Source organism: Gouania willdenowi, chromosome 24 (genome assembly GCF_900634775.1).
Source record: "Gouania willdenowi chromosome 24, fGouWil2.1, whole genome shotgun sequence".
NCBI lineage: Eukaryota > Metazoa > Chordata > Actinopteri > Blenniiformes > Gobiesocidae > Gouania > Gouania willdenowi.
Window position 1 is genome coordinate 960216 of NC_041066.1, and position 72089 is coordinate 1032304.

Consider the following 72089-nt stretch of genomic DNA (forward strand, 5'->3'; position numbering starts at 1 on the left):
GTATTATTATTATTATTATTATTATTATTATTATTATTATTATTATTATTATTATTATTATTATTGTTATGTGTCATATTTTTGTTATTTCTTGTTTTTTAATCATCTATATTTTGTGACATGTTGTGTTCTACATTAAAGACAATGGTAAAAACAATTATATTCAATTTCTTTGAATTAAGTAACTTGCCGATGGGGGGGTGCCAAAGAAAATCTCTCCTAGGGTGCAGCATTGGGTAGAGCCGCTCCGAGTTTAGCCTTAAAGTTGGAGAGGGTAGCAGCCTCCTGTAGTAAGACTGGGAGCTGGTTCCAAAGGGGAGGAGCCTGGTCGCTGAACGCTCTGCCTCCTGTTCTACTCCTAAACACGTTTAGAACTTCCAGTAGACCAGCAAACTCAGAGCGGAGTGATCTGCCCGGACAATAGAGCACTACCAGGTCTTTAAGATACACAGGAGCTTGATCATGTAGAGCAGGGGTGCCAGGGTGAAAATGGTCAGGGGGCCAAATTTTTTTCAAGTGAGACCTCAGGGGGCCGAATTACAATTACAATAACACTGACTCAACACATGGATATGCTGCTTGAAATTATTCATAAAGGCCTACACATTAAAAAGAAATTGCATTGGCACCACAATAGCCTCACAATGAGGACTACAATCATATTTATTGATGGCTTACACATGAAAACATGCCAATGCATAATTAGGCCAATTAAAAGAAGGCCAGGCCCAGTAGGCCTAAATGAGTCACAGAAAGTAAGTGTCAGAATAAAGTCATCCAACAATAGGCCAAGTGACTGAATAACCAGTAGGAATTAGTAAAACAAAAAGATTCTTGAAATAATATCTTAAAACATTACATTGGCTCAATAACAGATGACACATTAACTTTACCAGTCATCATCACCAGTAAACTCCAACCCACATTTCCACACACCCATGCCTAGTGTTGTGGTGGTCGAGACCGGTCTTGGTCTCGAGACCAAATTTTGAAGGTCTTGGTCTTGTCTCGGACTCGGGATTTTCTCTCAAGACCGTTAGAGACCAGCACGAATTCCTGATCATTTTAAATCTGTTTATAATGTGATAATAACACGGAGAAGAACGGGATAAAACAATCTTTTATTCATTCTTTAATCCACCCCGTATAATGACCACAACCTTCCTTAATGTGACTGAGTGACGTGTGTGACACACTCGTGTGTGTGTGTGTGGCTACGGTGTCAGTTTGGACCGTGGAGCAGAAGGAGATATGAACTAATCACCAGTAAAAATCCCAGTAAAACTCCTGAAAACAATCACCAGTAATAAATATTATCTCCCTGGTAAAGACAGTAGCTCTAACAACTGGTAAAATGATAAACTGGTGATATTACAGCCTGTGAAGTACGGGGGACGCACTTAATCTGCCTCTGGGTCCTAGTGCCAGCCGTCTGGTGAAGCATGTTTCGTTTACCGAGGTCTGTGTGTGTGTTTAATAAGTCTGTGTGTGTTTAATAAGTCTGTGTGTGTTTAATAATCAATCAATCAATCAATCAATCTTTATTTGTATAGCACCAAATCATAACCAATGGTATCTCAAGGCACTTTACAGTAGAGCAGTCTTAAGGACGGACTCTTCATTTTATGGATACACACATATGCATATATACGTATATACACATACATATGTATCCCACACCCAACATGAAATTCATCATGGCGGCAATAAGTCTGTGTGTGTTTAATAAGTCCGTGTGTGTCCGTGTGTGTCAGCATGTTTATGCCTCTCTCCATCCAGTCTTTTCATTATATCCATGTCTTTTAAGGCTTTTATTACATAGTATCAGCTGTAGTCTGGGCCGCCGCCATCTTGGATTATGTCGTCACCAGCGCGTCATCAACACAAGTTGCACTAGTGCAGAATGAGTCAAATAACTGTAAAGACGTCTTATATTAGTCTATTATCTTTTTAAAGTGGTGTTTTTTTTGTGGCTTTAGACTCATTTACATTTATGTATATAATATGTTCCCCACAATATAAACAGGTTCACAATATAATTATTTTTTATAGTTTCTGTTTCTACTGTATCCATAATAATAATAATTCTCAACAATTATTTAGTTTCACATCCACCTGTAGCTCTTTGTTTTTTACACTGATGACAACTTGTTTGTAGTTTTATTTCAGAAAGTTTCACTTTTACAGTTACAGTTGGAAACCTTTGTTAATTGAATATTCTAGTTACATTACAGCAACCAAATTAAACTATATCAACTAAGTGAATTAATAAAAATAACCTGTGTAAAGGCTTTTTCAAACTAAAAAATGATCTTGTGAAATCTGTGACCTGCACAACTCAAAGAATCAGAATTAAGAATCATTATTTCTTGGCAGAAATACTTTTAAACACTTGCTGTACATTCAGCTGACATAAAAATCTTGTTTTCAAATATGTAGAATAATTGTGAATTTATCAGTAGCAGTAGTAGTTTTAATATTTTAGTTAATTTTTTGCAGGCACCTTTTTTGTCCGTCAAATGTATTTAAAATAAACTATAATTAAAGAGAGAATGTTATTTAACTGTTGAACCTTGTCATAGTTTTATTTATTTAAACATTTTTTTAAATTGAAAAAAAAAAATGTTTATGGTCTTGGTCTCGGTCTCGGCTCCCGAAAGTCTTGGTCTCGGTGCATTCTGGTCTGGGATAGTGTGGTCTTGAACACAACACTACTGTGCGCTGTCCTCTGCTCACCATGAACCAGAAAGGGACAGAATTTGGACAGGCTTGAAACATCCACTGTTGAATCAATCATTTTTCTGCACAATAACATTATATTTGATACATGGATTATGTAAATAAATCTACAAAGAGGTCTGAACACATTAGTCCAGTTTTAAAGTCTTTACACTGGCTCCCAGTCAGCCTCAGAATAGACTTTAAAGTTGTGATGCTGGTGTATAAATGTGTGAATGGGTTTGGTCCAGAATACATCAGTGAGATGTTAGTCAGGTATGAACCCAGCAGGTCTCTCAGATCTATGGACACAGGTCAGATAGTGGAGGTCTGGTTCTGTTCACTCTGACAGTGTTTTTGAGGTTTTGTTTATAGATGGGGCCGTATGTCCCCACAAAAATAAAATGAGTTTAAACCTTATAAACTAGAACAACCTTTGCCCTGTGCTTTGTCTCAGAGCTCATATATATGATTTTTTCAAAACAGATTTGAATATATATATATATATATATATATATATATATATATATATAGATTAAATAGAAAAAAATTAAAATAAATAAATATATTAATAGTACACATGTAAATATGCGACTGTTTTATGGTGTTTTCAATTGTTAATTTAAAAAAAAGACAAAAAGGAACAAAAACGGATTAAAACACAATACACAACATTGACAATCAAAAACCAAACATCAAAACATCAAATAAAAAACAAAATAAATCGGAATTTACTCAAAACATAAATTTCTAATGATTTTTAAATAGCAAGGTTTCAACCTTTTAAATAGTTCGATGGAAACATGTAATTATTGAGAATTAAAAATCCTTATTTAAAACGTAGAATGACTTTTGTTAAGGTGTTTGAGCTTAAAGGAGTCCTTTATGTGTGAACATGAACGACACTTATATCAGGTCTGATCATCAACGTCCTCTCTGAGGATACACTTTATTCTCTGAACACATGTTAAACACTATACAGTACGAGAGCGCCCTCAAGGGGAGAACATGTGTTATAACACTCAACTTTTACAATACAGTCACATAGAGAGTAAGATATATACAATCTTAACAACTTTATTATTATTATTATTATTATTATTATTATTATTATTATTAATGTTATTCTTGTTGTTTGTGGGCCTAAAGTATTTCCAAAATTTATCCGGAATTATTTATTAGTTTTTTAGCTTATTTTTATTATCATTATTTATTTTTTATAATTATTATGAATTAAATTCAATACCTGAAAACTCTAATTATTAAGTAATAATTCATACCTTATTTTGATATCAAATATTTTATTATTGTTGTTATACATAAAAACATACAAAATAATTAATATTTAAAACAATGACATCGTCTCAATGATACATATTATTTTCTTTGATGTCTGCAGTGGAGCGCACATACTCCACACAACAATGTCAGGAAGTTTACTTTGTCCCAAAACAACAAGTATGTGAAGTCGGCGCTTGCGCACTCTGCAAGTCTGTTATTCAAGTCTGTTCCCATGAGTCTGTACCCAGGAGTTCACAACTAATAATAATAATAATCTCAAATAATAAAAATAATAATTATATATATATATATATTTGTTTTCAAAGTGAACTGACATGTGTTTTATTTGTTTATTGGATTAGGTTAGGGTCATAATCTCAGTACAGAGGTAAACTCAGTACGTGACACCAGCCACAGATATCATAAGGGTGTGACTAATGGCTGCTTAAATGTGATTTTGAAACATCCAGGTTACCCTTAAAATTAGCAGCATTTCACAAACAAGCGCTTAACTATGAGAAACTGCTTTTCTCTCACAATTTTACCTCCATAACTCAGTGTTGTAGAATAATCGAGCTGTGACTGTTAACAAGAAATCTCTGTTTAAAAGTGATTGGTAGAAAAATGGCGTTTGTTTTATATATGACGTGTTTCACCCTGATGGTCTCTTTTTATCATATGAGGCTTTCATTATCAAGTATAATGTACAGATTTCTCTTAATGGCTACAACAAGGTCTGTAATGCAGTTCCCATTCCTTTTCTCAGACTCATTCAGAACATTATGCTTGCTTATCATAACCTCACCGCCTACTTTAACTATTGATCAAGTTATTCTTGTTGATAAAAAATAGAACAACTAAATTGTTTCCCAAATTTCAATAAACAAATGTTTTGTCATTTTAATAGAAATATTAGACATGACCTAGAAAACTCATTTAAACACAAACCTTTTTCTTTTTACTAATCTTACCCTATTGCCCCAAAAGTTAAAGAAACACATTTTAAAATTATTTCTGGCTTATAACCTGTTAATGATTTTGTGCATAAAAGGTTCAATTTTGACACTGAACCCTGCACTCATCCTCCACAGAAACAATTGAACATTTATTTTTTAGTTATGTAAAGACTAATGTTTTTGAACTGACATTCACAGCTGACTGTCTCTAAAAATCAATGTACCACCTTTTCTTCTAAAGACATCATTTATTTCATGGACAATTTGGACTCACGTATCTCTGATGTTATAAATGTTATTTTAATAAATATTTTATTCATACTTGTAAATGCAAAGACTACTCCTGTGTGTAATGTGTTTATTATTTGGTTCACTACCTACTTCAAGTCTCTTAAATTAATCAAACATACCAAAAAAACATCCAAAATGTATAAAGAAATTAAAATGTCCTTGTTCTTTTAAGATGCCATTGCCTTGTATGTGCCCTTTTCCTTTTGTCTATTAAGCATATATACATTTTCTTTCTTTCTTTATTGTTTATTTTTTGTTTACTTCTCCAGCAAGTGCCAGAGTGTATTATTGTACCCTGATTTAAAATGTATATGTATTGTATGTATTGTTTGTAAAAATAAAAAAATAAAAATAAAAAAAAGTGTTGCAAAAGTATGGGAGGCCGTTTAGGACAAAACTTCTTCCAGAGCATGTTTCTACTGCTCTATATTCCATTGGCAGCAGGCTTTAAAAAATGTCAACTTTAAACAGCAACATTTATTTTGAAGAATTTACAGCTATAGTTTTTAAACCAGTGAATAAAACCCATAACATCACTTTTTGTCTGATTCAGTCTGTGTTTCATTAACTGTAAATCCTAGGTTCCCAAAGTGGGGTACAGGTACCCCCAGGGGTACGCAAACTGTCATGGGGGGGTACATGAATAAAAATAAAAATTAGAAACAAGAATATAAATAGAGCAGCAGTCAGGAGCCTCCATGCATTGGCACAAATGACACATTAGCCGATGTCAGACGACCCTCTAGTGGTGACAGTGAACAATCTCAGCAAAAATGTTTTAATTATTATTAATATGTTATTCTCAACAGGATAGGTCAAATTCAGAGACAGATGTCACTGTAAGGCTACATTGTATGTGACATTACATCAGTGGTTCCCAACCTTTTTTGTGTTGTGACTCCATTTTATTATCATTTTTTTCTTTCTCCAATTAGCGTTTGATAATGTTTGTTGTTGCCAGGATTAGTGCTCAAAGTGACAAGATGCACCAGCTCAGATATCCTTATACCGTTTATGCTATTTTTATACTTATTTCATTTCAACTAGATTTTTATTTATACTGTCGTCTAAGATTGTTTTGTATATGGTGTTATAATTTGAATTAAAAAAATAAAAATAAAAAAATCTTAAAAACGCATATTTAATCAGTATTTTTCTATTATAATAAATTATTAGACATTTTAGAGGACCCCATTTGAATTCCAGGCGACCCCACATGGGGTCATGACCCCATGGTTAAAAAACATAATGGAATGCAGTGTTTTTCAAGTGTGCAGTGGTGGGGGGTACATGGATTCAGGTTAAATGTCTGAAGGGGTACGGGACTGTGAACAGTTTGGGGAAACACTGTAAATGACAAACCATCATAGGAGTCTGTTGTTGACTAGGGGTGAGTATTGGCAAGGATGTTGCAATACGATACGATATTATCACGATATTCTACCCAGTTAATATCAAAATTAAACGTAGAGATGAAAAATCAAGTTGCTGTATATGTTCATCAGTAGATATTGATCAGTCAGAGGATGAATTGAGTCAAAACTATTTGCTTCAAAATCTCCTTTTTATTATTTATTATTAGTGTTTTTACACATTTTCACTGAAAAAAAGAAAATACAGTGTTACACACTGACATCATAACATAAAGTGCAACAAGTTTCTTTTCACTAAAACTACTGTGTAGAAGTCTCAAAGTAACCATGACAACATAATGACGGCATTGTAACAACTGTAAGTGAGAACATTAATGATAAATCACCCTGAGTTACTGATAATGCACAAAAATAAGAACAAATAATTTCTCCTATTGTATCAGTTTAAACACTGATCTGAACAGATTATATGAAAATAAAATGTCTGTGAATACATAAATATTGCAGGTATTACACACTGCCATCATAAAATCAAGTAACCATTGCAACAAATTGAAAGCATTGTAACCACTGAAATATTGCACAAATACACAAAAATATTAATTAAATAAATAAATAAATCTATTTAAAATCAGCACCCAAAAAAATCTCAATATACTGTGAAATCATTTTTTTTTCACACCCCTATTGTTGACCAGTAGTTTAACTAGATCCACTCAGCATGGAATAAATAAAAAACAGGGTTTTACATGTATTGTAATGGTAGAAAACAACCTGAACTGGAGTGGGTACAGAAAGAATGAACACAATTATCTCACTAACAATGTGATTTTATTACCAATAAAGCAAGCTGTGGTTTCTGTAGGGGGTCAATGAACTAATGTAACTAAAAGACTCACGACCCAACAGTATTCAGGTCAAATATCTGATGAAACGGTTCATATGAGTTCACTTTAACTTTATTCTATACAAAAATACAAAGACTGTTTTTCTTTCTTCAACGATTTACTTTAGGAACGCCACGTCTGGGATCTTTCCCGCCGTCTGAAACAGAAACAGTTGCTACTTTAGACATCAGCACATTTAAACCATGACGTGGATTGTTTAGAGTCGTGTCACCTTTAACTGAGTGAAGATTTGTGCTGCTTTGTTCAAGTCCCACTCGTTATCCTGCAGACACCTGCAACACACAGACAGTGTTTACCAGTGAGCTGTGACATTCATCCCAGTCTGGTAGACGGCATTAGGAGAGGACACCTACTTCAGGGACCATTCCAGCTTCATGCCTGACTTCAGGGAGAAGGTGCTGAGCATCTCCTGCTGTGGGGCAGTGAGGGTGGGCACTGGGCTGGAGGAAGGGGTCGGGGCAGGCGCCACAAAAGCTCTGCTGATCTGCTCCGTTGTAGCCATTCTGATGAAGAGCTGGTCGTTGATGATGCACAAACTGTTCAAGTATGAACGAGGACCACAGGGTTCAAAGGTTAGAGACTTTCTATGGTGTTAATATTACAGTGTTATAGGGCCACACCAAACATATTGTTACCTACATATGTGTAGAACTGTACATATAGAACTGTAACATGGTTTATCAGTTTAGCATTAAACTATAATTGACAATTTTGATAGAATTTTCATGGCAATTACAATTAAATAGTCAATTATCTGAACTCAATTACAATATAATCATGATTATGACAGCAAGAGATCTTTTAAAATTACAATTATAATTATGGCATAATTGTAATTATCAAATAAGCAATTACAATTATAATTGACCCCAACCCTGATTATATTGTGCTACAATACAAACAGATGTTGGTTTGATATATTTGTTAAAAGTTGTTTGTTATAATTATCATTATTATTATAATTATTGATATGAGAAATAAATATGGTAAATTGGAATATTTTGAGATTATATTATTTAATATTTATTACTGCACAAAAGTACTGAAAAGTGGTATCGTTGAGTACCGATACTGATTTACGAGTACCAAGTATCGGTTTAAATGTGAAAGGTGCCCATCCCTAGTAATCTCTACAATAACAATGGTTGTTGTGTAAAAGCATTATGGTTTATCATTTTCTTTTATGGACAAATAAACATACATTAGGTAAATATAGGAATACACAGAAAACACACGTGGTGAAACAGTATTTACTGACATGAAATTGAACATGCAACCGTTTGTTCATTCCAGTCATACTAGTGGAGGCAAGCATTATCTGAAGCTACAGCTGCCAATCAGCACTTTGGTTTTAAGTGTGTAACCTACCCAGAATTCACTGCTGGAACTGTGATGAAAACTCTGGAGAAGGCCCTTGTAGATTCTTTAGATTTATCATCTACAACAACTGAAAAACCACAAAAAACCCAGGAAAGCGTTAGTGAGCAACAGATGAGTTGCAGTGGATCTTCTTAAAACCATGACGACTAAGATACTGACCTTCTTTGAAGACTCCGCCCACTGTGAATGACAGCAGCGTATTCTGTGAAAACAAAGCAGTTTGGCTGAGTGTGAACAACACAAATGATGTAACTCAGTGTGTGGCAGATCAGACGTGAACTCACTGTGTAGGCGTTTACGTCCACGGTGAAAGAGGTGATGTCATGCTGAGTTTTTGGCAGCTCGTTGAGGAGCGCCACCACATTCAGCCGTTTGTGCTTTAGCAGATGGAAACGCATCGCTAGGGCAGGTGAAAACAAGACAAACATCAGGTGGGCTCCATCATTACTAGGGTTGGGTATCAGTTACTACTCGCTACTTTTTCAACGCTTCTGGTGCTAAATCATTACTTTAAACTAACTTCAAAATCTCAAAATGCCCTTTTATTTCCAGAGCCAAATTTAACACATTTAACTAAACAAATAAACTATTATTAGATCAAATTCACATCAGGGTTTCCCACACATTCATTTATTTATGGAGGATAATGTCATGCACCTTCTTTTAGGCCATGTTTTGTGCATGTGCTACGGTTAAAAATGAGGCCATTGATCAATGATCTGAGCAGCGGCACCGACGTCATGTGTATCAAGTAATGTGTGACACCAAAATCTTTGTTCTTATTGGACCCGGTTACTAGCGTTTCCATGGGAACTGGTCCCACACTTGTTCCAGGTTTCGGTACCCAACCCTAATCATTACAAGTCATACGTTCACTTCAGGAGAACTTACTGGAGTCTTTGGTCCTCTTCAGGTTTCTACTGTCTTTGAAATATTCTCTCAGACCGCTCCTGAAAAACAAAGCCAGAACAAAAAAATCAGCACCACTCAAAGAAAACGTAGCCATTTAATCAAAGTTATACACCTGTGTGTGTGTGTGTGTGTGTGTGTGTGTGTGTGTGTGTGTGTGTGTGTGTCCTTACCTTGATGGATTCTGGACGTTGTACGGTGTTGTTAGTGATAATAATGCGTCATCATGGTAGGCCCCCAGCAGTGACTGTCTGTCTCCAGAGTCGTACACACTGTAGTACCTGTGAAACAAACAAAACACACTCTGCATATCAACACCAATCACTGATGTCATTTCCTACTTATTGTTAGAAACGCTGTGAAGCGACATAGAGAAAAGTGTTAGAAACTCACTGTTGCAAAAAGCGCTGAATGTAGACTTTAGCGTCATCAGAGCCAAAGCAGCTTCCCTGTGTGATCACATGGTCAACATTTAGCAGGAGAAATGAGACGTTCATTACAGAAAAGGCTTGAATCTAAAAATATAGTGGCTTCTATATTCTTGTACTTTGACAAGTGACGTTTTGAACACAACAGACACAGACAATTCAGCATCACACTGACTAACCTTGCAAGGTGGGAGAGTGGTGGGTGTTTCCACATCAAAGCCAATGTGTGGGGGGAGGTCATTTCCATCCTGATGAGGGACAATACACAGTTTAGTACAAGTTGGAAAACATCAGTTCATTTGGTGATTATCTGGTGTTATTTGAAACACGACTGACACTGGCCATAACATTATCCTTAAAAACCACTGGACCAAAACACAAACTAAACTCAAGGTACCAGAACAAAGCCAATCTGTGACCTCTGAACTAATCTGGTTGGTCCAAGTGGATAAAAAAAACTCAAACTAAATGAACCAGTAATAATAAATATATAGTGACTGGTACATCATACTCAGGTCTGAAGCTGTGGAACTCATTATCCACAGAATTTAAAACCATATCTGAGTTTAAAATGTTCACTTCTAGGGTTTAGTCTTGGCTGAAAACAAACCAAAGTAAATAACACTGAGTCTGTGTGAATGTATGTGGGATCGTGTGTGTATGTGTGTGATTGTAAAAAGTTTTATACAAATGTTGTATTAATGTATTTTATTATTGTAAATTGTGTAAAAAGGCCCAATCAGGGACATGAGCTGTGAATTAGCATTAGCTAGAAGCTCTTTATGCGTCACATCAGCTGTAAACCTTTATTGTAATTATGTTGATTGCATCGTCTCTGAAAAATAAATAAATAAATATTTGGGGGAAACAAAACTACTTAATTATTTGAAGATTTTACATCTTGTAAACAAGTACAATATACTGTACTTATAGCTGCTAGATATGATCTTTTTATTTTTTAAATCAGATAAAGACATACTGTAGACCTTAGATTAATATATGTTAGATCACTCTAAATGTAAAAGGTTGAAATTGTTGCTTGAAAGTTGATTTCATTCTTATCAGGATTTCTTGCGTTCTTCCCACAGGCAAGGAAGACAGTGGTGGTTTGACTCCATTTATGTTCTGGTTTGTCCCCGTGACATCACATCACTACGTGAGGCAATCAATTTCAGCTGGATATATAGAACTTTCTGTGTAAGCCCCAAAATACACTTCTACCACTGTTTTGCCACAACGTTCAGTCTGTGAAAACACCAGAATTGTGTTGAGAAGTCTATTTGACAGAGTTTTTAGGGACAAATGAGAAATCATGATAAGAATTAAGAACACCTCTATCCTTCCATCTATGGGACTCCACATCCCACAATGCAATGCACAAAACTCAGAACAAACTTTCAAGCTGCAATTTCCTTTCTATTATTTTGTCGTGCAATTGATCTTTGAGTCATAGATCTATGGAGGCCTACACCATGTCTTTTATCTGATAGATAATTATTGTTCCCAGCAGCTTTAACACAACTGATAATTGACAAAATGACGTTAAACACTAAGGTCCTCTAGTATCAAAACTATGCTGGTAGAAATGAAGACTGAGTGACCATAAACTGCTGATGAATGAATGAGTGAGTAGACCTACCAACTTCAGAAGCTGGGGAAACTTCTGGCACACAGCACTGGTATGGAAACAAAATTGAAAAGCAGAGAAATTAGTATGAGAATTCATCTTCCTCATTGTTGAATATACGCTAACATACATGACCATGTCCCACGTTCACCTGAATGCCCACCCTGGAGTGTACTTACCAGCAGGTATACTCACCCTCTGCCCCATTTTGGTGATACACACAGATTTGACGTAGCAAAGCAACATATACACAAACACGGTCTACCAGTTTGAGCTGAAAACTGCCAAACAAACGGTTTTTTCTAAAGAGAGAAGTGATGCGCTACTGGGAGAGGTGGTTACCACCAGTCTGGTCTTAACTCCTCCCCACTCTGGTGAAGATGCAGGGCAACCAACGAGTCACTGTCACTCAAAAACAAAACAGAGTCTTGGTGAAAAAAATATCAAGTACATTTTAAGTGCATTGTTAGACCCTGTGATTTAACACAGCCATACACAAAGCACTTTTCTCAATTTGGACATTGTTGGGTTTTCCTTTGTTTACAAGTTCTCCATCAACTGAGGGAAAATTCAGTTATTCATTAGGAACAAAAACACACAACAGCAGGTTTGACACACGTTGGTTGCATGCTGTGGGAAACTCAGATATAAGACGTTGGATTAGTAGAAACTGCCTTCGTTAAAGAAATCATCAAAACATCAATTTTGGATGAAGAAAACTGACCTGACGTATGAAGATGGGTCTTTGAAAAGGTCACAGAGAGGGTTTCTGACCAGCCACAGCTCCACCAGTTTCAGCCCCTTCAACTTGTCCAGCTCATGTTCGCTTTTCAGCTGAGGAACAAACAGGAAGCCGGTAGGCGTCAACACATGAACCTTCAACACTACTACACAAACATGACAATGAAAGCCTTGGAGCGGCCAGTCTCACGTCGTTGTGTGAAAGGTTCAGGGCCTTCAGATGAGGCACTTTGGTCACAAGCTCGCTGAGTTCATCCAGTCTCTGGATGCAGTTGTGACTGAGATTCAAGCTTGTCAACTGCAAAGAAAACATTGATTTCATTAGGTCTCGACTTCACTTTGATGATCTAACTTTTAAAGTATCCACAGTATATGAAGATACACAGATTGTTGCTGATTGTCGTACGACCGTTACCTGAGGAATGTTTTCTTCAATGATCTTAATGACGGCCTCCATGTTTGTTTTCCTGTTTAAAGCCACTTTAATATCCTGTGAGACCAAGTCTGTTTCAAAGTAAACATAAAAGTTTCAACATTCACGTCCACTTATGAAAGAATCCACAAGGTAATATTTCATCATGAACAACACAATTCAGAAGATTTAAAACATTTTAAGAAAAAAAAATAATAATAATAATAATACATTATGAAACCAACTGTAATCAATGAATAATAATTCTAACCACAAAAATGTAAACTGTATATAAAAGTATCACCTGGTGCTTCCAGCCTGTTAACCCAGTAACACATGCCATTTAGATTGTGTTTTAAAAAACAGTGATTGATAAATATTTCCACTATATAAAACAACACATCCCCAATAAAAGGTGTTTTCTTTGAGATGTCAAAGGAAGTGGCCAACATTGTGAATAATCTAATGCCAAAAGAGGTGGTGTGGTTACCTGGGTCTGTGTGAATACTGGTCAGATCCAAAGCTTGCTGTGAGCCATCAAAACGTTTTGACATGCATTGCTAGAAAAGAGAAGAAAAAACATCTTTAAAACAGTTCAAAAACATTCTTTTAAATCAGGGATGCTCATAGTTAACTATTTAACCATTAACAGACAACAACTTTGACCAATTAATGCTAACATACTACTTTCTGCAAGTCCTAAAAAACAAGATGTACTATTGTATGTACTATTTTGTATGGATGTTAACATTTGGCTATGGTATTATTATTTAAAATAACTCAAAATGTCCAGTAAATTCCTATACATAATTCCCATGAAAAGTTTCTATTTTAGAATATTCCCAATCTTAAATTCCTTTGAACATTTACTGGAAATCTTCCACCTCTTTGCAACCCTAATTGTGTCACACCAAATTTAACACATTTAACTAAACAAATAAACTATTAGTAGATCAAATTCACATCAGGGTGAAATTCACTCCCAGGTATTTGAACTCCTCCACAATGTCCACACTGACCCCCTGGATGATTTGTTATCACTGACCTTCAGATGCTCCAATTCTTCAACCTTCAGATTAGGGAAGAGGAAGTTGGGGGGATCACTGCGCTTGATGTGTACCGCCACCTTGAGGAACATCAGTCAAGAAAAAAAACATCACAAACTAATGAGTGAAAACAGTAATGTAGAGCCTGTGAGAACATTTAGCAAACAATTCACTAAATGCAAAGAATACATTTATCAGTAAACATTGTTCACTGTGAGATGCACTGGACAAACACTGAGACCCAGTTGGTGGTTTTGACTGTAGTTTTCTAAGAAATCCTTGGTCATTTTTAAGTATTCAGAAACATTTGTAATTGGTGTTTTCAAACTGAAGATCCTGAAGCTCAGTTTTCAAGCCATTTGCATGAAAAAAGTAATAAAAAAACATTTCTCATAAAGGCAGGTGTACGTGAGCTCAAGGCTGATAACAGATAACACAAAGTTCTCATAGAAGTGAGTTTGTGTTTCCAGTTGTCACCACAAACGTACCTTATAGCCATCACAGTCTGTGACCTTGCGAGAACACTTGCGCAGGGCACTGGCAGTAGTGAAATCATCAACGTAGAAATGAACGTTATTGTGGTCGTCATGATACTAGTAAATAGAAAAAATGCAATTAAAACATAGCATTTAGGTGATTGTTAGAGATATAAAAAGTATTAGTGATTATCACAAGTAAATAAAATAAAGGAAAAAGTGTTCAAACTCACTGTAATAATCAACGTATACAAAGGATGATAAATACAATGATAAAGCAAAGGCATTTCCTCCATACATCTCAAGTGATAAACAACATCTTTTTTATCTCAATCACTTATTAGTAAATGATCAAATCCTGCCAACACTCACCTGAATAGGAGTGTAAGGGATGGAGCAGATGTCCTGTAGAGCTGGCACTAACCACTTCTTGTCATACTTTTTGCCGTGAGGAATCTGTTGACAAGGCAAACAAATGGGGATCCTGTTAGACCAATCACAAAGCAGATTAACCAGATGTGAGTGTGAGTGTGAGCTTACACACCGTGATTTTGAACCAGCCTGTTCGGCTTCTAGTTCCTCCTCTGAAAGCTCCTCTCCCTCCTCCTCTGCCACCTCCACCTTTGCCTTGTCGCCAATCTCTGTCCATACGACCGTCTCCTTTGCAAAATTCTCTCCCATAAGGATTGCTGAACAAGACAAAATAATACTAATGATGATGATTTCTGTACAAGAGCAAAAGGCAAGTGACCAAACAGTTCTAAGGATTGTGGGTTTTCATGGAAAGTCTTTTCTGGTTGTAATGAGCCTTCTGTCATCTGCTGCTATCTGGTCTCTGAAGAATACTGCACAGTTATATCTAATTCTAATCCAATTTGAATTAGGTTCATTTAAACTAAGTTGATCAAAACGTAATCATTAAACCTGATCAGATTCAGTAAACCATTGATGCCTGAGAGGAAATATAGTGACATTAATGCTGTTCTCATACATATTTATATGACCTCTAAATAATTAAAAAGGAGCACTCAGAATAATCCATGTCACTACAACTTATATCTACCTTTTATTGTATCTTATTTTATTTTTGACATACATTTTTGTTTATTATGAGTTTTTTTATTTACCAGTATTTATTTTGTTTCCTCACATCAGTTAAAAACTAATATTTTCTTTAAGAAATGATAAAAATTTCTAAAAAAACTACATTTCAAAAATGTATTTTATATAGCCCTACTTATCCACAGACATATTTGAGACACACACACCTTGCTTTATAAATAGATGCTGTAGTAAGAAACAACATTGTGACAATTAAATGTCTGGGTTAAAACATGTGGGACCATCTCCAACTGTGAACCAAAATTTGAAAAAGCACGTCTTATTCACATTGGCTCGAGCGCTGCACAGCTATTAATTGTAATTAATTATATTACTAAGCTACTTTTTCATTTACAATGTATGAATTGAATGTTGTTTCAGGAATACCATGCCATTCTTAGAAAGACAACATTTAATGAAAGTCAACACTTACTATCTTGGCTGAGAACTGCTGTCCTGAGAGCTGTCACTCATGGTAACATCTCGATCAATGACAAGCCTGGACAAGAGTCCAGGTCCTCCAAATCCACCATGGTGGTTCCCCCGCTGCCGGTCTCTGCGGAACGACGACCCCTTGTAGGGGCCTCGGTGTTTGCGAACATGTAGGGGTGCAATTCTGTGATTGTCCTCTGTAAAAGAAAATCCACATCATTAACCTATAATTTTAGTGAGTTTAGTACACATGCATAGCCATAAATGCAATGTTACTAATAATGACAAAATTAATTCTTTCAGTTTTTGGTCTTAGTTTTTTTTCATTTTTGGTTTTGGCCAAGAATTTTCCTATAGCACGGTGCATCTCTATGCTTTGTCTTGGATTGTACAATGTGCAGTAAAATGTATTTTTGTACCAGCATTCAGTTGCCATAAAAAATACTAAAATTATAAATTTACGGTATAATTATATAATGAAATATTTTAATAAATGAATTGAATAAGCAAATTTAGTCAGTGAAATTAAATTAATCCGTGTGGTTAAATGTTGGTATATGTAGGGCTTTACTAACAACCAAAGATAAAGCAAATGTGTAATGTGCATAAACAGGTATTTTAATGTGAACCTTTTGACATTTGGAGACCAGGTGTAGTGGACATCAGGTCTGGTTCTGTTCACTCTGACAGTGTTTTTGGGGTTTTGTTTATAGATCGGGCCCTATTGTCCCCACAAAAATAAAATGAGTTTAAACCCCACAAACTAGAACAACCGTTACCCTGTGCTTTGTCTCAGAGCTCAGTGCACAAACCAAGCTATCCGCCTTCATAACTAATGCTGAGATATTACAGAACCTAAAAGGATCCATAGATTGCAGGTACAGTGTAGTTTGGCACATGGTTTACATGTATTTAGACAATATACCAGCTGTGTACAGTGACTCCATGACACTATTCCCAGCTCTGCTGACCTCCCTCCTCATTTTGAAGTCAAATTCCTCTAAAGGAAATCAGCAGATGTTTAATATTAAAGCTGAGCTCCACAGAAGTCTCTTACCGTTGAAATACGCCATGTTCCTGTGACCGTCTTGTTTTTAAAAAAACAAAAAGTCGGTCGAACAGTCCGAGGAAAAACAAGTTATTATTAATCCAAACACAAAGAATAAAATCCAACAGAAAGACTAATTCACACTGTATCAATGTATGTGAAAAAAAACACACACAGATGGCTGCGATATACAGCTGAAACGTTAGCATGTAACGACTTACTTCCTGTTTACAAAAGTCAACTGTCAGTGCCCAATCCTTACAACGCATGCGCATATATACGTCACTTCCTGATATGCTGGGACGTGATATTTGAATGTAAACAGACCATACGATGTTTTTTTTTTAAATTTCAATAGTACACAATTAAATATGTGACAGTTTTTTGTTATATATATATATAAAATATAAAAAATAGAAAAAAAATTAAAATATATAAATATTTTTACAGTTCACATGTAAATATGCGACTGTTTTGTTTTTAATTGTTAATTTAAAAAAAAAAGACAAAAAGGAACAAAAACAGATTAAACACAATACACAACATTGATAATCAAAAACCAAACATCAAATAAAACGGAATTTACTCAAAACATAAATATCGAATGATTTTTAAAGAGCAAGATTTCAACCTTTTAAATAGTACAATGGAAGCATGTAATTATTGAGAATTAAAAAACCTTTTTCAAAATGGAGAATTACTTTTATATTAATTTTTATTATCATTATTATACGATGGAGCATTGTCGTCAGTAAAAAAAAAAAATCCGTTTTCCGAATTAATATTATTTTTAAATCCGTTTTGCGATTTAATTTTTTTTTCAAATCCGTTTTCCAAATTAATTTTTTTTAAATCCCTTTTCCGAATTAATGTTTTTTTTTTAAATCCGTTTTCTGAAAAAATATTTTTTTTTAAAATCCGTTTTCCGAATATATATATTTTTTAAATCCGTTTTCTGAAATAATATTTTTTTTTTTAAACGGTTTTCCGAATTAATATTTTTTTTTTTAAATCCGTTTTCCAAAATGTTTTTTTTAAATCTGTTTTCCGAATTAATTATTTTTCCTGTGGGGATTATCTCGTAATTTTTTATTTATTTTTTTAAACACAGACTGGTTCCGGGTCAGAGTTCATCACAATGGCGTCATCCACAGCGCTGAATATTCATCCATTCATTGATTTTTACTTTTCGAGTTAGAATATAAAGATATTAAGGATTTGCAGTTGGCACAACTTTAACATTAGTGACGGACAGGTAAAGAGGATACTTTAGTTCAAGAGGACACAGTCGTCGTAAAGCATACTCGGAGCTTGGAGTCCTGGTTGAATTCATTAGCAACAACTACAATACTACGGGCAACTTCACAGATACCGGTGGATAATAATATTATTAATGATGCATACTTCCTGAGTGTTTGTGGAGCAGCTCAGAGACTAAACAGCTGTTCTGTGTGATCATGGTCCAGTGCAGTGGGGGCTTTGTCTTCTCCAGGATGGATGGAGTCTTCTCCAGGGTCTGTCATTCTGCCACCAGAGTCCAGCTCTGTGTCCACCACAGATCAGCCCTCTTTACCAGTCTGTACAAACATGAACCCCCCCACCCACCCAACAACCACAGCATGGAAGGTCCAGTTGACAGAATGTTATATATGTCACTCACATGTACAACACAAAACAATGTTTGACTGTTTGACCTACATAAAGATATTACATTAAAAAAGAAGAAAAACACTCATTTTCTAATGCTTTCATGTCTTATTTTCTCTACTTGAAGCACGTTATTCATACATACTGTATATCTGTGTAGTGTCAAATGTGGTGATCAATCAATTCAACAATGTTGGCCCTAAATGAACTGAAGCAAAGCAGATGAGAAAGTGTTTCATTTCTATTAACAACAGGCTGAGAGGAAACTTTGGTCCATGTGTAACACAGCAGTGATGGTTACAGCATTCATCCTCTGCTTCAGTGGATCAATCACATCTGAAATGAAAAAACAATAAAGCCACACATTTAATTTTCTTTTTCTTTTCTTTCTAGAATTATCTTTTGATAATGTTTGTTGTTGTGAGGATTAGGGCACAATGTGACAAGATGTGCCAGCTCAGATATTTTTATACTGCGTTTTATTTTATGTAGACTAAATTTGTGAAAGTGAAAGCATAGAATACAGTTATTTAAGTTTGTTTTGTGTGTGGTTTTATGATTTGAAAAATTATAATTAAAACATTTTAAAAAATACATTTTCATCAGTTTTTTTTTTTTTTTAATCATAAATTATTATACATTTCAGAGGACTCCATTTTAATTCCAGGTGACCCCACATGGGTTCACGACCCCAAGGTTAAAAAACGCTGCATTACATTATAGTGTGCAGGAGTAGGGGGTACATGGCCTCAGGTTAAATGTTTGAAGGGGTACGGACTGTGAAAAGTTTGGGAACCACTGCACTAGAACAATTGTTTACAGGAATTTAGTGAACAAAGCTGAGTGCTTTTTAACTGTAAATAATATGTATGTAAACACTATTTAAACTATAAATGAATAATTACGTGTCTGGTCATTTAAAAAAATATTAATTCGGAAAACGGATTTTAAAAAAATATTAATTCGGAAAACGTTTTTTTTTTTTTTACTGACTACAATGCTCCATTGTATTATTATTATCAATATTATTAATAATATTATTCTTGTTGTTTGTGGGCCTAAAGTATTTTCAAAATCTATACGGAATTATTCTTTATTTTTGTTAACATTATTTTTCTTTTTTAACAATTATTATGAATTGTATTCAATACCCAAAAAATCTAATTATTAAGTAAGAATTCAAATACCTTATTTTGATATAAAATATGTTATTATTGTTGTTATACATAAAAACATACATTAAATATTCATAAAATCTGGTCAGAATTTTTTTATTTATCACCAAATGTTTTGCCCAGAGCTCACAGTAAACATGGTGATGCTGTGTTTAGTTGTTATGCTGCAAAGAAGTGGAACAAACTGCCAGCAGAGCTGAAGTCAGCATCCATTGTGAACATTTTTAAATCACTGCGTATGATTGAGAGGGAGATTTTTGGTCATATTGTTGATGTAATGTGTTTATTGATTATTTTTATTTTTTGCTGACTTTAATGTTCTTATTGATTTTAAGCTGTTGAATGTTTCCTGTTGCACTTTTTGATCATGTAAAGCACATTGAGTTGCCTTGTGTATGAAATGCGCTATACAAATAAATTTGCCTCGCCTTGGTGCAAAAGACATGAGTGGGCTAGCCTGGAATCTATCTTAATCTCCTTGTATTTTTCATAAAGGTGATTAATCTGGAAGTGCTCACCAGACGATTGAGTTCTGGTGGCTGAGCGGAGCGGGACAAACACGCAAACCACTCAAACGATGAGCGGACCTGACGACAATAGCGTGACAAGCGTAGTTCTTTTTCCCTAAACAGAGCCACCAGATGAAAACATTGTGTAGTACGGTACAGACTTACAGTTTTAAAGCCTCTTTTTGTTGTTGTTTCAACAATATATACAGGTCTAATTGCATTGAATCTTGATTTTTCATTTTTAGCCTGATGATCTAGCCTGCAAGCGACTGCCAGCACCACTCTTTACTAACACACTGATCTAACTGTAGTCCTGGACCTCCATGGGCTTGTGGGGTGGCCTTGACCTGGGTGGCTTGCTGGGGTGTGTTGGGTGCCTCTGCGCGGGCGTGCGTCCCTTTCGGGTGCTCTCGTGGTCCCTGGGTGGTTTGGTGTTACTCTCCTGCCTCCTCCGTGCACGTCTGGGTGGCCCTTGGGGCTGGGGGCCTGCATGTTTCTCTGCCACTCTTTCCTCTTGCTCTCTGTCCCCTGTCTCGTCCTCCCCCCCTCCTCCGCCTTCGCCCTGCGCCTGCTCTCCCGTTGGGTTTGGCGTGGGAGTCTCCTGTCAGCCCGGGATGCTGGTGGGGGGGCTGTGGCCTTTGCTTGGGGGGCGGGCATCGGTAAAATCCAAACGATGCCCACATCGGCTGACCACGTGGGACCTATGTTACAAAAGAACATGAGTACCAGATAGTTTTCCTTAGATCCAGCCCATTCACACTTTGCCCACTTAAAGGGGACATATCATGCTAAATCCACTTTTTTAGCCCTTAAATGCATTTTGTTGTATATTTAGAGTGCTTAGAAGTACAGAAAAAATCAAATTAGTCTCTTCAGGTGCTCCGTAGATATCTTTATATTCTGTTTTGCTCATATTTTTCAATCTGTTTCGATTTTTCTATTCTCTATTACCGTGGCTCAGGTGGTAGAGGGTTGTCTTCTGATCGAGAGGTTGGGGGTTCGATCCCAGTACCTGACTATGTGTCGAAGTGTCCTTGGGCAAGACACTGAACCCTAAGTTGCTCCCAGTGGTTGACTAGCGCCTTGCATGGCAGTGCTGTCCCACTGCTGTGTGAATGTGAGAGTGATTGGGTGAATGAGCTGATATGTAAAAGCGCTTTGAGACTGCTTCAGTGTGGTGATAAAGCACTATATAAAATCTCGTCCATTTTACCATTTTTTTTTTTATTACGTTTTTTGAACTATTACATCACAGTATTTGCAGCGGAACTGCCAAATTAGTACATCAACTCCAGGTCCAACACTTCGAGCAATCCGCCATTTTTATTTCTCGCTTTTATTTTGTAGTCCAAGCTCAAGGATGCCGAAGTTATGAGAGGACGCTTCATTACAACGTCTACCAGCATCAGAACCTTTTCAAAGTGCCTGGTTGAGTTTTATTTTTTATAGAAATGTACCCACATCTGTGGGTAAGGTCATTTTTGTGCGCGCGAAGCACCGTCTTCAGACATTTGCATTTAAAGAGACCGCACCAAAACGAGTTGCTCTCAGAAGCACATTAGAAAAGGGGTAGAAAAGGGGCCTGTGGAGCTATAATAATGAGGAATTCAGACCCAAGCATTGCAGTTCCGCTTTATATAGACCACAACTGTATGATTTATATGTAAAAAAGAAGGATTTAAAACCATGATATGTCCCCTTTAAATCCCTCATGAAGCCCATGGAGTGTGCCTACATGGGCTTACTGTGTGAAACCCACATTACTAAATCAACATAAGTCCGATATATTGTTACCAAGTTCTTCTCCATGTCTAGTTTGCTCTTTCACATCCCTTATGGGGCACAGAGAGTCTGCCTACATGGGTTTACCATGTGGGGACTATATTTCTAAAGCAATATGGTTCCCAGTGAATGTTACCAAGTTACCAACTCAATTCCCACTCTGCCCACTTATAAACCCCATTTTATCAGGTTCATAAGGCATGTTAAGCATGCTACAGTTTGTACTATGAGTTAAAAATTAATTAAAAAAAACAGTCTGTTCTCCAATGTGCTGCACAAAATATGCACTCATGTTCAGCTTTTTCTATATATTCAAGGCGAAACCTAAAGTGCTATTCTGGGCACGTTCCTGTTTTCTGTTAAAAGTATTTTGTGAATTTTCAGGGACTGTCATTTTAATTGCACTTTGAGTATTTAAGAAATCCAGGGAAAACAAGTTTTTTTTTTTTTTTAAAGGGGCACATTTTATTGCACAGTTACTGTGCTGTTCCTTTTCACGATCACACAACTGTTTTATATTTAGTAGTTGAAGACACATTTTTGAATACTTTGTACGATTTTATGTTGAAAATGATATATACGGTAGATATCATCATCATATATATACTGTATATAGTGTCCCCAAGAAACACCAGAAGGGATTATTGCTCATCAAAAACATTTATTTGTAGTGTATGTTATAAACTATTTGTTTATTTTAATACCTTTAAATGGAAAAATCAGTAACACTGCTATTACACCCTCACACAATATGAATAAAAAAATATTAATGCAGGTGGTGCTTTACGAGCCAGGATAGCTTATTTCACTAATCTTTACGTATGCAAGTTCTTAAAAATAGATACAGTTCAATTGTGGATGGGAGATGAAGGAAGTTGTCTGTGTTCACCTTATCCTTCCAGTGGATGGCAGTCTCATCACATGGGTAAGGTCCTCGTTGTATGCATTGTGCTCTGCATGTTTGTACTGCTTGCACAGATGCATGTTTGAGATGGTCCTTTCCCCAAAAAGCTGAGGAAGCATGTACATCATGTGAGGCCGGCCACTAGGTGCAACTGCATTTCTGCTTCTCTGAATGATGTGGGTGTTCCACAGGTGAGCAATATGCTGAAGTTCTTTCTGAGAGGCACATAAACATAAAAAACACTCATTTTAAAATGACAAGACACTATCTGGATTTAGCTGAGCATATCGACAAATCTCTTACTATTCAAATAATACATGTTTTGCAACATTATGAACTCAGGAAAAAGGTCAGCTGACAATCTGAACAGATCGGGTTGGGCCATATCTCCTTGAGAATACCCAAATTTGGCAGATCTTGGAAACTAAGAAAGAATGAGTATGATTTTTACAAGAGTGGGAGACCATGTGGAAATACCAGGAGCTTGGGTGGGTGGGTGGGTGTTAGATGATGACACATACGGGCAGCCTTGCTTCTGTTAGACTACCCCAGTGGATTTTCATGTTTCTTGGACTCATTACACTGCTAAACATGCAGCCATTAATCAACAGCACACTCTTAACCATTAGCCTGAATGGTCCTGAATATATTTTTGGCTCTGGTAACATTTTTTGCAGAATGTATCACATCTGACAATTCATTAATATAACTAATAATTAAGAAATTAACCACAAGGCAAAGGTCACCTTAAAGTACACACATACACACATCAATGGTATTTAGACAGGTGAAAACCCATATGGAAAAGAAATAGAACATTTTTACCAAATGTTTATATTTTTATCTGAAACTTGTATGTTAAATGCATGAAAGTCTAAGCAAGTACAAGATCCCTAGTAAATATTCATAATGGGAAATGTATACAATTTTAGAACTTACAAGTACTTTATAAGACATTAACTCCACATACAAAATTCTTATTAGATATGTATAATATCAAAGTTATATGATTTTGGCAAACTAAAATCTTGCAAGTGATGTATAAAAACTTAACAAGACATACGTACAATGTGACATATATGAGAAATTAAAAAAAAAAATCTTTAAATTAAATTGAGATGGAACTCTTTTACAGTTCATGTAAAAGTTTTGCTAATGTTAGCACTTTCTCAATTCCTGTTTATAAAGTCACACTCTCTTCTCTCAAGTATTGAATATTTCTTAATTGATTTGAAGAAGAATATATGATGTGTACCTGTGTACCATGCAAGTACTGCAAGTAAGGCTTTAAATTTCAAGTAAAGTTAAAATAAAATAAATTAAACAAAAAATCCTCGCTGTCTTACTGTGGTAAGAATTTTATTTAGCACAAAATTTGCACGTTATATAACAAAAGTCACATTTATTTTGATAGTTCAAAAAGTGGAAGTGGATGTTTTTCTTTTTACAAAACCCAGCAAGCTGAAGTGCATTAAAAGATCACTGAAATAATTGATTGGCCCCTGTACCTCACTCTTTTTTTATTTCATATATAGCACAAACATAATTAGTTAGTTAGTATTACACTCAGATATGGGCTGTTACTTTACAGTTAAATAGGTTTTAGGGTTTTCTCACTGTAGTTACAGGTCAATTACTTTTTCCATTTCAACAACCTTGATGGCAGAATGTGTGAGGTTTTACACACATATATAGCAGTAATCCAGTATATCCTCCGTCCACAATGAGTGAAAAATATGAGTCTCGCTGTCTGTGATGTTGTCAGATTACAATGTCACATTAAGCCTTTAAACAATTACGTGATAATTTAGTGTACGTTCATTCATTTACAGTAGTATGTCTTTAGGAATTTACATACAATTGAGCTGGACTGTGAACATTGAATATACAAACATGGTCTAACAACATGAGTACTGTTTATGGCTTTGTGGAAGCCTGTGGGGAAGTGCACATTTGACGTGTAACTTAGTGGGGTTCTGATAAGAGAGCCTCTGGCTAACTTCTGCACTGTGCAATTACCATAGTTTCCTATGGCATACAGACACTGATCACCCATGTCAATGAAGTGTGGGACTCTAAAAATAGTCCCATCCTTCAAAAGTACAATAGAGTTGTTTCTTTGTTTTGCTTTGCTGTAGGTATGACCATGAACAACCTCTCCATTTACAAAAATCCTCTTGCAGTAATTCACTACAGAGTCAATGGGTGCAGGGCAGCTGGTTCAGAAACAGATATTATTCTTACATTTGGAGGACCAAGGGCAGTCACCTCATTGAACTTTGCAACTTTCTTTACATGGTGCTTTTCTGTTCTCATTTCACGACAGAAATCTTTAACTTCTGCTGGGGCATTTGTTAGAAACGTCTTTGTTAAACAGGGAAAAGCACGAGATAACAACACTCGTTTGCAGATTTGTTGTGGTACAGCTTGACTACTTTTTACTTGTTTCAGCAGGTATACTTTGAAATCTTCAAACATAAATGCTGAGTCGGCCCACAAAGGGCCAAAATGCACAACGCTTTGGCTTAAATGCAGAAGTGAATGAACATTAAATGTCATGTGCTCTTTCCCATACAGTGATTGCACACCTCCAACAAAATACACTAATGCATCATGGGCATGATTTATCTGTTCAGCATTTAATTCAGAACTCAACAAAATGCTTATGCCCTCCATCAATAATGCCCAGTAAGCATGATACTTCTGGGGAAGTAGACCTTTCAGAACTGGCAAGCTATAGTACAGAAGCCAGTGTTGCCATTCATGGGCTTTCCAGAATTTTCGATCAGTGAGAGATCTCAAAACTCGCGCAACACTTCCTGGAGGTTTTATTGACACAAGTCGTCTGTCTATAATTGCCGTTTGTGTGCCAATGTATCATGGCTCAGCATTGCTCTTTGTTTCAAACCACAATGTTGCCAATTGTCTGCACACGCCAGGCAAAACACAATGCATGTAGTCAGGGACCATGCCATTGATTAGATCAAACTCAGCTAAATCTACGATAGCAGATGAGCCTTTAATGCCCAAAATGTTCTTCTTTTCTCTTTCAGCATTTTGTCCAAATTCTACAGTGGTTTTATGATTTCTGTAGTTTGGTTTTTCCTCTCAGCATGTGTAAACCCTTGAATTTCCTTTTCCCTTCCTTATTTGATCTCCAGGTTGAAGGCAGACCCCACAGCCATATTCACCATTAAATTGTTTAAAATTTTGTACCAATGGCCTTGCTACTACATCACACACACAGCACAATGAATGCACCTTTGCACGCCTCCACGACTGATCACAAGGATGCTGCCACTCAAAGCCAGCTCGTGAAAGATTGTTACATTCCTCCACAAATGGTTTGAAAAAGCAGGTCATGTCTGTTCTGGATCCAAACCACATAAAAGTACATGCTTATCTCTAATATCAGGGGGTATCTCATTAACGCAACACAGTATTGGCCAAATACTGAATCTAGAGGACTGAAAGACACAGATATAGAAAGCACAACACAAGATCAGAGTCTACGTACAGTATCATGAAGTGCAGGAATAATGAGCACATCTGGTTATCTATTTTTTGACTTGTACGAATAATGACATACCAGATAATAGAATGAACTTAATTGTGTTTAATCTCACCTGTTCCAATGTGGAAAGGTCTGCTCTTTGCACTTCTGTTTGGCTGCCAGCGTCATCATTGCTCTGAGAGCTCTTTTGTGAACATGATGGACCATAGAGGAAGAACAAAAGTCCATTAGTCATCAAAAACATCAGAAAAAGAAGAGATAAGACTGTGAAGGTTGTGTAGTTTCAGAGACAGAAAAAGAGTAATGGTTGTAGTTTCGTCTCACCTGTGCTTCATTAAAAGTTTCTGCTCTCTGCTCTTCTGTTTGGCTGTCATCTTCATCACTATCCTTGGAAGAACACACATGCCCAATATTCATTTAAAAAAGAGACTAGAAGGGGAGCATTGAGTCTGGGACAGGAACAAGGCTTTAGAGACTGTAATTTGAGAGAGACAGAAAACAATACTCTTGTCTTACATGGCTTATTGTTGAAGTTTCTACTCTCAGCTCATTTGTTTTTCTGGCATCTTCATCACTTTCCTGAGGAGAAAACCCTTGTCAATAATAACAAAGAACGATAAAGAGACAGAAAGGAGTGATGAACATGGCACACAGAGAAAGATTCCGACCAGTAAGAGTGTCACCAGTTGACTTATTGTGAGTGTCTCTGCTCTATGTTTGCATGGCTGGCTGGCATCTTCATCATGTTCCTAGTAAGCACACACATGTCCATCATTCATTATAAAAGACTAGTGCAGTGCCCGTCGGAAGTATGTATTCATGTGGGAGCATAAGGGGTATATTTGCGGGTGCAAAATGTGGGTGCAATTTTCCTGGTTTAATTCTATGGGTCATGTGCATGACTTCACTTTTATATTTTTTTGTATGGTGTATTTTTCTGTATCGTATGTTTTTTGGAGCCATGTGTATTTGTGTATCTTTCTGTTGTCTTTTTGTGCATAAATGTTTGCTGTTACTTTTTTTTAATTTATTTATTTTTTTTAAATGTATGTTTTTTTGGAGTCATGTGTATTTTTGTATAATTATTGTTTTTGTTGCTATAGTAGTGTTATTCAGGAGTAATTTTGTGTATTTTTGTATAAACATTTAGTTTTGTGTATTTTGAGCCATTTTCATATTTTTGTTATATTTTTCTGTAAATGTATGTTTTTTTTAAGTCGAGTACAGTGCCCGTCAGAAGTATGCATTCATGTGGGAGCAAAAGGGGGTATATTTGCGGGTGCAAAATGTGGGTGCAATTTTCCTGGTTTAATGTCATCATTGTGTTTTTTTTTGTCTTTTTGTGCATTTTTTGGATAATTATTGTTTTTTGTTGCCATTGTAGTGTGATTCTGGAGTCATTTGGTGTATTTTTTGTCTAAATATTGTTTATTTTTTGTTTTGTTTTACTCGTTTAGTTTATTTTTATTATAAATACTGTGTGTGTCTCTCCATCCATCTCCTCCGTGTGTTTTCTCGCGCACGCGTCTTACACATAATCCGTCGCAGGTTGTTAAGAGAGACACAGAAGTACCACGAAAAATAAACGTTTTGCAACACCAACTCTCTAAACGGCTCTGTGTGAGTTCAGTATTTTCATCCCGGTGTAGTGCACGAACGTGCATCAGCCATGTGTGTGTGTTTACATTGTAGACGCTAGCATCTTTCTTAGCACATACAATAATATAAGAAAAACTCACCCTTGCGCAGAACAAACAATCATAGTGGAGCCGTGTTGTGGACCCATAATTATTATTATTATTATTATTATTACTTCAGCCACTGCTTGTTACAGAAAAACTTAACATTGATGCTAAAACATTTAGCAAACATATCTCGAGTCACTGTCAAGCTTTACTTCATACAAAACTACAGTACGCCAGTTAATTCAACTATTCATCAGCATGCATGGCTATGCTGTACAGAGAAAGTTGGTCACACCAGTGCCACCACTGGATAAGTTTGTGTAGAGCCCTGATGATAATATACAAAAAATAGTATTAGCGAAAATAATAATAATAATAATAATAATAATAATAATAATAATCTAGTAACAATAATATCATAAAAAAACAATAAAAAATATTAAATAATGATATGGTAATATGATGATAATATAGCAATGCTAATAATAAAATGAGAATACCAGTAACTATAATATAAAATATTAGTAATTAAAAAGGAGTTTAAAAATATAATGATCATTATAATAATGCCAATAACATTAATACAGTAGTACAATTATATAAAAATAATAATCAATCTCAATCAATCAATCAATCAATCTTTATTTGTATAGCGCCAAATCATAACCAATGGTATCTCAAGGCACTTTACAGTAGAGCAGTCTTAAGGACGGACTCTTCATTTTATGGATACACACATATGCATATATACGTATATACACATACATATGTATCCCACACCCAACATGAATTCATCATGGCGGCAAGGAAAACCTTCTGTTAAGCAGCAGGAACCTGTGTGGATCCCATTCCTATGATGAACAGCCATCCACGTTATGCTGTGTTGGGTGTGTGCAGAGGAAAGGGTGGAGACAGAGCCGCTGAGTCTCTGTAACTCCACACTGAGGATCCCACGGACCTGCAAGACAAAAGCCAGAAGGAGTACAGGAGCAAACACACAAGGGAGTAAGCAGACATAGAGGGAGTGTTTGAAAGAGGAATGGGACCCTCTCCGGTCCCTCTCTAACCTAAATGACCTCTCTCTTAACGCCCTCTCCAACCCCTCTCCAACCGAGCATGCCAGACCCCCCCCCCGGCAGTCTATGCCTATTGCATCTTAATTATGAGCTATGAGCTGGTTCCTAACTAAAAGCTTTATCAAAGAGGAATGTTTTGAGCCTAACCTTAAAGGTAGAGAGGGTGTCTGCCCCCCGAACCGTGGTTGGTAGATGGTTCCAGAGAAGTGGGGCCTGATAACTGAAAGCTCTTCCTCCTATACTACTTTTAGAGATGAATGGAACAACGAGTAGACCCAGCATTTTGAGAGCGTAGTGTTCTGGGGGGATTGTATGGCACTACAAGCTCCTTGAGATAGACTGGTGCCTGTCCATTTAGGGCTTTATAAGTGAGAAGAAGAATCTTGAATTCTATTCTATATTTTATGGGAAGCCAATGCAGAGAGGCTAATACAGGAGTAATGTGATCTCTTCTCCTAGTTTTAGTCAGTACACGTGCTGCAGCATTTTGAACCAGCTGAAGTGTCTTAAGCGACTTGCTCGGGCAGCCTGCTAAAAGAGAATTACAATAATCCAGTCTAGAGGTAACAAAAGCATGGACTAGTTTTTCGGCGTCGCCCTGAGACAGGATAGATCTGATTTTAGCAATGTTACGGAGATGAAAGAAGGCAGTTCTTGAAGTTTGTTTTATGTGAGAGTTGAAGGATAAGTCCTGATCAAATAGAACCCCAAGGTTTCTAACAGTTGTGCTTTGTGCCAGAGTAATGCCATCTAGGGCAGTTAGGCTAGCATAGGTTTCTCTAAGGTGTCGCGGGCCCAGTACAATGACCTCAGTCTTGTCTGAGTTGAGAAGAAGAAAATTTTGGTCCATCCAGGCCCTAATGTCCTTTAGACAGGCCTCAAGTTTAGATAGCTGATTTGTCTCACCTGACTTCATTGATACATACAGTTGGGTATCATCAGCATAGCAGTGGAAGTTAACAGAGTATTTTCTCATAACATTACCAAGGGGGATCATATAGATACAGAAGAGGATTGGACCTAGCACAGAGCCCTGAGGAACCCCGTAGCTTACTTTAGTGTACACAGAAGACTTATTATTCACGTGTACAAACTGGTACCTATCAGATAGGTAGGACTTAAAACCAGTTTAGGGCAGTCCCTGTGATTCCAAGTAATTTCTCTAATCTCTCTAGTAGAATATAGTGATCTATAGTGTCAAAAGCTGCACTAAGATCTAATAAACCAGCACTGAGAGTCGTCCTTCATCTGAAGCCCAGAGTAGATCATTAGTTTACTTTAACTAAAGCAGTCTCTGTGCTGTGTTGAGCTCTAAAGCCTGACTGGAAAGTCCTCGAACAGGCTGTTGTTTTGAAGAATATCACAGAGCTGAGCTGCCACAACTTTCTCAAGAATCTTTGAAATAAAAGGAAGATTAGATATAGGCCTGTAGTTTGCTAAAGTGCTGGAATCAAGAGTAGGTTTTTTGAGAAGGGGTTTGATTACAGCTACTTTAAAGGACTGTGGCACGTAGCCTATTGATAGAGATATATTTATTGTCTCCAACAAAGATGGGCAGACTAGGGAATAACTTCTTTAAACAGCTTAGTTGGGGATCGGATCTGAAAGGCAGGTCGATGGTTTGGAGGATGAAATAATAGAGTTAAGTTCCTGAAGTCCTATATGTGTGAAACAGTTTAGGTTAGGCCTATTTACATTTAATGGTACAGCAGGCCCAGGTGAAGGCAGGGAGTGGCTAATTTTTATCTCTATCTTGTGAATTTTATCGTTAAAAAATGTCATAAAGTCCTCACAGCTGAGGGCTAGAGGAATCATGGGCTCAATAGAGCTCTGACTTTGTGTTAGCCTGGCTACAGTGCTGAAAAGGTACCTCGGATTATTTTTATTTCTTTCTTCAATTAGTGAGGAATAGTATGTAGATCGACTATGTCGTAAGGCTGTCATGTATTTACTATGGCTTTCTTGCCAAAGTATTCGTGACTCCTCTGTTTTATTGGAGCGCCACATTCTCTCTAATTTACGGGTTGTTTGTTTGAGTGTGTGAGTTTCAGAGCTAAACCACGGAGCTTTCCTCTGACGTTTAATAGTTTTTTCCCTCAATGGGGCAATTGAGTCCAAGGTGGATTTTAGTAGACTAGCAGAGCTATCGACAAGCAGATCCAGTTGAGAGGGGTTATAATTAATATCATAGTTATTATTGGATGTGCACTGAGTTTAAGGCAGCAGGAATGCCTCTTTAAATTTAGCCACAGCACTGTTGGATAGATTTCTACTTGTAACTATTTTATTGCACAGTGCGAGATCCTCTAGGATAATGTTAAAAGATATTAAAAAAGTGATCTGATAGCAGAGGATTTTCAGGGTAGACTTTTAGTTCATTAATATCAAGGCCATATGTTAGAACAAGATCAAGAGTATGATTTAAACGATGAGTAGCTTCATTAATAGTTTGAAAAAAGCCAACTGAGTCTATTAGGGACATAAAGGCTGAGCTCAGGCTATCACTATCTTTGTCCACATGGATATTAAAATCTCCTACTATCAGTATTTTATCAGAACTGAGGACTAAGTTTGATATAAACTCAGAGAATTCTGATAGAAATTCAGAATAAGGGCCTGGAGGACGGTAAATTATCGCAAATAAGACTGGCTGGCAGGTTTTTGATTCGATATGAGATAAATTTAGAACCAGGCTTTCAAAGGAAGTGTAACTGGCTTTGGTTTAGGATAGATTAGGAGAGAGGAATGATAAATAGCTGCTACACCACCTCCACGGCCTATGTCTCGTGGCATATGAGTATTTAAATGACTGGGAGGAGTGGCTTCATTTAAACTAACATATTCATCTTGATACAGCCATGTTTCAGTTAAACAGAATAAATCAAGGTTATTTTCTGAGATAAGGTCATTTACTAGTAGAGATTTGGATCTCAGTGATCTAATATTTAATAGAGCACATCTAATGGTTTTATGTTTTGGTGTTTCTAGATTTGAGATTTTAATTTTTTTCAGATTTTTATAATTGATAGCTCTTTTATTTGATTTTATGTTAAAATCATTGTGAAATATGGGTCGGGGGACTGACACCGTCTCCATAAAATAATATTCATCACCATCACAACAGTTGTCATGGCGATGAACACAGCTATCCTGATAGCAATGGGAGGGAAACTGTCCTAAGGCAAGCGCAGAGGGGCGTGGAGGACTCCCCCTCTGTAACATGGTCTCATTCATGAGATGTCATAACAGTGACTGTGCCATGTTTTCTGATAGTAGAGATGCTCCCTCCAAAGTAGGATGGATTCCATCTCTTCCTATCAGGTTCGGTTTTCCCCAGAAGGATCTCCAATTATCAATGAAGCCCACCTCGTTTTCTGGACACCACCTCGATAGCCAGCGGTTAAATGACATGCGGCTATACATGTCATCACTGGTCAGATTTGGTAAGGGACCAGAGAAAATTACGGAGTCCGACATTGTTTTAGCATAAGCACAAACTGATTCAATGTTCACTTTGGTTGCTTCCGACTGACGACGTCGGGATGGCAATAACAAAATAGCAAAGAGAATCCAGTAACTGTAATACAATAATAAACATAAAATAATAAGGTAATAGCAATATTAATAATAATACAATGAGAATACCAGTAACTATAAGATAAAATAAAAAAGAATAATTTAAGAATAACAATAACAATACAGTAATAGTACAATTAGATAAAGACATAATATTAATAGTGAAAGTAGTAATAGTAATGGTTATAAAAAATCATAGAAATAACATATAATGAGAATCCAGTAACTATAATAAAATAATAAATATTAAAATATTAAAATAAAACAGCGTGTGCGATTTCCCCGGTTTTTCATGGGATATGAACATGATAAATGTGTTTGTTGTTGTTGTTTTTTGGTGTATTTTTCTGTAATGTATGTTTTTTGGAGTCAATATGTGAATTTGTGTATCTTTCTGTTTTAGTATATTTAAATAAATAAATACGTATGTGTTTGAGACGCTGATAACCAAACTCCATAGACATTGTAGCGCCAATCAGAAAAACAACCAAACTGCACAAAACAAAATGTAAAGCTCCAAACTACATGAGTGAGTAAGTAAATTAAAGTATTATGTACAATTCGGGTGTCTTTTTTTAAAAAACAAAAAAAAAATTTTACCTTCGAACCGAGTGGTCAGAGCTTAGCTTCCATGCACGGTGTTATAGTTTAAGTGGCGACCATTTTAACTGGCGACCGACTTCCGGTAGTGTGGCTTGTTGCCACAGCAATGGCAGATGTGTTCAAAAAGGACCAGGGTGCATAGCTGCCCGCGTTGATGCCGGGTAGCTTTTATTTACGTTGTACAACTGTTTTGAAGCGTTAATATGTGATTGTGTTTGCAGCTCTGTGTGCGGACGCGTTACATGTAGAAAACCGGACTTCTCGGTGCAAAGTGGACTCACCACGGCTGTTGTAAACAGGAAGTTACGTGTCTCGCACGTCTTCATCCCTATGTGTTCTTACATATTCTTCAGTCTGTGTAATATGATGAAACAATAAAACAATAAACACGTATATGATCTGTGTCATACAAATAAATAAACAAACTGCTGAATTGCTTCCACTGGGGATCGATCCTTCGTCAATGAGAAAAAAAATCAAATCACGTTCGCTGCATTAACCGTTCGGCCATTAATCTACTTGCAATTCACTGTTCTAATCTTTACATACCGTTTATATTGGAGGTCGCAGAGGAATTGCACTATTTCCATGTTAACTTGTGACCGTGTTTACCTGAATTTACACACAGGGAAGATATCTCCATCATTGTTTTTGTTCACAAATCACTCTAAGAATATTTTTCAAACAATCTGTGGAGCCAAACTTCAGCGCGGTGCCTTCATAGTCCAGAACTATGACTTTGTTTCGGTTCAGATAAACTGGCAACCTACTTCCGAACATAGACATTATATATATATATATATATATATATATATATATAATGTCTATGCTTCCAAAGGTCGCAACATACCACAGGTTACATCTGGGTCACAGGTATTGTATAGAAAATAATAACACAAAAGACTGTTTACTGTCACTGTGGAGTGAATAACACGTACATCTCACTAAACATGATTATTAGATGTAATAATAAAGTACATAATTACGTGAAATAATGTTTTTAACAAAAATAAGAATTTGATACACACACATTACAGTAGTAAAACATAAAGTTGTATAAATAATAACAATAATACAGATATTTACTCCAATGAAAGGTGTCAGGTTACAGTGATGAATTGTAAAGCTCGATCGCTACAGGCAGGAATGATTAGCGCAACAACATAAAGGATTCAGATTCTGTATGTTGCAACCATCAGAAGTAAGCTGGCAGTTGATCTGGACCGAAACAAATGCTTCGTTCTTGACCATAAAGGCAGCACACTGCACATTGCCTCCACAGATTGTTTGAGACTGGTTGTTAGTCATTTCTGAACCAATAAAAAAATGTCATGGGGTCTGCTTCTCCGTGTGTAAAATTAGGTAAAACGAGGTCACAACTTAACATGGAATCACTGTTTCCTCTGCGACCGACAATATATGGTAAGTTGACAGTAGGACCATGTCAAAATATCTGACTCAGTAGTCGAGTGTTAAATGCTGCCCTCTATGGATTTTGTTTTCTCAATGACGCTGGATCGATTCCGAGTGGAAGAAACCTGAAGTTTTATTGAGACAAATTGTACTCATGCTCATTGTTTTATTGCTTCTTCACATTATACAGATTGTTAATTTTGGAACGTACAATAACATATCTGCATGATGTTCAAGTGTGTTTATTTTGTTTTTTGCAGCAGGCTAATCCCACCACGATGCTCTACAGATTGCCACAGGAAATCATTCCTACCAGTGGCGATCGAACTTTATAATTTACCACTGTAACCTGACACCTTTGATTGTAGTAAATATCTGTATGATTGTTATTAATTATTCTACTTCATGTTTGACTACTGTAATGTGTATGTATCAAATCCTTATTTTTGTTAAAAACTTTATTTCACGTAATTATGTACTTTATTATTACATCTAATTAGGGCTGGGCGATATATCGAATATACTCGATATATCGCAGCTTGTAGTCTGTGCGGTGTTGAAAATGACCATACCGTTAAACTCGCGGACTTTTTTTTTTTTTTATAATTATTTTTTTTTTTCTTCTCTTGTCCTGTCCAGCATCGAAGATTACTTAGGTTATTTTATTTTTTATGCTTGTTTGTAGATTAACTTTTATGTTTAGGTATTGTCTTTGAAGCCATAGGATTGTAAAATTAAAAAACTAAAGGAGGGTCCCTTTCTATAAATACATACACTTTCTTTTCCACCATTTGATTTCCTATTATGCAGCTATTTTTTATTTTACTGATTTTGAAATGACCTGTGACATCCTGCATAAAAGTGTATTATATATATATTTTTAAATATCTTAGTGGCATTATGCACAAAAGGTGCACTTAAATTTAGTGTTGTTTGAAATGTCATCTTAATGACAACATGCACAAAAGGGCACTATTTGTTTTTAAAATATTGTAGTGGCATTATGTACAAAAAGTGCACTTTAATTTTGTGTTTTGAAATGCCATGTGAGTTGCATCCTGCACTAATGTCTTGTTTTGAAATGTCTCTGTGACAATTTTGCACAGAACGTGCACTTTCTGTTGACAATTTTATGTTTGAGCCACTCACTGTTTAATAAATACAGTTATGTCAACTTTGACTTAGTTGTGATATCCCTTTTTTGCATGAAAGTTTAAAATTGGCATATATTAATGCAGTATGATCAAGAATGTTTTAATGTAGACATATAGAATCATCATACTGGTGTGATTTTGTGCATCAAAGTGTTAATTCAAGGGTAATGCAAAATATCGAGATATATATCGTGTATCGTGACATGGCCTAAAAATATTGCGGTATTTATAAAAGGCCATATCGCCCAGCCCTACATCTAATAATCATGTTTAGTGAGATGTACGTGTTATTCACTCCACAGTGACAGTAAACAGTCTTTTATGTTATTATTTTCTATACAATACCCGTGACCCAGATGTAACTTGTGGTATGTTGCAACCTTTGGAAGCATAGACATATATATATATATATATATAATGTCTATGTTCGGAAGTAGGTCGCCAGTTAATCTGAACCGAAACAAAGTCATAATTCTGGACTATGAAGACACCGCGCTGAAGTTTGGCTAAACAGATTGTTTGAAAAATATTCTTAGAGTGATTTGTGAACAAAAACAATGATGGAGCCACCCGGCATAAACGCGGGCAGCTATGCACCCTGGTCCTTTTTGAACACATCTGCCATTGCTGTGGCAACAAGCCACGCTACCGGAAGTCGGTCGCCAGTTAAAATGGTCGCCACTTAAACTATAACACCGGCATGACACAGAATCCGCAGTTTTCCAGATGGAGAATTGAACAGGTTGAGGTCAATATCGACTCTAGTGAAACAGCGCGTTATTGAACAACAGTTATATGGTTTAAACAATGGGAAACGTGTCTGCAGAAGACTCACCAGTGGCTGATGGTTTCAAAGTATCTATTCAGAGAGCTCCCGTGTTTGAGAAGCTAACAATAGCATGGCACAGGAGGAAGTGGAGTCTGCCGTGGCTCACACACACGAACATCAGTGACTAACATCAGGCCCAATAAGTGAGACATAAGAGCTTTGCTAGTTTATCATTACAAACACGGCTGCTCAGACGTTCCTCTCCGGTATAAAACTATCTTCTTCTCTCTCACTCGTGTTTACAGTCCGTGTCTGCTTGGCTGTGTGCACACGTGACTCTTGCTCGTGTGAGGAAATAGATAAAGATGGTGCGCTAGCGCCCCCTCACACCCTGAGGTCAAAAGTTGAATAGGTTTCATTTCGGGGCCATCCAGAAGTAAAATAAAATTAAAATAAACATTTTGAAATTACCAAATGACTCCAAAATAACAGATACACGCACTCGGGGTATTTGGAACCCGTCGAGCGAGTTTCAGGTCGAGCTGGCACCGCGTCTGGGAGATATTTGCTCCATCCACACACACACATCAACACACACACACAGACCTCCCTTGAATTAATAGATATATAGATGTAGATTAAATTTGTGAAAGTGAAAGCATAGAATACAGTTATTTAAGTTAGTTTTGTGTGTGGTGTTATAGATTTGAAAAATAATAATTACAACATTTCAAAAATACATTTTAATCAGTTTATTTTTTTTGATCATGAATTATTAGATATTTCAGAGGACTCCCTTTTAATTCCAGGTGACCCCACATGGGTTCACGACCCCAAGGTTAAAAAACGCTGCATTACTTTATAGTATGCAGGAGTAGGGGGTACATGGCCTCATGTTAAATGTTTGAAGGGGTACGGACTGTGAAAAGTTTGGGAACCACTGCACTGGAATAATTGTTGACAGGAATTTAGTGAACAAAGCTGAGTGCTTTTTAACTGTAAATAATATGTATGTAAACATTATTTAAACTATAAATGAATAATTACGTGTCTGGACACAAAACTTCCTCACAATATGTGTGTAATAAACACTGGTTATAGCTGTTCACCATTAGCATCATTAGCTCACATACACACTGTATAGCTCTGTACGTACAGTAGCACTGATTCTAGCATGTTAAGCAGTAAGTTAGACCATGTATAACTTCTCTGGTAATTACAGACATTTTCACATTTGATCGTCTCGTTCAGTAGGAAACGTGTGTAGAACTGAAATGGTTCCAATGCATAAACATGCTATTCTACTGTAACACAACACGGAAACAAGCACGAAAATTATGGAACGCGCTTTGAGTGTCTATGAAAAGCACTAAATAAAATCTAATGCATTAATATTATTATTATTATTATTATTATTATCCACCAGTATCCATGAAATTGCACATAGTATTGTTGCTAATGAATTTAACCAGGACTCCAAGCTATGCTTTATGATGACTGTGTCCTCTAGAACTAAAGTATCCTCTTTACCTGTCCGTCACTAATGTGAAGGTTGTGCCTACTGCAAATTCTTAATATCTTTATATTTTAACTCGAAAAGTAAAAATCAATAAATGGCTGAACAACCAGCACTGTGGATGACGCCATTGTGATGAACTCTGACCCGGAATCGTCAGTAAAAAAAAAAAAATTTTTTTTTAATCCCTTGTAAGGGCAAAATTAGTTAATTGTGTTTACAAATACATTTACTCATATAATTACTTATATATATATTACTCATATATATTTACTCATAGACCTTATTCTTTTCAGGGCCTTAAGTTTGACTTTCCATTTTCTGCTGTCTCATGCCTCCTCCTCTACTTTCGAGGTCAGCTCTCCCAAAACACATCTTATCCCTCAAGGCTCGACGCAGAGGCACCCTTTTTTTACACACACACACACACATATTCACACACACACCCTATTCACATCCATTTACACACACACACACACCTACGCACATCTGACTATCACCCAGGCACTCATGACCATCAGCAGATACCAGGTGACAGAATGTCCTGTCCCACGGGAAACTGGCCTCTTCCTCCTCCTCCTTTCTCTTCTCCTTCCTTCTTATCTCTGGTAGGGGGGAGGAGGGGGAGAGGGACAGTGGGGTAGTAATGTGTGATGTGTTAGAACTGTTGACCAGTCTGATCCTAACCTCCGGCCGGAGAGTTACTCATTTTTGACCATCCTTCTTTGTAGAATAAAATCATTTTTTTATCAATTCATCATCTCTTCAGTCTGATCTTCATCATTTACCACCACAGAGGTTGTTTGCCAATTTAAAGACGAGGTAACTGTAAATTTCACCGTAACACCGTTTACTGAATTATTATTATTATTATTATTATTTTTTTTAGATCCGTTTACCGAAATTCATTTATTTTCTCGTTCTCTGTCATGTGACTTTTGGTTGACAATCAGCTGTTTGGAACGTTGCCTATTTAAATATAAATGAAATGAATGAACAAATCAAATAATATCAACTCTGTAGTCATGAGTTCCAAACAGCTGATTTTCCAACCAAAATGTGCTCCTCCTTTCGCTCTACCTAACGCTGTCTGATGGTATGGACAATGGCTGATTTACCCACCGTACTACATTTTTACCACCTTATTGGACTAAAGGCACATCCACTTTCTTCAAGTGGATGGATATAATGTGAGTTTGTTGAGTCTTCCTAGACGCCTTTAGAGTTTAGGATTGTTTAGGCGAACAGCCAAAACGTACCTGCTTGATGTCGCTTTGTTTCTACAGGGAGAATTGGATTCCTACGGGATGCTTCATGGATTTAGGTTTATGCACTTAAAACGCATGCAGTCACGGGTTGGTGTTGGTCCCAGAGAACAGTGAGATACCTTCTTGGAATACTCGATCCGGATGGGGTTGAGCTGAGGTCACGCCATCGTCTCAGGAGACGTGTATATACAAACCCAGGGCCAAATTTCTTATGGCATGTGGATTGTAGATCCCTCGTATGGTTATCTGGTTACATTCGTTTTCAACCAATAGCAATCCCAAAGTTGTAGTGGGATACTTCATAAATGAAGTTACAAAGACTAGGCACTGCTGCAAGAATACGATCAGACATGGGCACAGAGAACTGTGTACTCGAAGAACTACAAAGGTTTCTGAGAAGCAACCATGAAGACAACTTTTCCGATGCCTGTTACATCACTGGATCTAGTAACCACAATCAAAGGATTGAGCAGTGGTGGGGATTTTTAAGGAAACACCATGCACAATACTGGATGGACATTTTTCATGACTTGAGAACCAGCATCTATTCTTAGGAGACTTCCTCGACTAGAATCTCCTGCAAGTTCACGTGTATGGAAATAATAGTGGTAAATCTCCATGATTACCAATTATATTGAAGTCTTAGTTTGTTATTTAAGATGGGCTGTATGCACGCGAGTGTCACGTAACTTTGGAGTGAATTCTCAGGAGGTCAAAAATTCATACTAGTTTATTTTCTTCCATTTCAGTAATCCCACGGTCACTTAGCGGAACAAATCAGAACCGGGCTGGGGGCGGGGCAAGTAACCCGGCTCTTTAAACCCAAATAATAAAGCTCATGATAACATCATTTTACAACATACATATGCCGGGGTTTACAAGCTTCGACACCTCAGAGAGCGACTATGTCATTTTGTTTATTTAATATACTTACAGTTTATATATAAGTCAACACGTTGCATATTTACTGTTAATTTCACATTGCAAAGTCTTTAAGTTCGACATCAACATTTTATTTATGACATATTTTCTTTTAATTCTCATGCTCACTCATGTGGTTCTCTGGTATTCACTAATGACTTATTAGACACATTTGTTGCAGACTTTATATTCTTTAACACTTTTTTAAAGCAGTGTATATTTGTGGTGCTTGTAATTGGCTGATTTTTCATGCTGACTTCTTGTTCCTTCCGCTGTGGTAGACGTTAAAATCTCAGTTATTAATCTAACAGAAGGTGTAACTGTGTCCCATCCTGCTGCTCTTAGGAAGATAAACTCTCTGTCACATTTTACAACGTATTTACACCAGTTCTTTGTTTTTTTTCACTCAGACCATTTCAGGAGGCAGTTCTCGTGAGGCTAGTGATGGCGTTCAGTTTAGTAAGACATCTTTTAATTATTATTACATTAAAAAACGGGATATTTACGGGAAAATACTAATACAGGAAGATGGCGAGAAAGAGGAGTAAAATACGGGAGTTTCTGGGGTAAAACGGGATACTTGACAGGATTGGTCCCACTGTGCTCCTCAACTGGTTTTTTTTAATGAGTTTTAACTTGGAGAATGAGCTGGTCAACTTATAGACTCATTTCACTGTGGACAAACATGAGACACGTGACTGACGTGCACGCGCATACTCGGTGCAGAAATGATCTAATATTAAAACCCAGTGTATTTACGCCTGTCTGTCACTGCGGACAAGCCAGCCTCCACTCTGAAATCCTCGGTCAACCTAGCCACCAGCCAATTTCCTGTGCCTGTTTATTGACGACAGTACATTAATGCAGTCCAAGGACGGACTTCAAAATAAAAGCACCGACCTATGAACACGCTACAAGTCTGACGTGCTGCGACTTGGTTGAAAAGAAAACCTCTAACCACATCGTATCTTTGTGGAGTAGTTTGGACATGGCTGCGTTATTAATTATTGAACATAAATAAATGAATTGATTATTTAGTTCATTCATTTGACCATCCCAATTCAGATCACATTGAAGCATTAGAAGATGGAGGCCATGACATTTTATCTGTGTGAATAAATAGTCCAACATAAAAATGAACACAATGGCTAAGATACTTCTAGCAAGTTCTGATGTGTAATTACTAAATAAAAACCTGTCAAAGTTTCAAATATGAGACTTATTACATATGATTTGAATTCATTTTAAATAAAAATATTTATTTATTATTTATTTATTCAGTTCATTTCCGACATGGTTGCATTCACAGAAATTCATTGACATTCAGAGCAAAATCACATCATTGTTTTTTTTTTTTTTTTTTTTTTTGTTTTTGTCCTTTTTTTTGTCCTTTTTCATGCCGGAAAGGGCGACGGAAAAAAAGCATTATGCTTATCCAGATCCGTCCCCTAATTTGAACACAGATAATTTTACATCCAACCTCGTTTCTTCCCTTTTTTTTTTTTTTTTTTTGTCCCTTTTTTTTTTTTTTTTTGTGATGTGTTCTCGTCTGCAGTCATTGTTCCTGTTGTTACTCTTCCTCACAGTCTTTTTCTTCCGTATTTCCTCGGGCTTTCTTTTCCAGTCGTTGTTTACGTTCCTCCAACTCTCCAAATGTGAAGTTCTTCTTCTCTCTGAGAACCTTCATATCCTCTGAAAGTCGCCTCTGCTTACGATCCATCCGGAAGGCACATGCACATACACATACCCCCATCATTAGCAGGCCAAAGATCATGACTCCTAGCAGATAGATGTCCTCCACATCTTCCACTGTCAGCAGGGAGAGACAGAGCATCTGGCTTCTCCCTCGTGCGTCCACGACATATCCACTTGGGTATGTGTCCTTTGGACACGGTATTTCGTGCTGAAGCAATTGCCTCGTTGAGAAGATTTTGTCAATGGCGCTCAATGACCAGTTAATGAGTTCCATGTCGTCGCTGTAGCTTTCAATGAAGAGTTGACTTGAGATCTGTATGTGTGTAAAAATGTCCTCCTCGTTTTCTCCTTAAATTGTTTCAGATTATCTGACTGTTGTGTCTCTGCGTCAAGGCTGTTCCAGAGGTTCATGGCTCTATACACAGTACTATGTTTGCCAACGTTTGATATGATCCTGTTTGGTCTAAACACATTATTATGTCTGAATTCATAGGGATTTTGATTGTAAGTGAAACGTTTTTGTATTCGATGTGGTAGTTTTTTAGATGCAGCCCTAAATGCGTGTATTTGTGTGTTGTAGTGTATTATTTCTTGCAGTTTTAGGTATTTTGACTTCTCAAATAAATCATTTGTGTGTGTGTTGTATGGTACTTTATGTAAAATTCTTATAGCTTTTTTTTGTTGTTTAAATAGTGGTTCAAGATACGTTTTGTAGTTATTACCCCATATTTCGGAGCAGTAGTTTAAGTGCGATGCTATGAGTGAAGAATAGATTGTTTTAAGTGATTTGGTATGTAGGATTTGTTGAAGCTTCCATAGGATGTAACTGCTTTTGGCAACTTTGTTTTTAACTATTTGTATATGTTTTTTCCAGGTCAACTTGTCGTCCATCCACACTCCTAGTACCCTATATTCTTTACTTCTTCTATTATTTCCATGTTTAGTTTCAGTCTTATATCTACCATTTTATTTCTCTTTTCGAAATTAATGAATTTTGTTTTACTGACGTTTAGGGCTAATTTGTTTACATCTAACCAAGTTTGAATTTTTAATAGTTCCTCATTTGTTGACTCTATTAGAGTTTTAATGTCTTTGCCTGTGCATAGAATGGTTGTGTCATCTGCAAACAACGTTAGTTTGAGGCTATGTGAGACTTTGAAAATGTCGTTTATGTATAGAATGAACAGTTTTGGCCCTAAAATTGAACCCTGTGGAACACCACATTGTATAGTTTGGCATTTTGATTGTGTTCTTCAAAGTCAACATATTGTTTCCTATTTGTCATATAGCCTTTAATCCATTTAAGGCATTGTACTTTATTCCGTAATTTTGAAGTTTTTGTTCAAGAATATCGTGATTAATTGTGTCAAAGGCTTTTTTTAGGTCCAGAAAAATTCCGAATACAAATAGTTTTTTTTTCCAATGCTTCTCTTATATTCTCCGTGATGTCAATTATAGCCATTGCTGTTGAACGTCCTTTTCTAAATCCATATTGTCCTTCATGTAGTATATTATTGTCTTCTATAAATTTATCGAGTCTGTTCATGAACAGTTTTTCCAGAATTTTTGATAATTGTGGTAATATTGATATAGGTCGATAATTAGTAAAATTCCATTTTTCTCCACCCTTGTAAATCGGTTTGATTTTTGCAATTTTCATCTTTTCTGGGAAAACACCATTCTTGAATGAGAGATTACTTATATGTGTTAATGGCGGGGTTATTTCAGCTGTTATGGTTTTTATTAGACTCATAGTTAGATTATTAACGTCTCTGGATTTTTTTGAGGTACAGGTTGTGATTATTCTGTCCACCTCTGCTTCTGTTACTTCTTCAAGTACAAGATACTTATCAATGTCTTTCTTCTCATTGTCAAAATGATTCCATTTAAGTGTTGGGTGTTTATTTATTCCTTTCTCTGTGTTTTTTCCAGTATTTATGAAAAAACTGTTGAGTTCTTGTGCTATTATGTTTTTATTGTATTCTTTCACATTGTTTATTATAAAGTGGTCTGCATTTTTTTCTTTGCATTTGCGCATGGTTATATTGTTTATTATTTCCCACAATTTTTTGTTTTTGTTTTTATTCTCTTTTAATTGTTTTTCATAATATTCTCTTTTTTTTCTCTTAGTAAATTATTAACTTTGTTTCTGTATTTTTTGTAACGTAGTTCTGCTTTTACTGTTTTTTCTGTTATATATTTTTTATATAATATGTTTTTCTTTTTGCATACGTTGGCTATTTTTTTTATTAATCCATGGTACATTGTTTATTTTACTTTTGGTTGTTATGTGTTTCAAAGGGCAGCATTTATCGTATATTGTCGTTATTGTGTCTGTAAATGTGTCACATGCTACGTTCACGTCTTCTTCCTTGAAAACACTCTGCCACGTCTCTCTTTTTATCTGTTGTTTAAAGTTTTCTAGTTGTTTTTCTCCTTCCAGTCTCCTGTATGTCTGTGTGTTATGATTTTCACGGTTCATCTTCTCTTTTGTGTTTAGTATCATAAATATTGGTAAATGATCTGAAATGTCATTTATTAATATACCACTCTTTACATCTGTGTTTTGTATGTTTGTGAAGATGTTATCTATCAGTGTTGAGCTGTGTTTATTAATTCTGGTTGGTTGCGTTATGAGAGGTTTTAATCCATTTGTGTACATGTAGTTAGTAAAGTCTTCAATGTGTGTATTTTTTAAAGGATTTAAAATGTTTATATTGAAGTCTCCACATATCAGTAGTCTCTTATTTTTAATTTCTTCTATCATTTTAGTTAATTTCTCATTAAATATGTCTATTTTACAGTCAGGTGCACGATATAAACAACAGATTATTATCTTACGTCCCTCTGGACTTGTAATTTTCACTGTTATACATTCCATTACTTCTTCCACAGTTAACCTCAAAGACTCTATAATCTCCATCTCAATATTTTCTTTTATGAATAGTGCTACCCCTCCTCCTGGCTTATGTAATCTGTTCTTATAGAAAAATTTATATCCTTTTATCATAAAATCCATGCCTTTTTTTTCTGTCATCCAAGTTTCTGATAGTGCTATTATATCAAACCTATACAAAGTAGAGATGTAATCCTTAATGTCTTCAAAATTTGCATACATACTGCGACAATTACAGTGAACAAGTGACAGACCTTTTTCCTTCTTATTTTCCACTTTGAAGTCATTCTCTGTGTAGTAATGGCTGTTCGTGTATTGTTTCCAATGTGAAAAGTTATTTGGGTCTACTTCGTCTACTTGATTAATCTCCTGTTGTTGATGTTGATGATGTTGTGGATGATTTTTAGTGGTTCTGTCCATATCCATGATTTTTATCAGTGTTCTTGACTTTTAGGTACCTCATTCGTATTTTTCCAGGTCTTCCATCCTTTGGAGTAGAACGGGTTTTCCATTTTCTCCTCCTAGGGGTGTAATGTAAATCCTGCAGCCTCTGGTCCAAGTTTTCACAATTTTCCCTCCTTTCTTCAGTTGGCGTGCTTTCCATGTGATACTTGCATTCTGCTTCGTCAGGTTCTCGTTCATAAACACCATCGTTCCCGCCAGTTTTCTTCCTTGTTTCATTATTTCAGCTTTATATTTCACGTTGGTGAATGTAATTTTCACATCTCTGGTGTCTTTGCGTTTTGGCAGCAGCTGGCAGTAATTGATGTTGTCTGGGTTCACTTCAATACCTTTCGAGTCCAGGTAATCTGTTTTTACAGTCTAATTCCACTTCAGGGTTGTAGTACAAGACCCCATAGTGTGACCCAATAAATTCCAAGATCTCTCTCTACCTGCACAGATGACATTGTCTCATTTTTCATTTTCATTTTATTATTTATTTCATTCATTAAAAAAAATGCAACAACAGCATTTACACGAATGAAAAGGAGCAGAAAGAAGTAAAAACTTATAATGTCTGCCCCCTATCAACACAAAATTATTTACAGTTCCATTTCCTTTGAGCTGTCTCATGCAGCCGTCTTATTAATTACAAGACATCGAAACACAAAATACAAAATGAAGTTGATCTGCTACTCTGCAGATCAACATACTTTTTAAACACATAAATGGACTTAGAAGTTTTAATTTTACAATGAAGACTGTTCCACAGGGCGATTCCTTTGATTGAGATACATCTTTCCTTTACAGCCGATTGAAACCTGGGTTTTGTAAAAACCTCAGTACCTTTTAGTTCATATCTACTTTTTCTCTTGGTGAATCTGTTTTGCAAATTGTTTGGTAAACTTTCCAGATGAGCTTTATAGATGGTTTTTAGAAGATTATACTCTACTAGTTCATTAAATTTCAGTGTTTTTAGTTGTATGAATAAGGGATTAGTGTGGTCTCTGTATCCACTTCCACTGGCGACTCTAATCGCTCTTTTCTGTAAAAGAAAAATTGGATTGATGTATGTTTTGCAAGCACTTCCCCACACTTCAATGCAATAGCTCAGATGTGGGACAATCAATGAGTTATACAACAGAAACAATGCATTATTATTTAGAGAATCTTTGACTTTATGCAGTACAGCTATTATTTGGGAGAAATTTACTTTGACATCATCAATATGTGATTTCCATGTCAAGTCTTCGTCAATCATAATAACTAGAAACTTAAACTCATGTGCCCTTTCAATTTCTAATCCGTTAATAAATAATGATGCTTTGGCATATTTCCTTTTACTACAAAAAATCATGAATTTAGTTTTGCTATAATTAAGGGACAATTTATTGGCATTGAACCACCTCATAATTTTCTGGAATTCATTCTCTACAATTTGTAGGACATCTTTTAAATGTTTTCCTGAATGTAATAAAGTGGTGTCATCCGCAAATAGAATACACCTAAGTAACTGAGACACAGACACAATGTCATTTACATATAGAAGAAAAAGTATAGGTCCTAGGACCGATCCTTGTGGTACCCCGCAAGTTATGTTACAATTTTTATACTTTACGTTGTTAATTTGGACAAACAGACTTCTGTTTTTTAAGTAGCTGGTAACCCATTGGTGTGCCACACCTCTTATACCATATTTATGTAATTTATGCAACAATATCTTGTGGTCCAGCGTATCAAACGCTTTTTGAAGATCTACAAAGATGCTTACTAAATATTTCCTTTTGTCTATAGCATTGGCGATTTCATCATTTAGTTCCATAATTGCTGTAGCCGTTGAGTGATTAGGACGAAACCCATATTGGCTATTACTTAAAATCTTAAATTTAGAAATTTATTCAGTCTAATCGCAAATAACTTCTCCAGAATTTTAGAGGACTGTGGAAGTAATGATATTGGTCTATAATTAGAAAATTCAGATTTATTTCCTTTTTTAAAGAGTGGAATAACTATTTTCATGTGGTCTGGAAATATCCCTGAAGTAAATGACAAATTACAGATATAGGTAAAAGGCTCAATAATTACATCTATAATTTGCTTTATCAATACCATATTCATATAAGTATAATCATTTGATTTTTTGTTGGCATACTTCTGGACAATTGTCAATATGTCACTCGCTTGTACACTTTCAAGAAAAATAAACATTAGTTAACATTATCTGGTACTGTTCCATCATTGATGTTTCCATCTGGAATTTGTTGTGACAAAGTAGGGCCAATATTTACAAAATAATTATTGAATTCATTTACAATTTCAGTTTTATTGTAAATGTCAACATTATTCTTTGTTAGATAAATAGGAAATTTTGTTTTTATTTTGACTTTTTGCATGACAGTATTTATTACACTCCATGTGTCTTTTGTACTATTTTTATTTTTGTCTAACAATTTAGTATAGTAATCCTTTTTTTGCCTTATGATTCCAACTAATTTGTTCTTATATGTTTTATAGCTAACTTCATCATCTTTGGTTCTTGTTCTTAGAAACAGTCTATACAAATAGTTTTTTTTTCTTGCAGGCATTTTTCAGTCCATTTGACATCCATGGATTGTTAACAGCATTTTTCTTGGTATGAGCGCTCGTTTTGGACATTTTACAATTTTTATCATATAGATTAATTGGCGTTAAGGTGGCGGTTCCTCCATGAACCGCCACCTTAACGTGGTGGAGGGGTTTGAGTACCCGAATGATCCTGGGAGCTATGTTGTCGGGGGCTTAATGTCCCTGGTAGGGTCTCCCAAGGCAAACAGGTCCCAGGTGACGGGTCCGACTAAGAGCGGTTCAATAGCCATATATGTACATGAAACAACAAAGGCAGTTCACGTCGCCCGGATTGGCGCTACCGGGGCCCCACCTTGGAGCCAGGCCGGGGTTGGGGCTCGAGTGTGAGCGCCTGGTGGCCGGGGCTTTGCCCACGGGCCCCGGCCGGGCAGAGCCCGAAAGGACGACGTGGGCCCGCCCTCCCGTAGGCCCACCACCCGCAGGAGGGATCATATGAGGCTGGTGCAATGTGGATCGGGCAGTCGTCCAGGGCGGGGGCCTTGGCGATCTGATCCCCGGCTACAGAAGCTAGTGTTATGGACGTGGAATGTCACCTCTCTGGCGGGGAAGGAGCCTGAGCTTGTGTGCGTGGTGGAGAAGTTCGGACTAGATATAGTCGGTCTCACCTCGACACATAACAAGGGCTCTGGAACCAGCCTTCTCGACAGGGGTTGGACTCTCTTCTACTCTGGAGTCGCCAATGGTGAGAGGCGCCGGGCCGGGGTGGCTATACTTGCCCCCCGACTTAGTGCCTTTACGTTGGAGTTTACCCCAGTAGACGAGAGGGTAGCCTCCCTCCGCCTTCGGGTGGGGGGATGGATCATGAGTGTTGTTTGTGCCTATGGGCCAAACAGCAGCTCGGAGTATCCACCCTTCTTGGATTCCTTAGAGGGAGTACTGGAGAGTGCTCCTTCTGGGGATTCCCTCGTTCTGCTGGGGGACTTCAATGCGCACGTTGGCAGCGACAGTGAGACCTGGAGGGGCGTGATTGGGAGGAACGGCCCCCCTGATCGGAACCCGAGCGGTGTTTTGTTGTTGGACTTCTGTGCTCGTCACAGATTGTCCATAACAAACACCATGTTCAAGCATAAGGGTGTCCATATGTGCACTTGGCACCAGGACACCCTAGGCCGCAGTTTGATGATCGACTTCATAGTCATGTCATCGGACTTGCGGCCGCATGTCTTGGACACTCGGGTAAAGAGAGGGGCGGAGCTGTCAACTGATCACCACCTGGTGGTGAGTTGGCTCTGATGGCGAGGGAGGATGCCGGTTAGACCTGGCAGACCCAAACGTATTGTGAGGGTCTGCTGGGAACGCCTGGCAGAGTCTCCCGTCAGAAGGAGCTTCAACTCCCACCTCTGGGAAACTTCAACCATGTCTCAGATGAGGCGGGGGACATTGAGTCCGAGTACGCCATGTTCCGTGCCTCTGTTGCTGAGGCGGCTGATCGGTGCTGTGGCCGCAAGGTAGTCGGTGCCTGTCGTGGCGGCAATACCCGAACCCGTTGGTGGACACCGGGGGTGAGGGATGCCGTCAAGCTGAAGAAAGAGTCCTACCGGGCCTTTTTGGCCTGTGGGACTCCGGAGGCAGCAGACAGGTACCGACGGGCCAAGCGGAGTCGCCGAGGCAAAAGCCTGGACATGGGAGGAGTTTGGTGAGGCCATGGAGAACAACTTCCGGACGGCTTCGAAGGGATTCTGGACCACCATCCGGCGTCTCAGAAGGGGGAAGCAGTGCACCGTCAACACTATGTATGGTGCGGATGGTGCGCTGCTGACCTCGACTCGAGACGTTGTGGATCGGTGGGGGGAATACTTCGAAGACCTCCTCAATCCCACCGACACGCCTTCCAATCAGGAAGCAAGGCCCAGGGACCTGAGATTGGGCTCTCCTATCTCTGGGGCTGAGGTTGCCGAGGTGGTTAAAAAGCTCCTCGGTGGCAGGGCTCCAGGGGTGGATTAGATCCGCCCAGAGTTCCTCAAGGCCCTGGATGTTGTGGGGCTGTCATGGCTGACATGACTCTGCAACATCGCGTGGACATCGGGGACAGTGCCTCTGGATTGGCAGACCGGGGTGGTGGTCCCCCTTTTTTAAGAAGGGGGACCGGAGGGTGTGTTCCAATTATAGAGGGATCACACTCCTCAGCCTCCCCGGTAAGGTCTATTGAGGGGTACTGGAGAGGAGGGTCCGCCGGATAGTTGAACCTCGGATTCAGGAGGAGCAATGTGGTTTTTGTCCTGGCCGTGGAACTGTGGACCAGCTCTACACCCTCAGCATGGTCCTTGAGGGGTCATGGGAATTTGCCCAACCAGTCCACATGTGTTTTGTGGACCTGGAAAAGGCATTTGACCGTGTCCATTGGGGATTCCTGTGGGGGGTCCTCCGGGAGTATGGGGTATCGAACCTCCTGATAGGAGCTGTTCGTTCCCTGTATGACCGAAGTCAGAGTCTGGTCCGCATTGCCGGCAGTAAGTCGAAACCGTTTTCGGTGAGGGTTGGACTCCGCCAGGGCTGCCCTTTGTCACCGATTCTGTTCATAACTTTTATGGACAGAATTTCTAGGCGCAGTCAGGGCGTTGAGGGGGTCCGGTTCGGGAGCCTCAGTATTGCATCACTGCTTTTTGCAGATGATGTGGTCCTGTTGGCTCCAACATACCGTGACCTTCAACTCTCACTGGATCGGTTCGCAGCCGAGTGTGAAGCGGCCGGAATGAGAATCAGCACCTCCAAATCCGAGTCCATGGTTCTCGACCGGAAAAAGGTGGAGTGCCTTCTCTGGGTTGGAGATGAGGTTCTGCCCCAGGTGGAGGAGTTCAAGTACCTCGGGGTCTTGTTCACGAGTGAGGGAAGGATGGAGCGAGAGATCGACAGGCGGATTGGTGCGGCGTCTGCAGTGATGCGGAGTCTGCACCGGTCCATCATTGTAAAAAGGGAGCTGAGCCAAAAAGCGAAGCTCTCGATTTACAGGTCGGTCTACGTTCCAACCCTCACCTATGGTCATGAACTTTGGGTCCTGACCGAAAGAACAAGATCACGGGTACAAGCGGCCGAAATGAGTTTCCTCAGTAAGGTGGCTGGGCTCTCCCATAGAGATAGGGTGAGAAGCTCAGTCATTCGGGAGGGGCTCAAAGTAGAGTCGCTGCTCCTCCGCATCGAGAAGAGCCAGATGAGGTGGCTCGGGCACCTAATTAGGATGACCCCTGAACACCTCGGCGTTCAGGGGTCATCCTAATTAGGTGCCCGCCTCCCTAGTGAGGCGTTCAGGGCACGTCCCTCCGGAAGGAGTCCCCGGGGAAGACCCAGGACATACTGGAGAGACTATGTCTCTCGGCTGGCCTGGGAACGTCTCGGGTTCCCCCCGGAAGAGCTGGAGGAAGTGGCCGGGGAGAGGGAAGTCTGGGCCTCCCTACTGAGGATGCTGCCCCCGCGACCCGGAAACGGCTAAGCGGGAGAAAATGGTTGGATGGATGGATGGATTAATTAATGTTGTCATGAAAGCCTCATAGGCGGAATTAACATTATCTGTGTACACCCTATTCCAGTTCTGTTTCTTCAGATCTTCTCTGAAGGCCTCTATGTCTTACTTGATTTATCTCGAAAGAATGTTGTAATTTCATCTTGTACAATGTCATAACAGGTTTTCTCATAAATTATAAATATAGGGAGATGATCACTCACGTCTGTCATTAAGACACCACTAATTAATTTACCACGTACATTTGTAAATATATTGTCAATGATAGCTGCACTATGAGTGGTCACCCTTGTTGGTTTAGTTATCATTAGGTATAGGTCCGTACTTTTCATGTCATTCTTAAATTCATTTGATGCTGAAGGGTTTCCCAGATCTATATTGAAGTCACCACACAAAATTAATGATTTGTTATTAATTTTTTCAAACATCTCAAGGATTTTGTCTGTAAATAATTCAACACAAGGCCCTGGTGCTCTATACACACAACAGATCAACATATTTTTACCACTATCATTTGTTATTTCTACAGTAAGCATTTCCATCAAATTTTCCACAGCAACATGAACTAAGGGGTACTTGTAATGAGAAATAAAGGCTAGGGGGTACATGGGGCAATAAAGTTTGGGAAACAGTGTCATATACAAATTTCATGGTATATAATATCAGCCATTTTAATTAATTCTTAAAACTTTTCTAATCCTACCCACTTGTATTATCCATTTAATAGTGGAGTAAAAATGTATGCAATACAGTTTGATGTCATCATCAAGTATGGTTGCCGTGGCTCCAAGATGAAAGAAAAAAAGAATCTATAATAGAACCAACTCCAGTAGCTTCTCTCATTGCTAGTGTTTCAGTTGGACAGTGTTTCTCTTTCATCTTGCCGTGGTCCAAGATGAAAGAAAAAAAGAATCTATAATAGAACCAACTCTAGTAGCTTCTCTCATTGCTAGTGTTTCAGTTGGACAGTGATTCTCTTTCATCTTGCCGTGGCTCCAAGATGAAAGAAAAAAAGAATCTATAATAGAACCAACTCCAGTAGCTTCTCTCATTGCTAGTGGTTCAGTTGGACAGTGTTTCTCTTAGTCATCTGAGCATCGAGAAGTTAAACAAGCAATTTTTGTGTATTTTGAAAGCTTAAATTTTGAAGACCTGAGTGAGAAATGGCAGCTGTAGGTAAGAGATTGTACAGACAAAAGAAGAGGATGAACTCTCACTGCTAAGATGAAAAAAAACTTTAGTAAATCACAATATTTACTTAAAAAATGTTACAAAATATTATTAGAAAAATGTTTTAATCTGGTTTAAGGGCCGATGGCGCACTACGGCAGCCTCGCTTCCATCAATATTCCCCAGGGCAGCTGTGGCCACAATAGTAGCTGACCACCACTTAGTGGGGAGTGAAAGAATAATGCCTTAATTCTGTAAAGTGCTTTGAGTGTCTATGATAAAGCGCTGTATAAAATCCAATGCATGAATATTACCATTATTAGAACAGTTTGAGAGTCTTTCAGGGCCAAAGGTGTGTGTACATATAATATGTATTTATTTACATTTATTATCAGAAATAAAGCAATGACAAAAAAACCTAAGCTGACGGGATAGAAACAAGGTGTCGATTGAAATGTAGATCACAACTTTATTTATTGAAAATATATATATATATCAAAAGGCAAAAAACTCCTGCAAAATAATAAGTTTAAAATTTTTAAAGACCTGCATCCTTATATCATTTATTCAATAGTGGAGTAAAAGTACAAAAAAATGCAACCTAAGTATATTTACTTCATTTATCAACACTAAATTTATGTATTTACAATACAGGAAACAGTTTGATGTCATCATCAACGGAACAATAACGAAACCAACTCCAGCTTCTCTCATTGCTAGTGGTTCAGTTGGACAAACAGTCTCTGTGATCTGAGTATCGAGAAGTTAAACAAACAATATTATTGTTCATAATTATATGTTTTTTGAAAGCTTACATTCTGAAGAGAAATGGCTGCTGTGGATAAGAGACTTTACAGACAAATTATGAGGATGAACTCTGATCTGCTAAGATGAAAGAAGACTTTAGATTTACTAAAATTTATTTTACAAATTAACATTTGAAAATTTATTTAATCTGGTTTGAATATATTTAAAATATTATTTCTTGAAGAAAAAAAAAACAGTTTGATATTTTATGTAAATGATACTGTTTAGAACAGTTTGAGAGTCTTTCAGAGCCAAATGTAATAAATACAATAAGAGTGTTTGACTTCAATGTTCACATAATGTATGTGATATAGCAGGAGGAGAATTTTTTTATTACTATTTAATACCTGTAAGTAAAGTAACATGATACATACTGTGAGTGTATTAACAGAAGATCAAGATGTCCTACACATGCAGTCAGTCATGTGTAGACTTCACATGTGAAGTGGATTTACAGACTGTTTTTTGGGGGGTTTTAAACCCAAATTTCAAAATGACAGGACAAGACAAGATTTCCTTGTTTATGTGAGTTTTAGTGTTGAAATACTGAATACTAACCTTGTGTCCTTTCTATCCACTTTGACAGTGTCTCAACTATCAGTAGGGCAGGTTCTGTGCAGCAGCTCAACTGAATATACTATCATTGAGTTCATGGGAGAAGGTTCCTTTGGTAAAGTGGCCAAGTGCCAGATTAAATCCACCTGTAAAATAGTGGCAGTAAAAATCCTGAAGGACGAGGTTGTGCAAAACGTGCAGCATGAGGTGAGTGTTTGGATCTCTCCTATAGTTTTGGTGCCTCCAACAGGACTGTAACTATGAACTGTTTAGAGAATAGTGACAGAAAGATGATCTAATTCTCCTTTTTTCCCCTCCAGCTGTCTATGTTGAGTAGAATCAGCACACTGGATTCAGACCACTTCAACGTGGTCAAATTCTACGAGAAGTTTGAATACTTTGGCTGTACCTGCCTCGTCTTTGAGCTGCTTGCCATGGACTTATTACAGTTCATCAGGACTGAGCTGCATTTTTCTTCCATGTATGTGCACCAAATCCGCCCCATTGCAAAGCAGGTATGATCCTCTTTATAATTTGACTAAAATGGCGGCGGTGCCGTGCGTGTTGAAGTCTAGTTTGTGTGTGACACAATGTGGTGCGCGGAGCTGCATGGATGTTGCTGATGTTTTGACCGTTAAACTCTCGTGTCGCGTTGATGGAAGGAGCATCAGGCCAGAATCAGCTGATCAGATGCGTAGTTTACACAGTGATGGCACAATGTTCACATATGAGAGTGTGGTGACACAGCGCTACTCAGGACCTCAGACCTGCTTGATGCTCAGTAGATCATCTTCAAATGATGCTGATCGACTGATTGACAGACTGTGTTGCTTCATTAACTCAGATCAATGGCATCAACAGATCAATAGGACGGTTTCTGTCAAAATTTGCCTATTTTTCATGGACTGATCAGAGCAAAGTTACAGGACCTATCGGAGCAGCCACATTGAATTAGGGGAGAAAAAATCATTAGGTTTTAAAGTTGTTAAAAAGAATAAAAAAAACACTTTTTTATCTGTTTATTTAGTTTTCTACATTATTAAATGTTTGTGCAAAAGACAGAGAAGTCCATCTGCCTCCAATTTAACTTCCTCAAATGTCTGTGTGCGTCTGTGCACCTCACGTCTCCACACTGAATGAGAAAAATGCTCATTTAAATAGGGCGGTCTGCACCAGTTCTGCATGTGCACTGGTCATTGCTGCAATCTTAGTGAATTCCTCGCAACAGGTGAGGAATCTACGTCACCAAAGGATTTAGGGACGCAACTGGTTTACCACCCTTTATTTCAGATCTTAGTGAATCCACCCCTGAGTGTTTACAAAGTTGGTTTAAAGAAGATTTTACTTTTATTCTGAATTAAAAATGAATTAAAGCTCCCATGTAAATAATCCATGAAAAAGCTACTTAACCTCCCACTTTTCTGTAGCAAGACATACTTCCTACGTGCACTGCACTATTCTTTATAAAATAAAAGGTTTGTAAAAATGTACTATTCTTTTTTAAATAAAATATCACCAATGAATTAAATTCAAAATAAAATATATCAGACTGAAAACTCCGACATTCAATGCTGTTTTGGTGCGGTGCATTACGTTCAATCTGGTTGGTTGCATTTGATTGTTGTCTGGTAATTTAGTTTTTTTGTAGTTTTACAATCGAAAAATAGTAATTTACTCAATAACGGTTGGGTGTAGAAATCTAACAAATTACTGTACAAATGCCTATAATTCTTTTAAAATGTACTTAAGTATAAGTAAAATGACTGATTTAGAAATATACTTAAAAAAAGTAAAAGTACCTATAAAGGCAACTAAATTACAGTAACGTGATTACTTGTGATCCCTTACTTTCACCTCTGATTATAATCCTGTCTTTTCTCATTGTGTTCCTGCAGATGTTGGTTGCATTACAGGGACTCCAATCTCGTTGGATCATCCATACTGACATCAAGCTTGACAATGTCATGCTGGCAAACCATGAGAAGACTCCATACAAAGTCAAGCTTATTGACTTTGGACTGGCTATTCCATCCTCTGCTGCCAGGTGTGGGATGCAGCTTCAGCCCATCGGCTCCAGGTATGAGGGTGTCAGCCTGAATGACTTCTGTGTGACTGAAATAAATACCTGAATATTGTACAGTACAGGTAACTAGGATTTATTGATTCCTGTTGTTTTTTGTTGGGGAATCATCTAAAAATTAATTATGGTCATTAACAAACAAGTAAACAACATTTCATGGCAAATGTATTCACATTTTATTTGACTAAGGTCCAACCTACACTTCAGTTTATATTAACAGAATGTTAACTTTTCTGCTCTCATTTTCACTACTCAATATATTTTCAATAAAAACTACATATTAGGTTCATCAGACTTTTCTGGTTGTTTTTTCAATGTAAAAACTACACAATATTGATATTAAAAATGAAGTGTAAACAAGATCTGTTCAGGTTAAATGAGCAGTGGTTAAACCTGATACTTTTTATTTTACCTTAATGGTGAGCTCGAGGCTTTCTTCAGAGCTAATGCTAACAAGCTAACGCTATGTTTCCTTGTATCGATACAACTGATTGATTACTTTTTAGAACAATTTTGTATCAATTGATGTCATCCGGAAGGCCAACTTGCCGAGCACAAATCGATGTAGTTGGATCGTAGGAATATAAATCGATGAATTGATCTAATGGATGAATTGTTACATGTTTAGTCATTATAGTGTTGGCACTTAGTGCTAAGCAACAGATTTCTAAAGAGTATCTCATTCATTTTGCTTCACAGGGCCCCAGAGATTTGTCTTGGTCTACCATTCACAGAGGCCATTGACATGTGGGGGCTGGGCTGTATGCTGGCCGACCTGTACCTGGATCAGAGCCTCTTCCCTGTCAACTGTGAATATCTCATGGTAATTCACCTTTTTTTATACACCATCCCGTCATCCATTTAGTGACCCACGTGCTCTTTCTCAGGCTGTTTTATACGCATGTATATAAAGTCTTGAAGAAATGCCCCTAATGTGTGTAATTGTGTGTTCTTTCTGCAGATGAAAGCCATGGTGGAGTTTCTTGGCATGCCGCCGGACTACCAGCTCTGTTGTGGCGTGTATACCAAGAAATTCTTCTGTCAGGAAGAGGATGAGTTTGGTTCAAGATGGAGGCTCCTGGTAAAAACATTATTTTTATTGTTGTTGAACCTTGATTGTTGTCTTAAACTTATCCTAAACCCTTGTCATTGTCGATGTGTTTCCTCAGACACCGGAAGAATATTCCGCTAATAATGACAAAAAAGCTGAAGAATGGCCCGCATGGCGATGTCATTTCAAATCATGGGATGACCTGCTCTATGTAAGTGTTCTCTACAATATATATATATATATATATATATATATATATATATATATATATATATATATATATATATATATATATACAAGTGTTTATAAGATGAAAATACTCACAGTTTATTTTTTATTAACACTTATCATATGTTATGAGCTAGAGAGGTTTGAACTTGTGCGAGGACCTAACTCTTTTTTGTTTTAAATCCAGATCTTTAATGAAGAGGATGCTGAGGAGTTTGAGGACAGGAGGGCATTCATAGACTTCCTCAAGCAAGTACTGCATCAGGATGGGGGGAAGCGAATCTCTCCCACTGAGGCCCTTCAGCATCCATTCATAACAATGTCCCACCTGAGCCAGGATCCAGGCAACAGTGACTAGTGAGTAACTGCACTGAGGAGACAATCATGCACATGGAGATCAACTTGTTGTTTAATTGACTTTTTTTTAAATTAATCTTTGTTTTTTATTTTTCCTCTAGTCTAACCGAGGCACAGAGTTACATGTCAATGAAATGTACCAATGAGGACATTGACGAGGAACATAAGGTTCAGCTGTCTCCTGGCCAGGTTCTTCTTGCAAATAGCTGGGAATCTGATGAGGCGCATGGACGTGAGCCATTTGACCAGATCCTGACTCCTGCATCCAGCCAAATCAAACCACTTTCTGATGTGAATAATGACAATGGAAGTGTTAAGGAGCCAAGTCTCGATTGGGGAGAAGAATTCAATCATCATTCATCAGTGGATGATTCAGGAATCTTCACCCTTCCTCATTGTGGTGATGAAAATCTTGAATCATTTTCCTCAGTGAATGGACCTGTGGTGGAAGACGTCCCCATCCCCGCCCCCAAGAGATTTAGGAATGTTCGGAAGTTCTTTTCCAGAATTCGTAAAACGTTTTTTGGCTGCTTCTGTTGCTCCGTGCAGGAGTAATTCCATGTATTCCATCAATTCTATTCTATCTATACACCCTCCCGTACACTCAGGTCCTCTGTTCTCTCCATTCGTCTTGTTCTCCTATCCAATCCAACCAGGGACAACTGTCATTCAGTCACTCTGTTTATCTGTCTGTGTATGTGTAAATAAACACACTATATAACTTATCTGTTTTGTTAATGTTTTTGTAGTTTTGACTCCTTTTTCCAAAGTATTTTGAAGCTTTTCGTGGAAGTCCCTGATATTGTAGTGTTCTAAAAGTTCTGCAGAGCTGCTGAATGTCCTGGATCAGAATGAAAAGAAACTGTGTTTATTTTTCATAAGTCAGTAGTGATGATGGCATTGCCCAATACCATGTCAGCACCTAAAACTAATACCAAACTCCTACTTGGCAGCATGATCTCAGTTTCCTCCTATGGTTATAAAAAATAATAATAAAAGTCATGCCACTGATACAATAATAGATAATGTATTTGGATATATACTTAGAATTGGGGAAACATTTGTGATGACAGATAATATGACAAAAATAATATTAATTTATTAATAGTGTAGGGAACCAAACCACATCAAGCCTAAAGACCATTTTGAACAGGAATTAACCAAGGAGCCTGTTTTTTTTAATCACGAACTGTTTACAACATAACTGCCCCAGCAACTTTGAGGTGCATAGCTAACCCCACTATGCGGCCTTTTGAACCCAATAACGCAGTTGAAAATACTGGCCCAACACTTTGAAATGTTCAGTACGAACTTTTTTTACAACTCCACACGGAGGAAGAACATCCGTCTTCTCTCTCCTTTACAAACAGATATTTTTGGGATGCTGTAAGATCATAGCACTGTCCCACTGACCCCTGACCCCCTGTGTTGAGCTGTCACACAAGGACACTTTGCAGGCCCCTTCTCTGAGATGTGTCCACAGTGAAAAAGGGAGAACAAAGAAATTGCATTATGTTTGAAAAGTCACAAATGAAAACATTATTGGAATGGTTTCTGGAGAAATTGCAAATATTGTCTGTCCTATTCCACTCTTTTCAGATAATTTTATACCCACAGAATGCTGTTTTAAATGTTTCATCAGTTAAAAAGTGCTTAAGAGATACTGTGGTCTGCCAAGTGGAACTTAACTGGAACAATAAACTAATTGTGGTGAGACAGGTTAGTGTTATTCTACTGATGATGTGGTGTTGCAGTAGCAGTGGTGGGCCGTCAGGGCCAGCAATGCCTTCTCTGCTGGCCTAAACATAATCAGAAAATAAATTTCATTTTAACGTATTTTTTTTATAAATATGTATTAAACTTTTCCTCATAGTCTTTTCTCTTCATTTCATAACCTTCCTCTTGGTTGCGCTGCTTCCAGGATTGTATATTTATCTTATAGCTTTCATCCAATCATATTTGAGCTGTCACGTGTTGCCAGGCTCCACGAAATCTTCCCGAGGCCTTCAGAATTAAAAGTAGGGGTGCCTGTACACTTAAATGAACTGAAACAGACAGATTGTGATAACCAATCAGATTTCGAGTTGGCGACATCAGGGCCAGCTAGCAGGTATCACGTTGAACGTGAGACGTTCTGACGTTCACGTCCTCTGATTGGATACGCACTAGTGAGAGGCAGCGCTATGCAAAGTAGAGTGACGTTAACCAAATGGAAGCTGGTGTCCCGTCAGGTCGTCCAACCCCCGCGCTAGCTAACCAATCCCAGCCAGGAAAAGGGTTTGTGCGCCACTTTCAAAGCAGCAGCTACGAGCAGTATCCCTGGCTCACAGGTTCAGAGAGACTCGGCTTTCAGCACTAGCCTCCATGTTGATAGAAAAGGACTTATTGGTGGAACTGAGACAGACAGATAAACTGTACAACAGTCATTGAAGTCTTCTTGAGGAAAGAAAGGAGGATGGATTTTGTGTTCAAATAAGCGGGGATAGTCGTTCTGGTGAGTACAAAGCTTTTCTTTCTTCTTTTTTTTTCTTTATTTGTGTGATTTTATTTCGCAAGCCCTGTCTTGACGGTCTGGCGGGGCGGTCTGCGCCGTGCCGCACCGGGCGCAGCCTGCGCTTTACCGTCGAGACAGAGCCCATAATGTGCCGGTACCTGGCGCACCTGTGACTTCAGTAAAGGGACTGAATTGTTTTGCTTTCCGACAGTGGTGAAATGGTGTAGCCTACTCCTTGAACGTTTGATGGGTGGACACTAGCCACCATATCCACCACCACCACCTTTAAGCTCGGCACCCGAGTGTAAAGCGAGGCAGTAGCAGTGATAAGCTGCTGGAGAGACATTCTGAAAAGATAATATAGAATAAGTTACCATCATGTTTTTGACAAAAACAGAGACATATTTCAATTTTAATACATGGATAAAATCAGGGGGACAGCTGCAGAGAAATAGCTTTGAACCAGTGACTTGTAATGATGTCCATGACTGGTGAGGAAATGACTTCTCTGGAGTGGGATCTACACATTAATGGACCAAAATAGAAGCTTATATATTGTTTTTGATCCTAATTGAAATATTTCATTGGAAGGTTTTAAAGTCTTAAAAATTACAATTTAATAAATTAATACTGTTCAACAATATACATAAGAACATTTAATATGAAGTGAAATATTTAAAATCAAATATACAGTAGAAGAGTGATTATTGCTGCATGCGTCAACATTCCAGGCATCAGAACCACAATGTACACCAGACGCCAGACATCAAAATATTATCAGATGCACAGAAAGACCAGCACCAGTGCACAGTGGTTGTCCTTGTAAAATGGCTGAATAAGACACAATGAATGAGTGCCATCCTGACCACAAAGCTCTCACCTTCAGGGAGAATTTATCTCCTGTCCACACCCTGTTGTGTTATTCTACTGGATTAACACATAATGTAGCTAAATTAGGCGTGCAGTATAGATCTAGAACAGTGGTCTCTAACCTTTTCAAGCAGCAAATCCCTGACCTCCACCTTGGTGACGCCAACGAACAGTAAAAAAAACCAAAAAAAAAGATTTTACTTCCACTTTATATTAAATGCTTTGGTCCAACATTAAAAAATTATGAACCGAAAATGCTATCTGTAACTAACATATTGAACGTATTGGTCAATTTAATGAGCCTGTTACGCTGAAAAAGGACTGGATCGACAGTGACATTAATCAGCCATAATGTATTTGTGTTTTATTTATTTATTTTGCGATCATTATGAATTTCCTATGTTTCATTTGTGTGTTCAGGTGGATTTGTTCAGGCATCTAAATGGGCAGCTATTGTTTTTTGTACCGTTGTATTCTGGATCGACAGAAAAAGAGAGAAAAAGTGCGCTAGCAAAAGTGAACATTAATCAGCCATAATGTATTTGTGTGATTTTTTTTAATTTATTTTTTGCGAGTATTATAAATTTCCTGTTTCATTTGTGTTCTGGTGGTTTTGTTCAGGCATCTAAATGGGCAGCTATTGTTTTCATTAGATTCACAATCAGAATTTCTAATAAGTTTAAATTTACCAGTTTTAGACGGGACAAAATGTGTTACATTTAATTATATTTGATCCTTGCTGTCCACTCCTTTTCTTGGAAGGATGGTAGCAGCAAATCAGCTGTGTGCTGTAGTACGCACGTCAGCTGCAACTTATGAAATGAAACTCTATCAGACGTCAAAATGACACTGTGTCCATTGTAAAGCCACAGTTTGATCACACTACAGAGTAAATAACAAGTGAAACACTGATGATGATGATGATGATGATGATGATGATGATGATGATGATGATGGCTTTCTACACAAACAAACATAATTCTGTCGTTAGTATGAGGAGAAAGAAGAGATATTTTAACTATGGCACGGACAGAAAAATGAATCCTATCTTCACACTGCAAAACATTGTGACTTCTCTTTTGGAGCAGCACAACTACCAGCATGTTGAACAGCTCTTGTTCATACACAAAAACCTAGACACTATAAAGCACGAGCTTGATGAACATTAAAAGTTTCAGTTGACTACCTTCAAAAAGTTATGTACACATTTGATTTTTTTGTACATGTTTACCTCAGTTCTAATGGAGGTTTTATTTTATTTATTTCAGTATAAATAATAAATCACTGAATAAATAATGATAAATCAGTGAATGACTTGATGTGATGTGTACAACAACTAACACTGAATACCTTTGAAATGGACCTTGAACCCTGTGGATGACCTGAAACATGACAATGTACCAGTAGAACCCTGTCTCTTATGGACCCCATAGATCTCAGACATCCTGCATTGGTCAAGTAGTATAGCAAAGGTGGATTTGACTTCTAAACAGTTAATAATAACTTCTTGTGATGCTAGATATCTGAAAATGCAACTATTAGTATCTTATTAGTAAAAAAAACCCAGACACTAGTGGTCTGTACGTTACAGAATGTCTAGAGGTTCCCTAATAGTTCAGTGCAGGTTTTATTCCACACATTGTTCTGGACAGATTGTCAAAGGTTTTCTGAGGACCAATCAGGAGCTATTGGCTGCACCTGTGATGTTCTCCCTCAGCTGACTCCAATCAGTAGCTCAGAGTCTATATAAGGGGGTGGCAGGTCTTTAGCTCAGTTGAGTGTGTGCTATCAGAGAGTCAACACCATCAGTTCACTTTCTGTTCAGAGGGTATTCCATAAAGTGTGTTATGTTTAAACTCTAATGAGGGAAACTCTGAGTATCCCATTCCTAAACATGAGGTATGTTCTTCTCTGAGTATGTTACCCTGGCAACATTGTCAGTGAACTAAACCTGGTTGCTGGCAGGTTTTATCAAAGAAACCCTGGGTTTCTATCGGGCTCCGCCCACCTGGACAAGAGTGAAGTCATGGATTGTTTGTTCATTGCTAATCCCATTGACATAAAAACTCAAATGATTAAAAATGCTTTACGCTGCGAGAGCTTTTTCTGGCCAAGACAGGATATGTTTTATTTTCCTGAGGAGTATCTTTGGGAACGCTACCGGTTTAGTTTATTCTTTATGATCATCTGGGACCACACATTAGGAACCTCATACCGTGGACGAGCGCTCACATCCACATAAATCTTGTGTGACGCATTACGTTTTTTCGCTAACGGTAGTTTCCTTTATAATATTGAGGATGCTGAGCACCTGGGAAAGGCAACTGTATGCAGATCAATAAGGAAGGTTGCTCTGGCATTAAAAGGCCGACTTCCTTCGTTTGTCACGTTCCCAGGATACAAGCCAGTGGCTAATATAAAGGCTGTATTCTACAGGATTGCAGGTTAGTGATGTACACATTATTTACTGTATTATTAAAATGACATGCATTGTGCTGCAACCACACAGGTGGGTGAGTAGTTTAATGTGCTCTAATTCAGCAGGAGTCCCAAATGTTTTAAGCTGAGTGGATGGGACACAAAATCCCACAATTGCTCCAAAATGAGGCGGACTATGTGAAGAGGAAATCATTTCACAGCATCAATGTCCAGGTCGAACAGCTATCACACTCGTACATAGAAATGTATTTGTAATTCATTGAACATGTCATCCTCTGAACTGTGAAGATCATATGATCCCTCCTACCTCATCACCAATGTGGAAGCAAAGTGGCCTGGCTCTGTGCACGACTCCAGAATTTATGGGGAGTGTAGTCTGAGCAACAGATTTGCAAGTGTTAAGGAAGAACGTTTTTTGCACTGTTCATCTCCAGTTTAATTGAAGTTCTGTATATCCTCTTATTACAGGCCACTTTGATATCTATTGGGAGATTGAGGCTACCCATGCCTGCCAATGTTACTGACTCCATATCCTGACCCTGAGCCTGGTCCCCAACTACATTTTAATGTGGCCTACAGCAGGACTAGAGCCCGGGTTGAGAATACCATAGACATTCTCAAAGCTCGGTTCCAGTGCCTGAAAAAGCTCAGGGTCACTCCAGCAAGGTCATGTGACATTATTGTGGCGTGTGTTGTTCTCACTAATATTGCAATTATTAGAGGGGAGCCACACCCTGCTGTACAACTGATTCCTGAGGATGACCATCCCTTCATCCTGCTGCTGATGCCCAGGATGGAAGGGCCATAAGGGACATTGTCTGCAGGAATCTATGTTAAACTCTTTCCTTAACCCCCCCATCAAAACATTATATAAAACAACATTGCTTTTGAAAAAAGCCCCAGAAATGTTTGTGAAAAAGAAAATACAGAAATACAGAAACAAGTAATTTTTGTGCTATTCTTATTCCCTAAAAGTTCAAAAGCATCTATTAAAATCTCTACAGATAGTACCATCATTCACATATAACTATGCACCCACATTAACTATCGTTGAAGTAACAGGATTTCAAGATCCGTCTTTATCTTTTGTAGGTAAATTTGTTCCAGTTTATTTTTGGTTATTTGTCTAATGAGGTTGATCCTGTATAATTCTTTGGCTGGTAACTGGGAAACAATGGCCAACATTTAATTATTGCTGTTGGTTAAGCAGAGATATTATTTCAACCTCATATGCACCTATTACACCTATTTTAAATAGCAGTAATGGTGGAAACTCTCCCCCCCTGCAGCACAATGCTGACCCTGAGGGGATCATAGAGCATGGGAGCCAGAGGCTCCCACAGGTCGGTCGCCACGACAACATTTCCAAGGAGAAGGATGTACTCCCCTTCCTCTGATGGCAGACAGGACAGTACCTCCACCTCCTGGGCTGCAGATATCACTGACTGTTAGGAGAAAGATGAATGAATATATACATAGGGGAAGAGAACCAATCATCCTATTGAAAACAAAAATGAATATTTACATGTACTGCAGTACTGTTAGTACTCTGCAGCTGAAAGCCATAGTGGTTAGTGACACCCTTTAGGTGGGTCACTTTAATCCTGCTGTGCTGCAGGATGGGGAACAGGACAGCTTCTCTCCAGAGGTTCATGATGACTCTGGTCCCATCCTATAAAAGAGGGTGACAGCAGTAGTAAATGTATTGGTCAGTTAATGATATTTTTTTAAATTGTAAATGTACATTAAACAACAGTTATTTCCAAACAAGTCATTTGATTATATCAGCACTCATGGAATGTGTTTGGTCCAGAGTAACAACAGCACTGGGACTTTTTACACACGTTATCACTCCTCTGTTCAGGCTTTCTAATAGAAAATGTTTGTGTTGCCTGGCAACAGCCTCGTCTCCCTTCCAGTTGTGGATCTATTTGTTTTGGAGGAGCCAAATAAATGATTAAATAAACAAATCATAATCTGTTGTTGCTTAATACTGTTGACTAATAAAATGTGCTTGTAGAACTGTTGGATAAAAGCAATATTACACTGGAAGTTATGCTTTTTTAATTATACATGTTTCAATTTACATTGATTTCCCATTTAGAACAATCAATAAATGAATGACAACTTTGATAAACGACAGATTGATATGGTTATTACAACAAAAAGGTGTTAGATGTTTAATTAGTTATAAATCCTCAGTCAAATATTATTTTTCTCATGGCATAACTCTTTGTTTTGCAGACCTACAACCCAAAAATACAGCAGAGACCAAAACAAACAGAGCTTCAATTTTTTGCTCTCATCGTCAGTTTTATTCACATTTAATTGTTCTATATAAATTAAAAATTAAAGTACATGAGGTGTCAAAATCATTGTATCTCAGGGGCACATACAGTGCAGCTTGATCTCAAGTGGGATAGACCTGTATAATAATGATCTATAAATTTAAATGTTTAATTTATATTTTAGTGCAAGAATTTTGGTGCATTAAGATAATGACTTTTATTGAACTGTCCTTTACCAATACAACTTGTAAAGAAATACTAAGATTCTAATAAAATAACTGCAAATTCTTATGTCATAGTTTATAGTTACAACCTGACCCGGATCTACCATATGGGCAACCTGGGCACGTGCCCAGGGGCCCTCGGGCATAGAGGGGCCCTCTGCCGGCAGAAATAATAATGGTCCAATCAGAATAAAATAATGGTTGTCTACAAGAAATGGACTCTCGTGATTGTCTCCCTTATATGTCAGTTTGTTGACTTGACAGGTAATGATTGGGAGCGGGTGGCAATGCATTGTGTAGATTGGCTAATGATAATGGTGGGTGGGGCTTAGCAGGTGGTTTCCATAGTTTCCATATATTGTGTATGTAGTGGAAAGTGGCGGAAAATGGACCTCAGCAGCATCAACAAAAAGCCCAGCGGACACGCAAAGCGCAAGAAGAAAAAAGAAAAGGAGGAAAAGGAAGCGACAGCTATAAAAAATGTTATGCCAATTAACAGCTTTTTCAAAAAAGCTAGAATTGAAGAGGAGGGTTTCGAGCTAGCCAGCAGCAATGTTAGCTTGGAAGCGCCTTCTACCAGTGATGCCCAGCCTGAGCTAACGGCGGCAACTATCCTTACCGGAGAAAATGAAGCGGCATCTATGAATGAAGAGCAAGCGGAACAAGGTAATTCCTCAATATCTGAAGACCCTGCACTATGGGGATCGCTTACAGAAAGCACCCGCAAGGAAATTTTATTTAAAGGAATCTCAGCCTTTCAAAATCTGGCGGCTAAATATCCTGCTTCACGGAGGGGGAACGACGCAGAGGGAAAGACGCGCTCCCTTACTAATGACGCTCTGACCCGGCGCATTTACAATGGGGAAGCTATTCCACGAGAATGGATTATATATTCACCATCAACGGGAGATATTTTTTGCTTTCCTTGCAAAGTGTTTTCACAATGCAACAATGCATTTATTGCGGGGTTTAGCGATTGGAAACACCCGGAGCGAATAACGGAGCATGAAATGAGTGGGGAGCACCGAAGATGCATGCTTTCACTTGCACATCGCAGCAAACATCTGGGCACTGTTGATGCTTCTCTTGGGAGACAGATCGAAGCAGAAGGTCAGTACTGGAAGGATGTTTTGAGGCGTGTAGTTGCCGTGATTAAATTTCTGAGTGAAAGGGGGCTTCCCTTCCGCGGAGATGATGAACTTTTGGGATCTCCTCACAATGGCAATTACCTGGGAATCCTCGAGCTGCTTGCACAGTTTGATCCGTTTTTAAAGGAACATTTGCAGAAGTATGGTCAGAAGGGTCGTGGCAAGCCTTCATATTTGTCATCAACTATATGTGAGGAGTTTATTAATTTAATGGGAGAAAAAACAAAGCAAGCCATTGCTACAGAACTTCAGCAGGCGAAGTATTTCTCTGTTATAGTAGACTCTACACCTGACATGTCTCACGTGGACCAGCTAACTTTTGTGTTCCGATTTGTGAGTGAGACAGGAAAAGTGGTTGAGCGATTCATCGGATTCGAACCAATTCACAGTCACACTGGATCAAGTCTGGCTGAATGTGTGATCAAGATGGTCAGTGACTTGGGGCTGGATCTTTCTAACTGCCGTGGGCAGGCTTATGACAATGCATCAAACATGTCAGGGAAATATAATGGATTGCAAGCTCAGCTCAAGAAGAACAACCCACTAATGCACTACATTCCTTGTGCCGCACATTCTTTGAACTTGGTTGGTGTGAATAGTGTGGAAAATAGCTGTCGGGGAGCAAGCCAGTTTTTTGACTTCCTTCAATCACTATATGCGTTTTGCTCTGCTTCCACCCACCGATGGAATAAGGTGTTCACTGCAGACATCTCACTGACGCTAAAATCCCTCTCCTGTACAAGATGGAGCTGCCGAGGAGACTCCACCAGAGCTCTTTCTGAAAATTATGCTAAAATAGCAAGCTCCTTAAAGATGGTAGCCTCGGACGATGAAGAGCGACGGGACACAAGGCGGGAGGCCGCTGCGCTGTGTAACAAGCTTGAGAAGCTGGAGACCGCGCTCATGACCATGTTTTGGGACACTGTGCTGCAACGATTCAAGCTGACAAGCAACAGCTTACAGAAGAGAGAGATGGACCTGATGACTGCTGTGCGGCTTTTGGAGTCACTGCACACTTATGTTGCATCACTAAGAGGACAATTTGGTGACTTTGAGACATCTGCCCGGGCCATCACAGGTGTGACACAGGCCTACCAATCCGAGACCCACCACGTGAGTAAAAGAAAAACCTTTGATGATGAGACAGTTGACAATGAAGTGGTGCTCACTGGGAGTAAAAAGTTCCAAGTTGAGACATTCAATGTGATTATTGACAGTTTGCTGTCAGGACTGAAGAAACGGCTGGATGCTTATAAAGACAATGATCGTTTTGGTGTCCTATTTGACATGGACTGTGCGGACACTGATCTCTTCAAACGGGCCAATGCTCTCTCATCTTCATATCCATCTGACTTGGATAATTCTTTATCTGATGAGCTGATCCAGTTTAGGTCTTTTGTCAGCACTGAGCAAGATAAGACACCTGCAAATCTATTGCAGATTGTGCAGAGGAATGGACTCCAGACAACCTTCCCCAACGTATTTGTTGCTCTCAGGCTTTTTCTCACACTGCCTGTATCCAACTGTGAGGGAGAGAGGTCCTTTTCACAACTAAAAAGAATAAAAAACGAACTCAGGACAACTATGGGTCAGAAGAGACTTTCTGCACTGTCCTTAATGGCCATAGAATCTGAGCTGGTGAGGGAGCTGGACTTTGAGGACTTGATTTGCAACTTTGCAAAGAAAAAGACCAGAAAGAAGAACTTCTAAAGGTAAGAACCATTGTGCTTTATGTGAAGTGAGTAGGCCACTATAAACTCTTATGATTGTGCAGATAATACATGTATTTTGCTTATTCTATTATGCTGTTTGCACAACATGTATCTTGCATAATTCATTGTGGTGTGATGCAGAGAGTTATAGTGCTGCATATTTGTTTTTTTGCAGTGTTAAGTTATCCAGCTGACTTGGTGACAGTGCAATGCAATGCAACCTGCACTCAGTTGTGTTATGTGATGGCATTGTTATATCTTCATGTAACGCCCTAGTGGGGTAATTACAGGGTAATATCATCTAATAGTGTATCACACAAGAATGGACCAGAAGAATTTGGTAAGGTACGACTGCTGGAGAAATTCACAGCTTAACACTACAGATATGCAAGTAAAAGACCACAGACCATAGGATAAGTTTAAATAGCCGGCTTGTATTAGAAAAATAAAATAAGAATAAGGACATACAACAATGACAACATAAAACATAAAACATACAATAGAAAAATCACAACTTTGTGTGAATCCCTTTTTGTTAAACCCTTTTTGTGTTTAATTCAGTTTCAGATCTATTTTTAGTTTTACTGGTTGCAACCTTTTAGTTAATTTTCTATTCAAGTTATTTTTATTCAAGTGGTTCAAAGTATCATAAGCTAACTAATTAGTTTGAATCACATTTAGGTACCTTTTAAGTTGGACAGTTTGTTTACAACAAACACCATTGTAAAATACCCTCTTACAATCATTAGAAAATAAAAATACAAAAAATAGAAATAAAAAGAATTCAGCAAAAGGCTGAATCAAATCTGTATTTCACAGATAAAAGTCCTTTTCTCCCTTCACTCTGACTTAGCAGTTCAGTTCAGTCTTTATCCTCTGCAGTGTTGCAGAAGTATGGGTGAATCCTACCAGTTCAGATGAAAACCATGCACCAATCAGCAGAGGGCGTAGCACTCGAGCAGATGCACAGTTCAGAAGGTCCACGTGGTTCGAAGGCTGGTTCAAGAGCGGCTCGCCATCTTGTTTCAAGCACGTCTTCTTCAAAGTTCACTTTAGCTGGATATTTTTCAACCCACACTAAATGGCCAAGTCCCGTTTATCACAGTACCAATCTCTGCACTGGAACAGGTTGGAAAGCAAAAATACTTATCCAACAACTTTTAGACTTGTTTTCTGCTCTCCTTTCTTCCTTCCCCGCAGCAGCACCGCCTGTATGCGTTCTCACTGCTCTCTATTCTGCAGAAGCTCCGTGTATGTTTCTGCCTGTTCTCCTTTTCTCTTTTTTTTATGCAGCAGCAGCAGCTCCGTGCATGTCTCCCTCGCCTAGCAGGTACATTTCCGGGAAACAATCCGGTTGGCTGATGCTAGTCACATGGGTCACGCAGCTGCGTGCTTAATAAGAAAATACACTTTTTTTTTAAATTATTATTATTATTAAAGTAGATTGAACAAATAACCCACAAATTAACAGTTTTAAACTTTTAACAAATTCTTATAAATAAAATATGAAAAACGTTTTGAAACATTTTATCATATTTACCTATTTAATAACTCTTTTTTCAAATTTATTTATTTCTTCTATTACTGTTGTTTATAACATGCTTTCACTTTGATAAACACTTAACCTGGGTTACACCCTCCCCTCTTAACTCTATGCAAGTCCCTTTGCATAATGCATAGTTCAGACTACTTTCACTTCATGTAGTTCAATAGAATCTGTGACCGCTTCACTCAGGCTTTGAAAAAGAGACTGAATTATAGTAACAAGAGGATTACCCAACTGTGGGTAGGTTAACTGTTTGGGTGTCTTTCTTTCTCTCAGAGATCTTCTGACATTTTGCTCTGTGTCAGGATCATTTGTACCATTTCTATTGTCAATATTTATGATTACTTCATCTTTTGTTGTTTCCTTTGCATTTACTCCTTTCATTTCAGGTTCAGGCAAGTTTTCCATTTCACTTTCAGTTTTGTCTCCATAATCTGTTAAGTTTCCACTATCGGTGTTTTTGTCATTTTCAGGTGTTTTGTCATAATCAGGTAGGTTGTCATGTTCAGGTTCAGGTTCATTCACATCCTCTGGAGCATTTTCAGGAATTTCCTCAATATTTGGAACTGAGTTATCAGATGCGTTTTGCTCAACAGTAGGACTTTGGCCATATTTGGGAGGATGGACTACTATGTATTCCTCAACTGTCCTTGAGATTTCCTCGAGAGGACTTGGGGGGAAATACAGTGGGTAGCTATCACTTTCCTCGGAGTCGTATTCAAACTCATGTTCAGAATCATGTGCAGGATGTTGGCGTGTGCTAGGCCTGCGGGGTTTTTCTTTTACTACAGGTGAAGGCTCAGGCAAAGTTGGCAAGAAACCACAGGGCAACAAGAGGTCTCTATGAAGAGTACGAGTGGGACCAATTTTTTGTTCAGGCTTAACTGTATACACAGGTAAGTTGTCCTTTTGACTTATGACAACATGAACAGTGGACTCCCACTTGTCAGCCAATTTGTTTTTACCTCTGAGCCTGACATTTTTCACAAGCACACGATCGCCAACATCGAGAGCAGATTCAGTAACATGTTTGTCATATCTCACTTTGTTTCTTTCAGCAGCTTTTGCAGCACTTTTGGTAGCCAACTGATAACTTTCTTGGAGGTGAGTTTTCAGTGCTTTTACATACTGCGAGTGGGATTGTTGCTCACGCTGATTTAAAGGGACATTGAAAGCAAGGTCAATGGGTAGTCTAGGCTGCCTACCAAACATCAACTCGTACGGCGTATACCCTGTGCTATCATGTTTGGTACAGTTATACGCGTGTACAAGCGGTTTGACGTAGTCGCGCCAATGCGTCTTATCCTCATCCCTAAGAGTACCAAGCATGTTTAAAAGTGTCCTATTAAATCTTTCAACAGGGTTTC

At 37.9% G+C, this 72089-nt stretch overlaps 2 protein-coding genes and 1 long non-coding RNA gene across 3 annotated transcripts; 1 reads left to right on the forward strand and 2 right to left on the reverse strand.

Moving 5' to 3' along the window:
- Nucleotides 1-7433: 7433 nt before the first annotated feature.
- On the reverse strand, nucleotides 7434-18679 carry LOC114457989 (nuclear RNA export factor 1-like). Its single transcript, XM_028440198.1, has 21 exons — nucleotides 18532-18679; nucleotides 16081-16276; nucleotides 15091-15235; nucleotides 14919-15002; nucleotides 14559-14663; nucleotides 14070-14150; nucleotides 13515-13584; nucleotides 13028-13116; nucleotides 12803-12910; nucleotides 12596-12705; nucleotides 11884-11920; nucleotides 10424-10492; nucleotides 10210-10265; nucleotides 9990-10097; nucleotides 9799-9857; nucleotides 9192-9307; nucleotides 9067-9109; nucleotides 8896-8974; nucleotides 7881-8063; nucleotides 7739-7799; nucleotides 7434-7663 (listed from the first exon to the last, which is right to left on the reverse strand). The coding sequence occupies exons 1-21, from the start codon at nucleotides 18584-18586 to the stop codon at nucleotides 7625-7627; spliced, it is 1893 nt and encodes a 630-aa protein (XP_028295999.1). The 5' UTR covers nucleotides 18587-18679; the 3' UTR covers nucleotides 7434-7624.
- A 2019-nt stretch (nucleotides 18680-20698) lies between these two features.
- LOC114457990 (uncharacterized) lies at nucleotides 20699-37273 on the reverse strand. Its single transcript, XR_003672977.1, has 6 exons — nucleotides 37001-37273; nucleotides 27175-27237; nucleotides 26983-27045; nucleotides 26771-26842; nucleotides 23130-23359; nucleotides 20699-21087 (listed from the first exon to the last, which is right to left on the reverse strand). It is a non-coding gene; the product is annotated as an uncharacterized LOC114457990 (long non-coding RNA).
- Nucleotides 37274-54487: 17214 nt separating this feature from the next.
- On the forward strand, nucleotides 54488-58556 carry LOC114458036 (homeodomain-interacting protein kinase 2-like). Its single transcript, XM_028440279.1, has 10 exons — nucleotides 54488-54492; nucleotides 54623-54800; nucleotides 56181-56362; nucleotides 57065-57188; nucleotides 57327-57446; nucleotides 57535-57627; nucleotides 57832-58001; nucleotides 58103-58326; nucleotides 58432-58487; nucleotides 58551-58556. Exons 1-10 carry the CDS (start codon nucleotides 54488-54490, stop codon nucleotides 58554-58556), a joined length of 1158 nt encoding a protein of 385 aa, XP_028296080.1.
- The last annotated feature ends 13533 nt before the right edge of the window (nucleotides 58557-72089 follow it).

Bases quoted from the DNA above. Each gene is read 5' to 3' on its own strand.
- LOC114457989 (XM_028440198.1), bottom strand. From the start codon at position 18,586: ATGATCACACAGAACAGCTGTTTAGTCTCTGAGCTGCTCCACAAACAC. The intron at 14,151-14,558 runs GTACGTTTGTGG...ATGTTCCTCAAG, and splicing joins CAGACTGTGATGGCTATAAG to GTGGCGGTACACATCAAGCG. The intron at 7,664-7,738 runs GTGACACGACTC...TTTCTGTTTCAG, and splicing joins AAATCTTCACTCAGTTAAAG to ACGGCGGGAAAGATCCCAGA.
- LOC114458036 (XM_028440279.1), top strand. The intron at 54,801-56,180 runs GTATGATCCTCT...GTGTTCCTGCAG, and splicing joins TCCGCCCCATTGCAAAGCAG to ATGTTGGTTGCATTACAGGG. The intron at 56,363-57,064 runs GTATGAGGGTGT...TTTGCTTCACAG, and splicing joins CTTCAGCCCATCGGCTCCAG to GGCCCCAGAGATTTGTCTTG.